Source organism: Bombina bombina, chromosome 6, assembly GCF_027579735.1.
Source record: "Bombina bombina isolate aBomBom1 chromosome 6, aBomBom1.pri, whole genome shotgun sequence".
Taxonomy (NCBI): domain Eukaryota; kingdom Metazoa; phylum Chordata; class Amphibia; order Anura; family Bombinatoridae; genus Bombina; species Bombina bombina.
Window position 1 is genome coordinate 455,751,477 of NC_069504.1, and position 72,089 is coordinate 455,823,565.

Here is a 72,089-nt window from a genome sequence, read left to right on the forward strand (position 1 = left end):
ATGAAGACCTGCTTAAAGGTGGTTTCATTCCTTTACATTCTTCACTTCAATCAAGCCATTCCAGCTTTCAGAACATCCGCTCATGGTTCAGAGAGTCCTGTTTATCTTGCCCATCCCTTCGTCAAGGAATTTAAAGAGGTTTCTTCATTTCCAGCCGGATCTTGATTCTTCTGTTGATTTTCCTCCTTATAATGAAATTTTCTTCTGTAATGTTTAATTTCTGGTTTCTCAGTGTCAGACAAGAAAGAGGAAGTTGGGGAACATATTGGACAGTTTATGGAAGCTATGACTCTTCTTATTGATCCATTTTTTCTGTGTTTTCCAAAGTATCCATCTCATTGGCTACTTATGTTAACTCTATGTTATCTTTATTGTTTTAATGTTGGACTCATTTACTTATGTATATAAACAAGAAACTCTTCCCAGTGTTGCTCAAGGTGTATGGTGTATGGGGAGGGAAATAAATAAATCCTGTCCAGAAGCTGTTAGTGCGTGCAAAACATGCAGTATGTGGAAGTATGAACAGAGCTAAATCTGTGGTATGGCAGGTTTAAGTACGGCTGAACACCGGAGTGGTGTATAACTCACCAAACTTGCTGCTTTAGCCTTTCTCCGCGAGCCTTTATAATATCCTGCCCCGCTGGCGTTCCACTTGCTCCTCACTCGTGGAGGTCTTTAGCCTGTGCTCCGATATCCATACAAATGGGCATACCGCTTCACAGCTTCCGTAGTGCTGTGTTGTTTGCACGCTGTAGCTAAGCGTGATCCGGCGTTTCCTGGTTCATGACGTGAATCGTCTCCTGCGCCAATGGGATTCCCTGCTACACGATCGTAGCCCCATACACCAACTAACCACCTGAATGCCGAGATTCGAACCTGGTAACTGTGTATATCCAAACAAAAATTGCAAAAAAACAGGCGAGTCTCCAGGCACTATAGAATAAAAGTTCAATATTTATTGGAAACCAGATAGAAAAAGTTTAAGACATGGTGAACATAAAATAAGAAAGCTGGGCTGTCTTACGCGTTTCGGCTACAGTTAGCCTTACTCATAGACACACTTTGTAAGCACAGATACCGGGCTTAAATAGCCAAGTGGCCGGGAAAACAAAGCCCCAGCTGGACATAATTAACATAAAGTGCATTCATATGTTATACTGAGAGACTGTTATAAAAGTGACAGGTATGGAAAGGAAAGGATACTAAATTGTAATCATATAATGTCAAAAGAGGGACTAGTATAAACATATAGACTGGAGTGATAACCAGTGGTGATAACTTACTATCATCAATATTATAAATGGAATGTATATATAGAACGGGCAAGGTAATCTGCAATTTAAAGGGACATACCCGTGTATTGAAGTGTAGATTGAAATGACTAAAGTTGAAAGAGAACAAAACCAAAGTAACTCACATAAGTACGAATATACATATACACTCATATATGCTAGCAAGTCCCTCATTACAAAAGAGATTAAATGGCATGTGCATATTAAACCAAATATTTTGTTTTATGAACTTTTTAAATATTTAAAGGGACATGCGCTTGAGTGAAGGTGCTTAAATCCATATCAAGCATGAGTAATACCCAATTGTGAAAATAGATTAACGGAACATATAATAACATTTGATAAATAACTATTAGTTAGGGAGTATACTCCTCATAATATCAAAATGGATGTAAGATTCATATTCTAATGGTAAAACTTTTAGTTACTGAGGCTTAGATGCTTAGTATAATAGAAAGGAGACTGTTAGTTATGAAATGACAAATATCAAGCAAATAATTAGGATGTTAAATTCTCTATACGCTTGTTGTTACAAATACAAAAAGTGACATTAACTCTTTGCACTTATAACAAAATAAATGTTTGTCCATTAGAATCAAGTTTATTCCAATAATTAACTTCGTTTCCAGAGGTTAATAACATCTCCTTCGATGTTAAAACCTTCCGGTCTCCTAGTTCTAAATTGGAATATCCAGTATGCCTCTTGGTATAATAATCTAGTAGTCATGTCACCTCCTCTATCTGGTGTCCTAATTTGCTCTATGACCTGCCATTGAAAACTTTTTACATTTTTACCATGTTTGTGGATAAAGTGTCGTGCTAGGTCTGAGCACTCAATACCATTATCAATATTATTGAGATGTTCACGGATTCTAGTGCGTGCTTCTCTAGTCGAGCAACCTACATATTGTTTTCTGCAGGATGTGCAGTCCACCAAATAAATGACATTGTGTGTCCTGCAATTAGTACAGTTCTTAAGGAAATAGACCCTTTGAGTAACCATGGATTGAAAAATTTTTGTTATACGTGTATAGCTACAAGCTATACATTTGTTAAAATGGCATTTATAATGCCCCTTAACATGTAACCAACTACTAGTACCAGGTTTTTTCTTTAACATACTCGGTGAAAGCATGTTCCCTATGGTGCAACCTCTTTTGGCCACAAAGTTGCACCCGGATTGAACATAGTCTTTTAGACTGTCTTCTGCCATGAGTATAGGGAGATGTTTGGTGATGATTGCACAAATATCCCTATATTGGGAACTATAAGTGGTTGTGAAAAGGGGTTTTGATATATCAAAATTATCACCCCTAGAAGAATTGTAATTGGTTGACAGCATGGTTGACCTGTCGGTGCGTTTTACCTCCAATAGAGCCCTATTGACAACCTTCTTCGAATACCCTCTTTCTAAGAGTTGGATGGCTAGTATCTCACTATTTGTTTCAAAGTCAGTATCTGTTGTACAATTACGCTTCAAGCGTGTAAATTGTCCCTTTGCTATCCCAAAACCCGTGTGTCTGGGATGGTTGCTTTTTGCATGCAAAATATTATTGCATGAAATGGGTTTACGGTACAGGTTCGTTATCACCTGGCCCTTTTCAACATCACCTGTTAAGGTGAGATCTAGATACGTTGTCGTGTGAGTATCAGATTGGTAGGTAAATTCTAATCCTGCTTCGTTCTGGTTGATAAAGGACACAAAATCAGATTTCTGATCCTCTGTGCCAGTCCAGATGATCAAAAGATCATCAAAATATCTTTTATAGGTGCTGATGCAGTCTCGATATGGGTTATCCTCACCATAGACGTGGGACCGCTCCCACCATGCCATAAAAATATTCGCATATGATGGTGCAAATTTAGCACCCATGGCGGTCCCACGTCTCTGGAGGAAATACTCATTCTCAAACTTAAAGTAATTATGGTGTAGTAGAAAGTCTAAAGATTTGACTATAAATTCCTTAAGTGTGTCATCATAATTACTCAATTGATCTAAAAGACATCTAACTGCTATCAGCCCTTGGTCATGCGGAATAGCCGAATACAGACCAACCACGTCAATTGTCAACCAAGAACAATCTTTATTCCAAACCACTTGTTTTAAACAGTTAAGAAGGTGCTTAGTGTCACGTAAGTATGATGGAATCTGTAGGACAATGGGCTGTAGTAGGGAGTCAATCCAGCTAGAAAGCTGCTCAAATAATGATCCAATACCCGAGACTATAGGTCTCCCTTTCACCACCTCCAAGGATTTGTGTACCTTAGGGAGGTGGTGAAATATTGGTACAACAGGGTTGGAAACATATAAAAAATCCAAAGTATCCTGATCTATGACTCCCTCCTCCAGGCCATCGTCCAGCAGACTCCATAACTTTGTCTTAAACAATTCTGTGGGATCAGAATTCAAAATTCGATAGACATCTCTGTCATATAGTTGTCTATGAGCCTCCTCTATGTATTTAGATCTATCCAAAACCACAATACTGCCTCCCTTGTCTGAATCTTTTATGGTAATGTCTTGTCTAGATTTTAGCTTATCCAAAGATTCTTTTTGTAATGCTGTTAAGTTAGGGTAGGTGTGTTTCAGATTATTATGGAGCTCAATCAAATCTTGTTCTACCCTTTTGTGAAAGGCTTCTAAAAAAGGTCCCCTTTCACGAATGGGGTAGAACACTGATTTAGGTTTATAACCAGCATGTGACGATTTTAAAGTAAGTGAATCCGTGTATGCCTCAACACTTAGATCCTGCAGACTAAGTATATCGCATACTTCTTGAAAGTCCACTATATCATATATATGTGTTTGGGTGGAGCATAGTGGTGGATCTGAGGGGGATGTAGAGGTATCGTCCGGATTTTTGTCCCAAAAAATTTTTTTTAGAGTAACATTTCTGATTAGTTTATTAACATCGACAATCGTGTCGAAGAGATTAAACTTTTTTGTAGGGACATAACCTAAACCCAGACTAAGTACCTCCATCTCCCCATCAGTCAAGGCAATAGAAGATAGATTGATAATCTTCAAAGGGTATATTTGTTCCTCCTTCCCCTGCCCCTGTGACGCCCCCTTCTGCCTCCTGCCCCTCTTCCTCTTACCCCTCCTCCTGCGATGCCTCTGGTGGCAATTTGAAAAACCTGAGTATCTGCTGAGTTGTTTATAGGGACTGAGGTGGCAGTAGGTCTTGGATCCATTTCATTGTCACTGAGAAACTCCATGTTCCTTTGATCATTAACTGAGATCATTGGGGTAGAATTACCCCTCTTATGGGCGTTTCTCGTGACTATGGGATCCGGTCTGACATTCTTAATTATTGGACGTAAAACCTGTGATTCTTCATCAGAGGGACCGCTCGAGTCAAATCTATTCTCATTATCTGAGCGGTCATCCTCAGAAGTATCATTATCTGAAAAAGTAACCCTCTTGTCAGATCTCTCTTTACTGGATGAGTATGTTGATCTGGAATTAGACCTAGATTTCCTTTGTCTAATACTTGAAAGCTGAGAACGCAGGTGCCAGTTATAAACCTTATTGTTGGTATAATCTGTGTAATCCCTGTTGTATTTCCTGAGTTTAAAATTATCTAGGTCAGTTCTAAATTTTTTAATCGTTTCTTGTAGGATTTGATCAAACTGTGGGTATTTGGGGTGATCTATTAATGCATTAAGATCCTTTTGAATATTTACTAAATCCTCGCTAGTCTTTTTTAACTGTGACTCTTTATATCTTATAATTAGACCCATCAATCTATTAGAACATTCACTTAATATGATATTCCAGTCCTTGATGAAATCTGGATCATCAACATTAAAAGAAGGGTATTTATTGAGTCTCAGTCCCCTTGGTATGAGATTCATCTGTAGATATTTCTCCAGGGCACGTTTATCCCACCATATCCTATACTCCTGCAAGAGAGTCTTTTCCAGTAATTGAAAAATGTCACTGATGGATAAAGATTCAGTTTGTTTAATGAAAGTGTCGTCCAAGGAAAGTCTTTCCATATCCATATTTGTTAGTGATCTCAGTGAAAATAAATCAGTGGTTTCCATGATTACAGATATTAAGGACTTTAAATGATCTAATAAGTAAATGAATAGACAGCAAACAAAAGTCCATCAACAGGTGTCACTGTAATGTCGTATATACAGAGTCTTTTCCACCGAGCACACGGAAGAAAAAAGAGTAATGGCTACTCAAAGGGTCTATTTCCTTAAGAACTGTACTAATTGCAGGACACACAATTTCATTTATTTGGTGGACTGCACATCCTGCAGAAAACAATATGTAGGTTGCTCGACTAGAGAAGCACGCACTAGAATCCGTGAACATCTCAATAATATTGATAATGGTATTGAGTGCTCAGACCTAGCACGACACTTTATCCACAAACATGGTAAAAATGTAAAAAGTTTTCAATGGCAGGTCATAGAGCAAATTAGGACACCAGATAGAGGAGGTGACATGACTACTAGATTATTATACCAAGAGGCATACTGGATATTCCAACTTAGAACTAGGAGACCGGAAGGTTTTAACATCGAAGGAGATGTTATTAACCTCTGGAAACGAAGTTGATTATTGGAATAAACTTGATTCTAATGGACAAACATTTATTTTGTTATAAGTGCAAAGAGTTAATGTCACTTTTTGTATTTGTAACAACAAGCGTATAGAGAATTTAACATCCTAATTATTTGCTTGATATTTGTCATTTCATAACTAACAGTCTCCTTTCTATTATACTAAGCATCTAAGTCTCAGTAACTAAAAGTTTTACCATTAGAATATGAATCTTACATCCATTTTGATATTATGAGGAGTATACTCCCTAACTAATAGTTATTTATCAAATGTTATTATATGTTCCGTTAATCTATTTTCACAATTGGGTATTACTCATGCTTGATATGGATTTAAGCACCTTCACTCAAGCGCATGTCCCTTTAAATATTTAAAAAGTTCATAAAACAAAATATTTGGTTTAATATGCACATGCCATTTAATCTCTTTTGTAATGAGGGACTTGCTAGCATATATGAGTGTATATGTATATTCGTACTTATGTGAGTTATTTTGGTTTTGTTCTCTTTCAACTTTAGTCATTTCAATCTACACTTCAATACACGGGTATGTCCCTTTAAATTGCAGATTACCTTGCCCGTTCTATATATACATTTACATTTATAATATTGATGATAGTAAGTTATCACCACTGGTTATCACTCCAGTCTATATGTTTATACTAGTCCCTCTTTTGACATTATGTGATTACAATTTAGTATCCTTTCCTTTCCATACCTGTCACTTTTATAACAGTCTCTCAGTATAACATATGAATGCACTTTATGTTAATTATGTCCAGCTGGGGCTTTGTTTTCCCGGCCACTTGGCTATTTAAGCCCGGTATCTGTGCTTACAAAGTGTGTCTATGAGTAAGGCTAACTGTAGCCGAAACGCGTAAGACAGCCCAGCTTTCTTATTTTATGTTCACCATGTCTTAAACTTTTTCTATCTGGTTTCCAATAAATATTGAACTTTTATTCTATAGTGCCTGGAGACTCGCCTGGTTTTTTGCAATTTTTGTTTGGATATACACAGTTACCAGGCTCGAATCTCGGCATTCAGGTGGTTAGTTGGTGTATGGGGCTACGATCGTGTAGCAGGGAATCCCATTGGCGCAGGAGACGATTCACGTCATGAACCAGGAAACGCCGGATCACGCTTAGCTACAGCGTGCAAACAACACAGCACTACGGAGGCTGTGAAGTGGTATGCCCATTTGGATGGATATCGGAGCACAGGCTAAAGACCTCCACGAGTGAGGAGCAAGTGGAACGCCAGCGGGGCAGGATATTATAAAGGCTCGCGGAGAAAGGCTAAAGCAGCAAGTTTGGTGAGTTATACACCACTCCGGTGTTCAGCCGTACTTAAACCTGCCATACCGCAGATTTAGCTCTGTTCATACTTCCACATACTGCATGTTTTGCACGCACTAACAGCTTCTGGACAGGATTTATTTATTTCCCTCCCCATACACCATACACCTTGAGCAACACTGGGAAGAGTTTCTTGTTTATATCCATTACTCTTTTTTCTTCCTTGTGCTCGGTGGAAAAGACTCTGTATATACGACATTACAGTGACACCTGTTGATGGACTTTTGTTTGCTGTCTATTCATTTACTTATTAGATCATTTAAAGTCCTTAATATCTGTAATCATGGAAACCACTGATTTATTTTCACTGAGCTCACTAACAGATATGGATATGGAAAGACTTTCCTTGGACGACACTTTCAGTAAACAAACTGAATCTTTATCCATCAGTGACATTTTTCAATTACTGGAAAAGACTCTCTTGCAGGAGTATAGGATATGGTGGGATAAACGTGCCCTGGAGAAATATCTACAGATGAATCTCATACCAAGGGGACTGAGACTCAATAAATACCCTTCTTTTAAAGTTGATGATCCAGATTTCATCAAGGACTGGAATATCATATTAAGTGAATGTTCTAGTAGATTGATGGGTCTAATTATAAGATATAAAGAGTCACAGTTAAAAAAGACTAGCGAGGATTTAGTAAATATTCAAAAGGATCTTAATGCATTTATAGATCACCCCAAATACCCACAGTTTGATCAAATCCTACAAGAAACGATTAAAAAATTTAGAACTGACCTAGATAATTTTAAACTCAGGAAATACAACAGGGATTACGCAGATTATACCAACAATAAGGTTTATAACTGGCACCTGCGTTCTCAGCTTTCAAGTATTAGACAAAGGAAATCTAGGTCTAATTCCAGATCAACATACTCATCCAGTAAAGAGAGATCTGACAAGAGGGTTACTTTTTCAGATAATGATACTTCTGAGGATGACCGCTCAGATAATGAGAATAGATTTGACTCGAGCGGTCCCTCTGATGAAGAATCACAGGTTTTACGTCCAATAATTAAGAATGCCAGACCGGATCCCATAGTCACGAGAAACGCCCATAAGAGGGGTAATTCTACCCCAATGATCTAAGTTAATGATCAAAGGAACATGGAGTTTCTCAGTGACAATGAAACGGATCCAAGACCTACTGCCACCTCAGACCCTATAAACAACTCAGCAGATACTCAGGTTTTTCAAATTGCCACCAGAGGCATTGCAGGAGGAGGGGTAAGAGGAAGAGGGGCAGGAGGCAGAAGGGGGCGTCACAGGGGCAGGGGAAGGAGGAACAAATATACCCTTTGAAGATTATCAATCTATCTTCTATTGCCTTGACTGATGGGGAGATGGGGGTACTTAGTCTGGGTTTAGGTTATGTCCCTACAAAAAAGTTTAATCTCTTCGACACGATTGTCGATGTTAATAAACTAATCAGAAATGTTACTCTAAAAAAATTTTTTTGGGACAAAAATCCGGACGATACCTCTACATCCCCCTCAGATCCACCACTATGCTCCACCCAAACACATATATATGATATAGTGGACTTTCAAGAAGTATGCAATATACTTAGTCTGCAGGATCTAAGTGTTGAGGCATACACGGATTCACTTACTTTAAAATCGTCACATGCTGGTTATAAACCTAAATCAGTGTTCTACCCCATTCGTGAAAGGGGACCTTTTTTAGAAGCCTTTCACAAAAGGGTAGAACAAGATTTGATTGAGCTCCATAATAATCCGAAACACACCTACCCTAACTTAACAGCATTACAAAAAGAATCTTTGGATAAACTAAAATCTAGACAAGACATTACCATAAAAGATTCAGACAAGGGAGGCAGTATTGTGGTTTTGGATAGATCTAAATACATAGAGGAGGCTCATAGACAACTATATGACAGAGATGTCTATCGAATTTTGAATTCTGATCCCACAGAATTGTTTAAGACAAAGTTATGGAGTCTGCTGGACAATGGCCTGGAGGAGGGAGTCATAGATCAGGATACTTTGGATTTTTTATATGTTTCCAACCCTGTTGTACCAATATTTCACCACCTCCCTAAGGTACACAAATCCTTGGAGGTGGTGAAAGGGAGACCTATAGTCTCGGGTATTGGATCATTATTTGAGCAGCTTTCTAGCTGGATTGACTCCCTACTACAGCCCATTGTCCTACAGATTCCATCATACTTACGTGACACTAAGCACCTTCTTAACTGTTTGAAACAAGTGGTTTGGAATAAAGATTGTTCTTGGTTGACAATTGACGTGGTTGGTCTGTATTCGGCTATTCCGCATGATCAAGGGCTGATAGCAGTTAGATGTCTTTTAGATCAATTGAGTAATTATGATGACACACTTAAGGAATTTATAGTCAAATCTTTAGACTTTCTCCTACACCATAATTACTTTAATTTTTAGAATGAGTATTTCCTCCAGAGACGTGGGACCGCCATGGGTGCTAAATTTGCACCATCATATGCGAATATTTTTATGGCATGGTGGGAGCGGTCCCACATCTATGGTGAGGATAACCCATATCGAGACTGTATCAGCACCTATAAAAGATATATTGATGATCTTTTGATCATCTGGACTGGCACAGAGGATCAGAAATCTGATTTTGTGTCCTTTATCAACCAGAACGAAGCAGGATTAGAATTTACCTACCAATCTGATACTCACATGACAACGTATCTATATCTCACCTTAACAGGTGATGTTGAAAAGGGCCAGGTGATAACGAACCTGTACCGTAAACCCATTTCATGCAATAATATTTTGCATGCAAAAAGCAACCATCCCAGACACACGTGTTTTGGGATAGCAAAGGGACAATTTACACGCTTGAAGCATAATTGTACAACAGATACTGACTTTGAAACAAATAGTGAGATACTAGCCATCCAACTCTTAGAAAGAGGGTATTCGAAGAAGGTTGTCAATAGGGCTCTATTGGAGGTAAAACGCACCGACAGGTCAACCATGCTGTCAACCAATTACAATTCTTCTAGGGGTTATAATTTTGATATATCAAAACCCCTTTTCACAACCACTTATAGTTCCCAATATAGGGATATTTGTGCAATCATCACCAAACATCTCCCTATACTCACGGCAGAAGACAGTCTAAAAGACTATGTTCAATCCGGGTGCAACTTTGTGGCCAAAAGAGGTTGCACCATAGGGAACATGCTTTCACCGAGTATGTTAAAGAAAAAACCTGGTACTAGTAGTTGGTTACATGTTAAGGGGCATTATAAATGCCATTTTAACGAATGTATAGCTTGTAGCTATACACGTATAACAAAAATTTTTCAATCCATGGCTACTCAAAGGGTCTATTTCCTTAAGAACTGTACTAATTGCAGGACACACAATGTCATTTATTTGGTGGACTGCACATCCTGCAGAAAACAATATGTAGGTTGCTCGACTAGAGAAGCACGCACTAGAATCCGTGAACATCTCAATAATATTGATAATGGTATTGAGTGCTCAGACCTAGCACGACACTTTATCCACAAACATGGTAAAAATGTAAAAAGTTTTCAATGGCAGGTCATAGAGCAAATTAGGACACCAGATAGAGGAGGTGACATGACTACTAGATTATTATACCAAGAGGCATACTGGATATTCCAACTTAGAACTAGGAGACCGGAAGGTTTTAACATCGAAGGAGATGTTATTAACCTCTAGAAACGAAGTTGATTATTGGAATAAACTTGATTCTAATGGACAAACATTTATTTTGTTATAAGTGCAAAGAGTTAATGTCACTTTTTGTATTTGTAACAACAAGCGTATAGAGAATTTAACATCCTAATTATTTGCTTGATATTTGTCATTTCATAACTAACAGTCTCCTTTCTATTATACTAAGCATCTAAGTCTCAGTAACTAAAAGTTATACCATTAGAATATGAATCTTACATCCATTTTGATATTATGAGGAGTATACTCCCTAACTAATAGTTATTTATCAAATGTTATTATATGTTCCGTTAATCTATTTTTACAATTGGGTATTACTCATGCTTGATATGGATTTAAGCACCTTCACTCAAGCGCATGTCCCTTTAAATATTTAAAAAGTTCATAAAACAAAATATTTGGTTTAATATGCACATTTAATCTCTTTTGTAATGAGGGACTTGCTAGCATATATGAGTGTATATGTATATTTGTACTTATGTGAGTTATTTTGGTTTTGTTCTCTTTCAACTTTAGTCATTTCAATCTACACTTCAATACACGGGTATGTCCCTTTAAATTGCAGATTACCTTGCCCGTTCTATATATACATTTACATTTATAATATTGATGATAGTAAGTTATCACCACTGGTTATCACTCCAGTCTATATGTTTATACTAGTCCCTCTTTTGACATTATATGATTACAATTTAGTATCCTTTCCTTTCCATACCTGTCACTTTTATAACAGTCTCTCAGTATAACATATGAATGCACTTTATGTTAATTATGTCCAGCTGGGGCTTTGTTTTCCCGGCCACTTGGCTATTTAAGCCCGGTATCTGTGCTTACAAAGTGTGTCTATGAGTAAGGCTAACTGTAGCCGAAACGCGTAAGACAGCCCAGCTTTCTTATTTTATGTTCACCATGTCTTAAACTTTTTCTATCTGGTTTCCAATAAATATTGAACTTTTATTCTATAGTGCCTGGAGACTCGCCTGTTTTTTTGCAATTTTTGTTTTCATTTACTTATGTATCCTTACTTTAAAATGCTGCATTGAGTAGTATAAAGAAAGATATGCAAAATACTCGTCTCTGTGTCTTTAATAAAATCTAGATTATACCTTCACAAAGTTAGGATAATCGGAATTAGCACCATGTCTGACAATATGGAGATAAAATTGCACCAGTTCTTCATAAAAATAACAATCAAAACTCTTCAAAGACAAATTACATTTTTATTTTAATCAATGTTTGACATTTAATATCAAATAGCTAGGAATAATAAGATTTGAAAAATTAAATATAATGTCTAAAATGTTAATAGTATAAAAAGGGACACTCAAGTCAAATTAAACTTTCATGATTCAGATAGAGCATAGAATTTTAAACAACTTTCCAATTTACTTCCATTAAGAAAAAGTGCACAGTCTTTTTATGTTTACACTTTTTGAGTCACCAGCTCCTAATGAGCATGTGCAAGAATTCACAGAATATACATATATGCATTTGTGATTGGCTGATTGCTGTTACATGGTGCAGTGGGAGTGGAAATAGACATAAATTTGAAGTTTGTCAGAAAAAAATCTACTACTCATTTGAAGTTCAGACTAAGGGGGAGATTTATCAAGCAGACGATGCAGCTTGCTCCGCCTGATGTTTCCGGCTTCCCGGAAACATAAGTTAAGAAGCAGCAGTCATAAGACCGCTGCTTCTTAACTCATCCGCCACCTCTTAAGTGACGGACTGCAATTATCCCTATCATATACGATCAGATGATTGACACCCCCAGCTAGCGGCCGATTGGCCACGAATGTGCAGGGGGCGGCATTGCACAAGCATTTTGCCAGAAAAGCTTGTGCAATGTTAAATGTAGACAGCTCATGCTTTGGGCATTAAGCAATTCCGGTCGGACATGATTTGATACAGCGATTCATGTCCAGCCGCTATTTGATAATACAGCCCCTAAGTGTTATTGCATTTTCTTGTTATCATGCCTTTGTTGATTATGCAAATCCAATGTATTTACTGGTCCTTTAAATACACCAGTAACTAGCAATAACAGCCTACATAAATTTTGATAAGATTATAAGATTATCTAATTAATCAAAAGTAGAATAGTAAATATGTTAAACAACAGTGTTGTGTTAAAGTTTAAACTGATATTTTAAGGAGAAAACAGTGAAAATACAAACAAACAAATTCATACTCAATACACAGCACAAGATATAACATACTCTAGACTGATGTGAAAGATCATCTAATGTTCTTTTTCTGCCATGAAAATGTTACTGATGTTAATAAAGATTTATGGGCTAAATTAATTGAAGCAATGGTTGATCATTTTAATTAGATATTTGAGGGATATTAAATAAAAAAAGCTGCATGAAACTACAGCCCCATATCTGAAAAGAAATCAGAATTGAGTCATTCAGATTTGTTTTGTCAGATGAGTATATCAATATGCTTTCTATTCTCATTGAATTCCCAGTCTCCTAGAATTAAAACAACCACTGCTAACGTATCATAACCTTTTCCATAAATATTTGGTATGAACCTGCAATGGGGATCACATATTTGAAGTAGGAGAAAAAAAAGGAGGGCTCCTGTTTTATTTTAATGTAGACTAGCACTGATGGCCTAATTCCAATTAAAAATAGACACATTTATTTATAACCTGAACTTTATATTTTTATTTAAATACATTAGCCGGACAGATAGCTCATTATGCTAATGCACTGTTGCAGAGATTTGTGATGACCCGAGGGTTGCAGGTTTGATCCCGGTCTCCTTCTGAGTACTGTTGGGTAATAAAAACACATGTTATCAGCGCCACGAGTCGGTTAAGTCCGAGGTTGTGCACTATACAAGTATCTATTATTATGTATTTTCTTATATTTATATGGCACAGTCATATTCTTAGAGGCTCACAATTTACAGGTGTTAGCCTAATATCTTAATTTTTTGTGCAGGCACATATTGCTAAGTGTCCTACAATGATATCCGTGCTTACGCCTTTTAGAATTCTCACTTCTATCTCAAACAATGTTTTGGTTTGTCATGGGAAGAAACATTAATTTTCCACCTTTGGAAAAAACAAAGAAAGGTAGTGTCTGTCTAAGATAATGACAGGCTTTGACTCTGAAGCCCAGATCACGAGAAAGGTGTCATTCACTTCATTCATTTCCCTCCAGTCTATTTAAACTCAAAACTTTTCCATCACACACATGAAAGAACACCATTTAAACAGGTCTACATATAACTTTGCATTAAAAAAAAATAAGTTAAAGCGGTTTAAATTGATTGTAAAATTATCAGAAGTTATCCTCTAGGAACAGCGTGTTCTCTGGTGACAAAGGAAATCCACAGCAACATTGGTAGACAGGGGCATGCCTCCACAACCTATAAAACCCAAACTTTTTCAGCAAATTGACATCTGGGCCATTTTTTTCTTTTAACTAGATTACGAGTTTTGCGTTATGATGAAAAAGCAGCGTTATCAGGTTATAACGCTGCTTTTTCACTACCGCTGCTATGACGAGTCTTGCAGGTTTAGGTGCACCGCACACTTTTTTGGCCATAACGCAAATCAACTTACGCAAATTGCATAAAGTCTTTTTTCAATAGGATTTTCGTAGCGCAGATATTACAAGCTTTTCCTTGGAGGCCAAAAAGTTAGCGGTACACCCTATACCATCAAGATTCGCAACGCATTCTAAAGTCAGTAGTTATGAGTAAAACTCATAACTAAAGTGCTAAAAAGTAAACTAACACCCATAAACGACCTATTAACCTCTAAACCGAGGCCCTCCCGCATCGCAAAAACTAAACTAAAATTATTAACCCCTAATCTGCTGCTCCGGACATCGCCGCCACTATAATAAACATTTTAACCCCTAAACTGCCGCACTCCCGCATCACAAACAATAGTTAAATATTATTAACCCCTAATCTGCCGTCCCTAACATCGCCGCCACCTACCTACATTTATTAACCCCTAATCTGCTGCCCCCAATGTCGCCAGCGCTATACTAAAGTTATTAACCCCTAAATTTAAGTCTAACCCTAACACCCCCTAACTTAAATATAATTAAAAGAAATCGAAATAAATATTCCTATCATTAACAACATTTTTCCTATTTAAAACTAAATACTTACCTGTAAAATAAACCCTAAACTAGCTACAATTATATTGTAGCTAGTTTAGGATTTATTTTTATTTTACAGGCAAGTTTGTATTTATTTTAACTAGGTAGAATAGTTACTAAATAGTTATTAATTGTATGTAATTTATTTAATTGTATTTAATTTAGTTAATTTATTTACTTGTAGTGTAGTGTTAGGTGTAATTGTAACTTTGGTTAGTTTTTATTTTACAGGTACTTTTGTATTTATTTTAGCTAGGCAGTTAGTAAATAGTTAATAACTATTTAGTAACTATTCTACCTAGTTAAAATAAATACAAACTTGCCTGTAAAATAAAAATAAACCCTAAGCTAGATACAATGTAACTATTAGTTATATTGTAGATAGCTTAGGGTTTATTTTCTAGGTAAGTATTTAGTTTTAAATAGGAATAATTTAGTTAATGATAGTAATTTTATTTAGATTTATTTAAATTATATTTAAGTTAGTGGGTGTTAGGGTTAGACTTAGGTTTAAGGGTTAATAAATTTAGAATAGTGGCGGAGACGTTAAAGATGGCAGATTAGGGGTTAATAAATGTAGGTAGGTGGTGGCGATGTTAGGGGCGGCAGATTAGGGGTTAATAAGTATAATGCAGGTGTCGGCGATGTCAGGGGTGTCAGATTAAGGGTTAATAAATATAATGTAGGTGGCGGCGGTGTCCGGAGCGGAAGATTAGGGGTTAATAATTATAATGTAGGTGTCGGCGATGTCGTGGGTGGCAGATTAGGGGTTAATAAGTGTAAGATTAGGAGTGTTTAGACTCGGGGTTCATGTTAGGGTGTTAGGTGTAAACATAAAATGTATTTCCCCATAGGAATCAATGGGACTGCGTTACTGAGTTTTACGCTGCTTTTTTTGCAGGTGTTAGACTTTTTTCAGCCGGCTCTCCCCGTTGATTCCTATGGGGAAATCGTGCACGAGCACGTACGACCAGCTCACTGCTGACTTAAGCAGCGCTGGTATTGGAGTGCGGTAAGGAGCAAAATTTTGCTCAACGCTCACTTCTTTTCTTTTAACGACGGATTTGTAAAAACTCGTAATACCACTGCTGCATGTAAGTGAGCGTTGAGTGAAAACTGCTCGTTAGCACCGCATAACCTCTAACGCAAAACTCGTAATCTGGGCCATAATTTTTATTCTTTCAACATGTTCAGTAATGACGGCCAATAAAAGTAGGCTGGACATGGGGAAGCTTCTTCATCACGCTACATCAAATAGCGCTGCAGTAGGCAAACCCTAATTTTAATACTGCACTACTTTATATTACATAGTGCATTCACAATCTAAGAAAAAGTTTGTGTCCGACATATTTAAAATTGTCATTGCTCATTATTCTAGAGGAAAATGCTAGTTAGTCTAGGGGAAATATACTGCAAGCAACATCATGCTTCTTTGTCTAGCGGTGATTGCCAAACTTATCATAAATGCAATATATTCAGCTCCTCCATCCGCTCCGTACACTATTTTTGATGTCTGGAGCCTGCGATGTCACAAACCTCTGCTTCTGCCGCTTTGGTGATGACGCACCTCAAGACAGAGGAGAGATGGGATCCCCAAGCGCATCATGTGTGGGTCTTTGAAGAGGAGAATCTGCACATGCTGGGCACCATGATGGTTCTACCTAGGTAGACCATTGTTATAGGGCTTGAATAATAATTAAAAAGTAGGTTTGGCAGCAATTAAGATTTTTAATAGCAAAATACATGTTAAAGGGACAGTCTACAATATAATTCTTATTGTTTTAAAAGATAGATGATACCTTTATTACCCATTCCCCATTTTTACATAACCAACACAGTTATAATTATATATTTTTTACCTCTGTAATTACCTTGTATCTAAGCATCTTCTGACACAAGACTTTTTATTTATTATCTATTGACTTGAATTTTAGCCAATTAGTGCTGTGTTGTGCTGATTCTTAAATAACTCAACGGCATGAACACAATGTTATCTATATGGTCCACATGAACTAGCAGTCTCCTGCTGTGAAAAACTAATAAAAAAAGCATGTGATAAGAGGCTGTCTGTAGTGGCTTAGAAATGAGCAGACATTTAGAGGTTGAAATGTTATAAAGTATATTAATATAACAATGTTGGTTGAGCAAAGCTGGGGGTTGGATAGTAAAGGCATTATCTATCTTTTATAACTTTTTTAGTGTTGACTGTCCCTTTAACGGCAGTAAAATGGATAAAAGATAATAGGAGGCCTATTTATCAAGCCGTCAACCGCAAATACGATGGAATTCTGCAGCGTAATTGTGGTGAGCCTGATTCCCCTTATTTATCAAATCATACAGACCGGCAAAAGTTGAAATCTCTGACCTAAAATACGATCCGCCGGTCTCAGTCCGACACAGATCGATGCTTACGTCATTACAGATGTTCCGAATGCAAATTTGGCACTACCTGACAACTTTTGCTAGTTAACAAATATCTAACAGGTACGCTCGTGCTCTGGCTTCCGGTGTTAGACATCACGCTTAGGAGGAGGTGCTGGCAGACGTGAGGAGCGCGTGGTCGTGTGCGCTACCAAACACCGCTGTAGATTTCCTAGGCCAGGATTACATTAATTCTGGCCGGAAAAGACCCCATCTCACAAGGACATTGGCTGGTCCTGAAGCCCACAACACAGAACTGCGAGTGGGAACTCTCGGTAGTCCGTCGCATACGGATTCAAGATCTCGGAGGCTGCACAAGTTTGGCGGTACTGGCCCTATGACAGGAGGGAAAACCTGACGCTTGGATTCACTGTGGACCCTGGTTGGGCAGTCCCTTTCTTCTTGCGGAGGAGTCGGCAGGAAGGGGGATAACCTACAGGGTAGGTGAGGCTGTAGTTGGCAGCTGGAACTTACAGAATCGCTGGAAGAGTGAAGTACCCTGTCACAGGTAGGGCCGTACCTTACAAAGTACGCTATTCTATTTCTCTTTATGGACGCTTAGATGGCTGTTATGGGCTGTTATGGAGAAAGTGCTCTGATGGAGAAAAAGAAAAGGCATTAAAATTAGTGGCTCCCGTTGAATGGCCTACAGCTAAAGTATTCCTGAGTGCACTGAAATAACAGTGTTGCCTTTACAGGCTTAAAGTGCGCTGTAAGAACTAATTGAACTACTGTTCTTGTAGTTGTGTAGGCCTAAAGAAGCAGAGGGTCACAATAGAAGGGAAAGCACTAGGAAAAGAAAATAACTTATCCTGTTTTGTTGTTGGGGCTATATGGAGGCCAAGAAGTAGCAGGGGATGTGAGACATTTGCTGTAACTGTCTATTAGTACCAAGGCCTAATATAAATCTGCGGATGCTGGACTCTATTATAACCTAATCTGGAAAACGTGGTATAAAAGTCCAAATATCACCCAGGGACATTCTTATAAAAAATCGCCAGTAAACACGATAAAGCGAATGTTGGAAAGAGACCGGGAGTCAAGATAAGTGACTGTATCCTGATCACCTTGCTATACTTTTTTCTGGGTATTGCGCGGTGTTGGCGCTGTTGCTGCACCGGGTTGTTTCCTGCTTTTGTATATTGTATATTTTACTGAGTAATGTCCTATATATGCATATATGATCAGTAAGAATTATAGGCTAACTTGTATGCTTACAAAAGTTATAATATTTGTATGCCGCCTAAGGAATAATGTTATTGTGGGTAGAAGGATATTAACCATTTGCAAACTGGTTCTTTTACTTATTATTTTTAGGCAGGGTGGCACCTAAAAGAAATATCCCCAATTGCTAGAGGTGAAACTCTCCTTCATTGATCTGGTGAAAATCAACAGTAAAAAGTGTCTTTATGAGAGGATAATGCAATAAATGTAGCAGTGCATTACTATTAATACTACACAAACACGTATCACGTATTATATTTTTACACATTGCTCTTTCTTTTTCCCTTGCTTTCTAAAAGGGAAAGGAAATAACAACAGTTTAAGGGAAAAAAAATAAATAAAAAAAAATCACAGTTGGTTGTAGGCAGTATAAACCTCTTAATTACACCCCATCTGCGGATGGTTGTAAAGTGTGCATCACTATATTTGTAGATATATAATTTTTCAATTTGTTTTTCTTTTTATATATTCACATATGGATAGATTTCTATCCAATAAGTCACCCGTAATGCCTGCTAAAAATAGGGATAAAAGGGTAACAATGAGGAATAGCGTAAAGAATAGCGCTGAAATTAGGACAGAAACTGTTATGACAGGTATCAACCCTGCAGATATAAGTGAAATCTCAAAGCAAGTAGCAAACTTGCTTCTACCACAACTGGATAAAATTAGACAAGATGTGGCACTTTTAACAACAGAAGCTAAACAGTTTATGGCAAGAATTGCAGAGGCTGAAAATAGGATCTCAGTAGTAGAGGACACACTGGACACACAGGAACAGAATGTACAAATACACAGTGAGCAAATAGCAGACATGCAGACGAAGATTGAGGAACTTGAGGATAGGTCCCGTAGGAACAACCTCAGGGTTGTAGGGATACCAGAGAACAATGAGTTTCAAGATTTAATGAAGTTTGCATCCACTATTCTACCACAGGCTCTAGGTATAGACATACAAGATAGAGCAATACCAATTGAAAGGGCACATAGAACAGGATATTTAAAAGCCCCGTTAGAAAATGGTGTGTATAGAAGACCAATTATGATTAAGTTCCTGAATTTCCAAGATAAAGTAAACATTCTTAGAGCATATAGAGGAATAAATAACTTGGAAATAGCACAAAATAAGGTCTTACTCTTTCAAGACTTTTCGGCCCAAACCATGTCTAAAAGAAAAGAAAGGGCTCCTTATTGCACAAAACTGATACAGGCAGGTTTTCTAGCTAGAATGATATACCCTGCCAATATTAAGATCATTGCAGAGGATAAAATTAGCTTTCTCAGAACAAATCAAGAGGTATTAGAATTTTTAAAAAAGAATGGCGATGGGAGTTGTTGAAAATTGGTTTTATAGGATATATTTTTATGGTTGTATTATTTATTTATTTTTTTTTCTCCTCCTCTCCTCTCTCCCACTCTCTCTCCCGATAAGGATATAACTCGTGGATATGGTCAATATTAAAATAACATCATGGAATGTGGGAGGTATAACTAACCCAATAAAGAGGAAAAGATTACTTGTTGATATTAAAAAAAGTCAAGCTGATATAGCTTTAATCCAAGAGACACATCTTACTAAAGCCGAAACTGAAAAACTAAAGGTAAATTGGGTTCAAGAAGTTATAACAACATCATGTATATCTAGGAAAAGAGGGGTGGCAATATTACTTCATCGAAATTTGGAATATCAAATTTTATCTAAAGATATTGATAGTAAAGAAAGATATATAATAATCAAAATCCAAGTCAAAGATAGAATATTTGTAATTTGTAATGTATATGGGCCAAATAAGAATGAACCCAAATTTTGGTTAGACTTAAGAAATAAATTATATCAATTTTTGAATTGTACCTTGATAATAGCGGGTGACTTCAACATGACATTTAATAATATAGACAGATTGAAAACTGCAAATAAGGAGGCTGAAGCTAGGACATCAAATAAACCCCTTAAGAAATTTTGTAAAGATCTTAACTTAACTGATGCTTGGCGTCTTTATAACCCCACCACACAAGCATATACTTGCCAAGCTAAGAAATATAAGTCATTATCCAGAATTGATTTCTTTTTGGTCTCAACAGTAGTGTTAGGTCTAAAACCAGAATTAGTTATCAGAGACTTCACAATCTCAGATCACGCCATAATTTCACTTAAGATGAACTGGGGGGAAGGAATCAATGACATAACCAGGAGTTATAGATTCCCAACGTATCTTGCAGATAATTTTAAATTTAAGAATTGGTTGATTCAACAATGGCATACATATAAATTAAATAATATTGCCGATATACACAAAGAGGAAACCTTTTGGGAAGCCACCAAAGTAGCGTTAAGGGGGGACATCAGAAAATACTCTTTGAACTGTAGGAAAGAGACAAATCAGAAAGAAACTCAGTGTTCAAATTATTTAAAAAATAGCTACAACGCGTATATTGGTACCCCCAATAAAGAAAATTGGGACAGGTATATGAAAGTAAAAGCCGAATGGACACTAATAACAGAACAAAAAAATAATATTAAGGATCTTAGGCGTAGCGCGAAATTCTATCGCTTTGGAGATAAAATCGGTACTTTACTGGCCAATTGTGTGAAGATACAGAGTCTAAAAAATGATATTAGAAGGATTAAAGTAAATGATAAATATATAACAGACCCTGTTAAGATACAGGAGGAATTCTATAAATTTTTTAAAAATCTATACTCCAACCCAAAAATAAATATAACAAATAAGGCTAGTTTTTGGCAGGATATCTCTCTCCCACAAATAGATACAGAAAACTTAGAGGCTTTAAATACTCCAATTTCTCTCATAGAAGTTCAGGAGGCTATTGATAATATAAAACTTAAGAAAGCGGCAGGCCCGGATTTATTACCTGGTGAATTTTATAAAATACTTAAAGTTCAGATTGCCTCGAGTTTGATGTATCTTTTTAATAGCTATCTTATAAAAGGAGGAGTTCCCTCAAGATTTTTTTCTGAATCTTTAATAACAGTTATACACAAAAAAGGGAAGAACCCTGAATGTATAGACTCTTATAGACCTATTTCTTTATTGAACGCCGATTATAAAATTTTTACAACTATATTGGCCAAAAGATTGAAAAAAATTATCTCTGCTCTAATAAGTATTGATCAAACTGGTTTTATGCCTAATCGCAATCCATCAGCTAATCTGCGTAAAGTTTTCCTATTGTTGGATGCATGTGTAAATTTGGCTAAAAACAAGAAGGAAAGCAGGTTATTGCAGAACGCAGCTATATTATCAATAAATGCACAAAAAGCATTCGATTCGATAATCTGGGACCATCTGTTCTTTACTCTGGGACAATTTGGGATTAAATATCAGTTTGTAGACTGTATTAAAGCTTTATATTCTAAAGCATCTTCGGCTTTATTGATTAACGGTACTAGAACAAACAACTTTGAGCTAGTAAAAGGGACAAGACACGGATGTCCAATTTCACCACTCTTGTTTAATTTGGCAATTGAGCCGTTAGCAATCAAGCTCAGAGAGAGCTTAGAAGGAATATGCTTAGGAAAGCAGAAATTTATTCTGCTACTTTATGCGGACGATTTATTGCTATTTATTAAAGATGCTAGCTTAGAGGTTGACACGGTATTGGAAATTATACAGACGTTTGGTACTTTCTCTGGGTATCAGATTAATGCAGCAAAATCTGAACTATTCTGGATTCTGCAAAATGGGAAACGAATTATACAAACTCCATTTAAGGAAATAAATACACAATTCACATACTTGGGCATTAATGTATGTAGTGATCCAAAACTTTGGTATAAAATAAACTATATTCCGTTGATCAATAAAATTATTCGGAATTTAGAAAGCTGGGCCAAGTTACCACTCTCACTCACCACTAAAGTTAACCTAATTAAAATGATATTAATACCCAAGTTTTTATATTTGATGCACAATATACCTGTTTTGATGCCCAAAAAGGATATTGAAACTGTATACAAAAACTTTAGGCTGTTTATATGGGGCAAGGGACGTAATAAAATTGCATTGAATATGCTAATGCAAGCTAAGTATTCGGGGGGGCTAGCACTTCCCTCTCTTGAGATATATAATTGTGTTTGTTTAGGAAAAGTGGCACTAGATTGGCTCACACAAGGTAATTATACCAAGGTAATTATATCACCATACAGTTTACAAGCATTATTACATTGTTATTTAAGAAAGATACCACCTAAGATAAAAAAATATACTACTATAGGTAATATTGTAAAAGCTTGGTATCGTATATGTGTTTGGCTTAAAGCTGATCATACGATCTCCAATTATTTACCTTATTTTTCAGCATGAATTAAGAATAAATTATTTAAAAAATGGGCCAATAAGGGCCTAAAGTATATTTATCAATTAAAAGACTCCAGTGGCTCTAATATACAAACATTCGCAGAAATTCGGCAGCAATATGGCTTAGCTAACTCAGACTTTTATGCATATCTACAAATAAGGTATTGGTATAATTCAATTATTAGGAGACCAAACCATACTTGGGTAAATTCTGATATATCCTCAGGAACAATCCTATATCAAGCTGGTATCCACTCCTTAAAATATTGGCTTAAGGTAATATTAAAACACTCAGGTGAGGAGAATCTTGGACGCTTGCTTGTTAGGTGGACAGCAGACTTCCAAGATATACAAAAAGAAGATATTGTTAGAAGTATACAGAAGGTAGAAAATGCTACTTTGGCGGCGAATTGGAGAGAAAGCCATTTTAAACTGTTAAATCGTAGTTATATTCCTCCTGCCACCTTAAATAAGTGGTTGCACAACTCTGAACATGTGTGTTCTAGATGTACAGATATTAATGCTGATATAATACATATGTTTTGGACATGTCCCAAAATTTATCAATTTTGGGCCAAGATAATCTATTGGCTAAGCAAAGTATTACAGGTCACGGTTAAGTTGGAAAAAAGCATATATTTTTCCTAGTCGATTATGATACGCATAGACAATTAAATGTACGCTTTATTAACTGCTTGATTTTAGGTGGCAGATATCTGATTCTCAAAGGTTGGAAAGATAAAAAAAAAACCTTCTATTCACAATTTAATACATCTAATGATGAAACAAGCGGTTATAGAGCAATTTGACTGTTCTACCGGCTCAGAGCAACCTATAAAGAAATATTGCAACAAATGGTATAGTTTTATACAGTTATATGATAAAAATACCCAAGCTAAGTTTCTAGCTCCCTTTTATACATGTAATTATGTGGAGTATTTACTACAGAGGAGTCAGGTACGAATTAATGATGAAGTAGAGGGATAGGGAGAGTGCGGGGAGGGGGAGAGGAAGAGAGCCCCTTTTTTTTTTTTTTCTCTTTTCTCTTTCTTTTGTGTTATTTTTGCTTTGTTCTCATTGCTAAACAGAGATCTAAGTATACCTTATAAGTTTAATATGTTAAATGTTAAAATGACCTCAATTTCAAGTATGTGTATGGATTTATGTTCTAGGATGAGGCGATAAACCAAATCCTGAATAATTTAATTTGTGAAAAATTTGTTTTGATGCGTAGATGGGAATTTTGTAGTTTGTGTAATTTAGGTCCCGTTCCAAAGATTATTGTGACAGTTTTGTCAGTGTTTAGGAAGAGTTTGTTTTTTGAGATCAACTTTTCAACCTCTGAACTGGTCTTGGAGTACTGCCTCAAGCTGCGGCAGATCAGATTTGTTTGCATAGATTACTGTGTTGTCTGCGTACATGTGTACAGTTGAGGATTTGCAGACATTTGGCAGATCATTTATGAATAATGTGAATAGTAGGGGGTCAAGAATGGAACCTTGGGGAACACCACACATGACTTGGAGAGGGAGGGAGTTGCTGTCAGAAATGGAGACATACTGTGATCGATCCGATACATATGCTCGAAACTAGGTTAGCGGACAATCACCAATACCTGAGTTTTTTCGTTTCAGCAGTAGTATGTTGTGGTCTACTGTGTCAAAGGCCTTTGCAAAATCAAGGAAAATTGCTCCAGTTAGGTCTCCTTGTTCCATGCCAGTTTGGATGTCATTGAAAATTTTTAGGAGGGCAGTTGTAGTGGAGTGATTTGGGAGAAAACCTGATTGAACAGGGGTCAGATAGTTAGATTGTTGGTAATACTCACATAGTTGTGTATGGACGCATTTTTCTAAGATTTTTGACAGTACTGGGAGCAATGATATTGGGCGATAGTTAGTAACCAAGGTTAACTCACCCCTTTTATGGATAGGCACTACTCTTGCAGTCTTCCAAAGTTTGGGTATGTAATCAGACACCATGGATCCGTTAATTAGGGTTGTGACAGGTTTAGCTATTGCCGGCGCACTGAGCTTCAACAGCATTGCTGGGATTTGATTAGGTCCAGACTGGTTTTTCATTTTTTGATTATTAAGGTGTTTCTTAATGACATTGATTGGTACAGGTCTAAAATTGCACTTTTCTATATTGGGTCTTTGCAGATTTAACAGGGCCAGATCCACATTTGTAGTTTCAGGATGCGTGTCATTTATTAGTTTGTCAATCAGGGTGGTGGAGCATCTGACAAAATAATTGTTAAAGGCATTTGCTACTTCTAAGGGAAGTTGCAGGGCTTGGTTATCCACTTTGACAGTGGAGGGTTGGAGTGAATTGGGGGAGTGTCTAAGTTATTTATGACTTTCCAAAACTTTCTAGGGTTTGATATGTTATTGTTCAGATTTTCACAGAAATATTGGGCCTTTGCCAATTTTGTTTGTTTAGTGCATATATTTCGTCATTGTCTATATACACAGTGATCGTTCATAGAGCCAGTATGCTTGTACAGAATCCCGAAACAGGTACATTTGAATGAGGTCAGCTGTGATCCAATTCATATGTGCTCCTTTTACTCTCACCTTACTCAGCTGGGCATGCAAATTCCAAACTTCTAGGAGTTCGGACCGAAAGAATTCAACTGCAGAGTCTAAATCTGGAATTAGGTTTAATCTGTGCAAGGGGAGGTTCTTGATGTCATTTAGAAATGATTGAAGATTACATTTTTTGAAGGACCTGGTGATTTTTAGTAGCCTTTATTTTGCGCACGCAGTACGCTAAGCAGTGGTCACTGAAACTGTTAGGGAGAACACCTGCCTCCTGAATCCAATCAAACAGGGAGTTGTTATTGCTTTTAATGTTTATGTCAATTGGGGAGGAGATTAATTGTGTTAGCTGCAAAGTCTTAAATGGTGAGATAGAACTTTTGTTTTTAGGATTCAGTCAATCAATATTAAAATCTCCAAAAACCAGTATTAGCCACCCGTATCAACACCATTCTCCCATCAATCGTACACACCAACCAAGCTGGGTGTACTCCCTTTAGAGAAACCAAAGACAACACCACTAAAATTCTCCTTCTAATGGAACATGCTACCACCAATAACATACCCTCCGCATTCATTTCAATGGATGCGGAGAAAGCCTTTGACAGGCTGGAGTGGCAATTTTTACAGGCGACGCTAAAACAATTTGGCTTCGACCTGCCTTTTATAAGGAAAATTTTCTCTCCCTACAACAACCCCCAAGCAAAAATCAAATTAAATGGAACTCTTTCCCACCCATTTGATATCACAAATGGCACATGGCAAGGGTGCCCTCTCTCCCCTATCCTGTTTGTCCTCGCCATGGAGGTTTTAGCCTCTCATATCAGGCACAATGAGGTCATCCACAGATTCAGAATTGCTCATCAAGATTCATCCTCCATCTATGTAATGGAAATGAACGTCAAACTCCTGTATAGATGGTACTATACCCCATACCGACTGCATACCATCCTCCCTGCGCTCTCGCCAGATTGCTGGAGAGGCTGTAACGCAATAGGTACCCCCACGCACATATGGTGGACATGCCCCATTGCTCAGGCATACTGGGTGGCAATCAAAATTGAATTTTTAATTTTTTTATCCATAACTCTCGAACTAGACATCTGGTTTTTCCTTTTTAACAAGTTCACCAAAGTTAAATGTAAACTAAGACTAGCACAAAATTCAGCAAAAAGGCTGATACCAAAAAACTGGAAAAGCCATAATCTTCCATCTATTTCTGTCTGGAGGGAAATGACCTCCCAGTCTCTTAAACTAGAAAAATTCCACTATAATCGCAATAATCAGACAGATGACTACTATTCAATCTGCTTCCTCTGGGAAGAATATATTAACCAAAAACATCCCTCATCCATGACATAAGGCACCCAACAGTACCCTCAAACCTAACTACTTCCACAATATTTCGTTGTGTGAATCGATGACAGACTCCCTAGTCCCTAGCCAACTCATTATCCATCTTCACGGCCTAATAAATAAGAAATAAATGTTCTTTTTCTTTATTTTTCTCCTGCAGGAACCATTCAATCTGTTATACCTTATGCAGTTTAAACCTATGTTGTTACTTGCTAATTTAATTTAACCAATAACTATACATCCTGTTGTAGACCTACAAAGTGTAACTCTCTCCTGAAGAAAACTGCTTTTCGTTTTTCTTTTATGTTTATACAACAACACAGAGTTTTTGCACAAGTAGTTACTTTATACCTGCCATGTCTGTATTGGTTATATAATTTTCAATAAAGCATTTTGAAAAAAAAAAAAAAAAAAAATCTCCAAAAACCAAAATTTCACTTTTTGGGTTTTGAGCTATGGTTTCACTAAGGAGATGGGCTATGTCAGAAATTGAATGCACAGGGGAGCTAGGTGGGGGGTAGATTCCTGCAACAATGATTGATTTACTGCACTTTATCTTCAAGACATCCGGCACGGAGCATCCTCTTCTTTCAACGTCTTCTTTACAATGAGGTTTGCCTTTAAATGACATCATCCAAGATGGCGTCCCTTAGATTCCAATTGGCTGATAGAATTCTGATCAACCAAAGAATTTTGCAGAGAGTAAACCAACTGTGGCCATGCTAAAGACAATAGACAAGGTTTCACCAATAAGTCATGGTGCTGACAGTAATATAGAACTCCTGAAAAAGAAGTCACATTTACAGACTGGATACCCTCATTCCAAAGGGGTTGAACACATTACAGTCTAGTTGGAACACATACATGCTAGTGAGCACCTCTATGTATGTGAGAAAATGACAGTGCTGTTCTATAACAGTAAGTTTATCTCAATCTTATTGAAAATATTGATATTTGAAACTTAATAAATTATTATTTTATGATCGAATACATGTCTTGTAGGTTCATTGTTACCACTCAGTTATGCCATTTTGGTGGCATTGACATTTTGAAAGAGTGGTTTTAGTGCAGTGTTGGATTTTTTCATGTTGGAAGCAGAATTGTCATTAAAATCCAAAAGCTGATTTTTAAGATGGACCAATAATGTATGTAAACACATCAGGACTGCCACTTCTCATATTTTCTCTTACATTTAGCAGGGTGAACTAGGGTTTTTCCTCGAAAACCTTTTTTTCTGAGAAATAAAAGTGTCTATCGATATTTATCCAAAAATACAATTAATAATATACTTAGGAGGTGTATTTTGATCTGCTATATGCTAAACTAAGTTCAAATCTGCTTGTCAATGGATCAGAAAAAGTTTAGCCCATACTAATTGTTACTATGTACACTATTGACAAAGAGCCCTACCATTACACTAGGTATGCATTAGGGCTTGAATGAATATGGATTAATATGAATTTTGGCAGAATCGGCCCTTCATAAGAAACCCAACTAGATAAATGGACTAAGGACCAAAGTGGCTGAGTAACGTCATTTTACAGTTTTTTTTGTTGTTGCAGTCAACATAAAACAGAGGAAAGAAAGAAGGCGTTTATATCATTTGACTAATTAGCTCATTCATTTTCAGTGATGTACAGGGGGTCTGACCATTTATGTGTACCACTTCCCCTGTGCAATGCTGATAGAGTATTACTAAATGACTGATGTTAGGGAGAGCATATCAGGCACTAAATGCCATACAGGCTTGTCCAATCCTTAACTTAGAACAGGGAGGTAGGGAACAAGGCAATGCTATGCCATTTTTTTCACTTCAGCTTTTGGAAAGCGCAGTTGTGTGTGCCTCTGTCAGCTATTTCTACTTTCCTTAAATGAAATCAGTGACATCTATTGTATTTATTTTAGATATTCCAGTGCTAGTGCTAGACACTTTGCAGGGTGTGCTGTTTTATGGTTGGAAAAAAATCCTTAGTGTGCAGTGCACTGGGAAGCAGGGATTTATTTTTCTATAAAAAAGTTAGTGTTAAAGAGTTGTAGCATTTTATTTATTATGTTGAAATGGGGGCATTGCTGGACTGATAGGGCTCCTGTCTGAGCCGTGCCTTTGCTCTATAGGCTAGATTTAGTCACCTAGCAATATAATCTTCCATTTTTTTGTATGACTAAACATAAAGTAATATTTTAGTTGCTGGCTGTTGCACTGCACACAACACATGACTACTGTCTAGTTAGTATATTAGTAATACATACATACATACATACATACATACATAATTACAGCTCATATAATTGTAAAGACATTTTTTTATTGCAGTGGGGGCACCATGGGTGGTTCAATCTGAAGCTTTTCCAGAAGTTGTTGGAATCCATCATCTGTATATGAATTCAGCATCCACCATTTTGAATAAATAACATTAGTGCAAAACACAGTTCTGTTATTTAGCCTAGATCAGCTCTGTGAGGTACAATGTATTCTTCCACTTCAACCCCTTCCCAAACATTTATTAAAGAGTCATTCATTTTAAATTGGAATTAAGAATCCCTTTGTGTTCGTTTTCTTGTGTTTAGATAAAACATATTGTACAGTATTCTTGAGATCTAACCTTATTTATTTTCATCCCAGCATATGGTCAATGGTCTGCTATATTTTTTTAACAGGTTACATTCTTGTTTCTTGAAAGTTGGAATTGTTGCAAGGTACAAATGCAGAAAAGTACAAATCTATTCTATATGGCATTTGCTTCTAATATTAGGCGAGATTACATATACAGCGTAAATTCCAGCGCAACTGCTGAAACCCCCGTTGCACGTAAGTTCACCTCGCACATCGGGTGAATCACATATATGGCACCGGCAGATCATATACTGCTGTAAGTCGAACAAACCGGCGACGTTCAGAAATGTGCGGAAATACACATACCTGGTGTCGCAAGTGACTTACGGCAGTATATGATCTGAAAGTGCCTAAGTAAATAACAAAAAAGTTTAAAACACATAAAAATCTAACCCACCTCCAAAAAATTAAAGCGACACGTCAAAACCTCTATATCCGCTATCCTCCCACATTGCAAATACTAATAATAGTGATTGACCACTATATCCACCCCCCCCCACATCGCAACTACTAAGAAAAGTTATTAACCCTTAAACCACCAACCCCCCACATTGCAATCTACCTAATAAATGGCTAGATTACGAGTTTTGTGTTAAGGTAAAAAAGCAGCTTTATCAGGTCCTATTGCTGCTTTTTTACGCCTGCTGGTATTACGAGTCTTACAGGTATAGGTGTACTGCTATCAGGGTTTCTGTTCCTTTAACTCGCATTCTCCACCCTGACTATTCTGATTGGCTATGTCTCTCTTAAGTTCTACCTACTTCCACTAAAACATTGCTTAGTAATTCTCTGATTGTTCTTTCACATCACCTGAAGACCTGAGCTAACCTACATTGAACCTGAGAAGGGGATATCCATCGGAGTTTTGTCTCCTACCACTAACTAATCTAATCTCTGCCACTCTTACAGCTGTAACTGCCTCCTACCACCTAACCGCAATCTCTGTGAGTCCCTGCACTTAAGGATTCGGCATCAGCCAGAACCGGACAAACCAACTTCAAACAGCAAGTATTACTTACATATTGTAGCCAACTTCCACTGTGCTGTCTCTGCCTTGTTGCTTAAAGTATTCCACAGATTGTAAATAGCTCCGAAATGGCAAAGCTTTTGCCGGAGACGATCAGGAGCCGCCTCCCACTCCGCTCACTTCCGCTATCGAGCGGTCTGCTGGAACTCTCCTCGCAGCCTGCAGCAAGCAACACAGCCAGCGTTCTGAGTAGATCAAGCCGCAGCAACGACTCACAGCCTAACATTAGTTTCGCTACTACAGGTAACTTCTGTATTTTTACCAAGGCTGTATCTGATAGTAATTCTGGACCAGGTAATACTTTTGGAATTAATAATAGATATGTGCATAATCGAAAAATTTGGTTCAGTTCGGATCGATTCTGAGGTTTTCGAATTTCTTTTCGGATCGATTAGAATTCAGAAAACTTCGAATGAATTCGTTTCGGATTCATTTCGGATTCATTCGGATTCGAAAAAAATTCAGCTGGATTCGGTTCGATACGGTTTGGTTCGGAAATTCGGAATTTCGGAATTTCGGTATGTGTGCTGTGTATTAGACTAGTATTATGTACTGTATATTAGGTGTAACCCATAGCAGAGTGATATAACCTAATATACTGTACAATACTAGTGTAATCCATGTCCATCCGAATTTACCGAATAAATCCGAACTAATTCGGATTTATTCGGTAAATTCGGCAGTATTTTAATTCGGTAATTCGGTTCGATCCGAATCTCTGAATTTTCCGAATTTTCCGAATTTCCGAATCGAACCGAACCGAATTGCACATGTCTAATTAATAATCGAATCTCTGTATGAGAAAACATATCCTGATTATTGTATACTAGGAGGACTCTGTGACACCACTACTGATTAGAGAAATTAACCAGTTACTCCTCACTCTCACTGGTGTTTCTAAGCGAACTATCAGTCTCTATTGAATCACTAACCTAGCCTAACTCGCTACATAGTGCAATTTAACTTCAAAGGTAGCAGACCTGAGCAGGGAATACGTTATACTGCTTGTTTCAGCGAATCCTATTAATTGTTCACTGCAAGCAAAAGACTCCCTCTCCATAATAGGGGGCATCGGGTTAAGCAGTGACACAAAACACACATTTATTACAGTGAATCTGCAATTGAGTTCCTTAAAGGGGTACACTCACATTATAACTGCACACTTAATTGGCCTTACCGCAAATCAACTTACGTAAATTTCGTAAAGGCTTTTTTCTATGGGACTTCCATAGCGCTGGTATTACGAGTTTGTCCTAGGAGGCCGAAAAGTGAGCGGTACACCGTCTACCGCCAAGATTCCTAATGCATTTTAAAGTCAGTAGTTATGAGTTTTACACTACAAAGCTGTAGCATAAAACTCATAACTAAAGTGCAAAAAAAGTACACTAACACCCATAAACTACATATTAACCCCTAAACCGAGGCCCTCCCGCATCGCAAACACTAAAATAAAATTATTAACCCCTAATCTGTCGCTCTGGACATCACGCCACTAGAATAAACATATTAACCCCTGAACCGCCGCACTCCCGCCTCGCAAACACTAGTTAAATAATATTAACCCCTAATCTGCCACCCCTAACATCGCAGCCACCTACATTATACTTATTAAACCCTAATCTGCCGCTCCGGACATCGCTGCCACGTACATTATACCAATTAACCCTTAATCTGCCCTTAATCGCCGCCACCTACATTATACCTATTAACCCCTAATCTGCCGCTCCGGACATCGCCACCACCTACATTATACTTATTAACCCCTAATCTGCTGTCCTCAACATCGCTGCCACCTACATTATACCTATTAACCCCTAATCTGCTGTACCCAACATCGCCGCCACCTACATTAAACCTATTAACCCCTAATCTGCTGTCCCCAACATCGCCGCCACCTACATTATACCTATTAACCCCTAATCTGCTGTCCTCAACATCACCGCCACCTACATTATACTTATTAACCCCTAATCTGCTGTCCCCAACATCGCCGCCACCTACATTATACATATTAACCCCTAATCTGCTGTCCCCAACATCGCCGCCACCTACATTATACCTATTAACCCCTAATCTGCTGTCCCCAACATCGCCGCCACCTACATTATACCTATTAACCCCTAATCTGCTGTCCCCTACATCGCCGCCACCTACATTATACTTATTAACCCCTAATCTGCCGTCCCCAACATCGCCACTACTATTCTAAATATATTAACCCTTTAAACCTAAGTCTAACCCTAACACCTCCTAACTTAAATATAATTGAAATAAATCTAAATAAAATTACTATCATTACCTAAATTATTCCTATGTAAAACTAAATACTTACCTATAAAATAAACCCTAAACTAGCTACAATATAACTAATAGTTACATTGTAGCTAGCTTAAGGTTTATTTGTATTTTATGGGCAAGTTTGTATTTATTTTAACTAGGTAGAATAGTTACTAAATAGTTATTAACTATTTAATAACTACCTAGCTAAAATAAATACAAAGTTACCTGTAAAATAAAACCTAACCTAAGTTACACTAATACCTAACACTACGCTATAATTAAACAACTTACCTAAATTAAATACAATTAAATAAATTAAATACAATTAGCTAAATTACAAAAAAAACCCACTAAATTACAAAAAAATAAAAAACAAATTACAAGATATTTAAACTAATTACACCTAATCTAAGAGCCCTATCAAAATAAAAAAAAGCTCCCCCAAAATAAAAAAACTTTTACAGCTCTTTTACCTGTAAAAAAAATACACACAACCCCCCAACAGTAAAACCCACCACCCACACAACCAACCCCCCAAGTAAAATCCTAACTAAAAAAACCTAAGCTCCCCATTGCCCTGAAAAGTGCATTTGGATGGGCATTGCCCTTAAAAGGTAATTTAGCTCTATTGCTGCCCAAAGCACTAACCTAAAAATAAAACCCACCCAATACACCCTTAACAAAATCCTAACACTAACCCCTGAAGATCCACTTACCTGGAGAAGTCTTCATCCAAGCGGCAAGATGTCTTCAACGAAGCCAGCAGAAGTGGTCCTCCAGACGAGCAGAAGTCTTCACCCAGATGGCATCTTCTATCTTCATTCTTCCAATGCGGAGCAGCTCCATCTTCAAGACATCCGGCGTGGAGCATCCTCTTCCAACGACGACTACCCGACGAATAAAGGTACCTTTAGATGACGTCATCCAAGATGGCATCCCTTAGATTCTGATTGGCTGATAGAATTCTATCAGCCAATGGGAATTAAGGTTGAAAAAATCATATTTGTTGATGCAATCAGCCAATAGGATTAAGCTCACATTCTTTTGGCTGATTAGAACAGCCAATAGAATACGAGCTCAATCCTATTGGCTGATTGGCTGATTCAATCAGCCAATATGATTGAGCTTGTATTCAATAGGCTGTTCCAATCAGCCAATAGAATGCGAGCTCAATCCTATTGGCTGATTGCATCAGTCAATAGGATTTTTTCAACCTTAATTCTGATTGGCTGAATTCTATCAGCCAATCAGAATCTAAGGGACATCATCTTGGATGACATCATTTAAATAGGTAGGTACCTTCATTTGTCGGGTAGTCGTCGTTGGAAGAAGATGCTCTGCGCCGGATGTCTTGAAGATGGAGCCACTCCGCGTTGGAAGAATGAAGATAGAAGATGCCATCTGGGTGAAGACTTCTGCCCGTCTGGAGGACCACTTCTGCCCATCTGGAGGACCACTTCTGCCAGCTTCGTTGAGGACATCTTGCCGCTTGGATGAAGATTTCTCCCAGTAAGTGGATCTTCGGGGGTTAGTGTTAGGATTTTTTAAGGGTGTTTTGGGTAGGTTTTATTTTTAGGTTAGGGCTTTGGGCAGCAATAGAGCTAAATGCCCTTTTAAGGGCAATGCCCATTCAAATGCCCTTTTCAGGGCAATGGGGAGCTTAGGTTTTTTAGTTAGGGTTTTATTTGGGGGGTTGGTTGTGTAGGTGATGGGTTTTACTGTTTGGGGGGTATTTGTATTTTTTTTACAGGCAAAAGAGCTGATTTCTTGGGGGCTATTGGTAGTTTAGGTTAGGCTAGGGTTTTTTTTTATTTTGGGTGGGCTTTTTTATTTTGATAGGGCTATTAGATTAGGTGTAATTAGTTTAAATATCTTGAAATTTGTTTTTTATTTTTTGTAATTTAGTGTTTGTTTTTTTTGTAATTTAGCTAATTGTATTTAATTTATTTAATTGTATTTAATTTAGGTAATTTATTTAATTGTAAGTTAGTGTTAGGTGTTAGTGTAACTTAGGTTAGGTTTTATTTTAAAGGTAAATTTGTATTTATTTTAGCTAGGTAGTTGTTAAATAGTTAATCTGTAGCGAGGGAAAGAAGGCGCCAAATAGGGTGATATCGCAAAAAACACATACAAAGGCAAAGTAACAAAGACTATTACTCACAAGCCGAGCGGCACTGAATCGTGCCTTCACAAGCGGACCGGGACCTCAGCGTCGCCCGGAAGACCAACCCAGGCGAAATCCAATCGATGGATCAGGAACAAGCTGCAGACAGCCAATCAGGGCCCAAAGCGGCAACACACCTTCCTTTCAAACCTACGGGTCTCTACACTTCCAGCTGAGGATAGATGATACACTACAGGTGCCGGGAAATAGCTCCAATTCCTCAGTAGTGATATAGGGATTATCATTGGATAAAGGGGAGAACGAACTCCAGCAGGGTATAAAAACAAGTTTTATTAAAACTTTATTTTTAATAAAACTTGTTTTTTTTTTTTTTTTTAATCAAGATTTTTTTATTGAGGTGTTACAACAAAATACAATTAGTGAGCAAAGTACATATTTTGTCGGTTCATAACATGTCTTAATAAGTACAATATCATTTTACCACATGAAATGAAACTGACATCTCAAATAAAATTCTTACCTTATTTGTCATACAAAAAGAAAACTAAAGACATCTCATAAAGACACAAGGTGTTTGAGTTATACACCATATTCACCTCTTTTACATTTTGTTTCCTATGTTAAGACACAACAAACTTTATGTTAATTAAACAACCATGAAAATCTATACCTCTTATAGAATGAAACTTTGTATACAGTAAAAATGTATTCAGTATCGGATGCTTTACATAATAGAGAAAGTCAGAACAAGCAACCTCCATTGAAAATACATTGATCTAGGACAAATCAACATGTTTTATGGTTTTTCTCAACCCACAGACAGGTTGGGGGGGGGGGGAAAGTGGGAGAAGGAGAGAAGAAAGAGAGAAAGGAGAAAATATGTATGCAGATGGGGGGGGGGAGGGAAAACAGAGGTAGAGATGTGGTCATAATAGTGGATCTCCCTGATTAGTGGGGACATTGCAAGAGTGTCTACACCCTATTGCCCCCTATCGTCTAATTAACTATTGTTCCCCATACAGTAGTGACCAACTTTCCCAGACCTTATCATGAAGATCAGCCTTCCCTGTTAGGTTATAGACGTATCGTTCCATTTGTTTCATGTACGAGAGTTGCTCTATTACGTGTTGAATGGAAGGAGGTGAGACCTGTTTCCACTTTCTAGCAATTGTTAATTTGGTGGCCGTAAAGAAGTATATTAAAAAATCTTGTCTGTTTTACATTGGGGGCATAAACATTTACAAGGGTGAAAAGCATATTATTAAGCTTGCCTACTAGAAAGATATATCGCGCTTGTGGGTCAGATTCACTATATATTTCTTCAAAACGAACTGAGTCTTTAATCATAATAGCTACTCCTCTAGATTTAGTGTGGCGGGAGGCTCTATAAACATGTGAATAATTGCGGAATTGAAACTTCTCACCTCTCTGTGGTATCCAATGCGTTTCCTGGACAAATGCTACGTCAATTTTATTTCGCCTGAGTTGGTTGAGGAGTAAGCTTCTCTTAGTCGGGGAGTTTAAACCCTGCATATTATGGGAGAGAAACCTTAAACCAGACATTTTCTATTATAGATATGTTTGAAAAAAGGCAATGACATATATAAATAGTGATTGAAAGAGGGAAGGAAGAAGGAAAGGAGAAAGAAAAAAAAAAAAAAAGGGGGGGGAGGAAGACTTTGTTTATGAGTTATTCGATGTCCAATAGCACTGTTCTCAATTTCCTTAGATAGGGAAATATGGAAGCCACTTATAACGGTAATATGTGAGTAGCGGATAAACACCGCCTAATTGTCCACCTATAAAGGAGTGAACACTATATGCGAAGTTAAACCTGATTCAACTTATTCAAATTATAACTGCAAACAACTTCTTGAAAGAAAGGATAGGAGGGCGGGAGGGGGGGGGGAAGGGAGCTAAATCACTGGTAGCGTTTGGAAATAGTGTATGTCCTTCTCTAGAGTTATCTCATTAAACAATGAAGTTCAATGGCATAGTCTAACTAATGCTACTAATGCAATTTAGTCAAAATATGATTTTAATTATGAATAAAGTCAGCTTCTAAGGAATGAAAAGGGAGGGGGAGGAAGAGAAAGGAATGGGGAGAGGGGGGGGGGGGGCAGGAGCAAATATCTCAGGAAGTGCCTAGGTATATAGTATTTCTGTTTCAATAGTCTATCTCAGTAGAGATTGAAACTTAATATCATGTGCTGACTGGCACTATTGAGGCTGTATATATAGGATGTGATTTTTGAAAGAGTCTATAGTTCACCCCTGAGGTAAGCCTGATGTAAAGGTGAGAGAAGGAGCAGAATATGTATGGGAGGGGGGAGAGTACAACTGGAGAAACATTCTACGACTGAGTTGAAGCGAGAATAACAAAAGAAATACTATTGCAAAAGAACAAGGGAAAGGGAGATAATTTATATATATACTACATCATTACATCCTCCCTTATATATAACTACATTCTCATCTTAAATATAGTGATGAAAAAGGAGCATTAAGACATAACCAACTTTAGTATTATTCATTTCGAGTTTCATTGATCCTTAGGGACTACTAATCATTAAGCTAAATTCCGTAAACATTCTTATCTTATCTATAAAGAATAAAAATTAAAAAACATAACATCTCTTAACATTTGCAATACATTCCAAATAGTGTAATTGACCTACAGATACAAATTATCTGCCTTTATCAACCACACCCTTAACTAGATAGTTGGATATCTAGTTCTAGTATAGGGAGTCTTCAGATAGTCTCAATTAATATTTTAAGTGACACTCGTAACTTCCATTGAAATTGTTGAGGCTCTATCTTGCTGTTTGTTTGGCCTTTTAGATAGAGGTTGCCATTCTACTGCTGATGGCCTTAATTTCTTTTGGAGAGCTGGGACAGGATCTGATATTTCTGTCTGCTGCACCAGACGCAGAGTTGTTAAAAGTTTCAAACCCTGTTCCAAAGAAGAAACTACATAGCTCTTGTTATCATGTTGAAAGAAAAGTCTCACTGGGAAGCCCCATCTATACTTGATCCCAGCTTTCCTCAGGCCCAATGTGATAGGTGCAAATGATCTCCTTTTTGCCAGGGTGAAAGATGAAAGATCTGGGAACAATTGTACACCTGGGTATTTTTCATTGAGCGTTTTATTGGAGAATGAGGCTCTCATCAATCTTTCTTCAAAGGTGAAGTAGTGGAGACGGACGATGACATCTCTTGGTAGCTGTGAAGCCATTGTTCTCGGTTTAATAGCTCTGTGAGCTCTGTCGATCAGTGCCTCTGTATCTTTGAGCGGGCCCAGAAGAACTTGAAAAAGGGCAAGCAGATAGTCAGGCAGCTCAGAGGGACTAATATCTTCTTTGATACCTCTAATCCTGATATTATTCCTTCTGGACCTATCTTCGATATCCGCTAACTTGGATTCAAGGTCACTGATAATTTCAGCTAAAGATTGGGCATATGAGAGCAGATTAGCCTGATCGACGGCCATGTCTTCTTGTTTTCTTTCCAAGGTTTCCGATCTTCATTTTGTATATTTAAGTCTCTACGTAATTCTGCTACAGAACTCCTAATTTCAGACCTGAGTGAAGTGTAATGGGTCTCTATCTTCGAGGACAATGCATTTATCGAGTCCAAGATCTTTGAGTCAGAATGAGCCGTTTTTCCTTTTGAGAGAGATTCTGGATCAGGAGTCCCCTTATATGAGAGAAGCGAGTCTCTTGATTCGTCATCTGAACCTTCCCTATCTGAAAGCATTCTATTAGAAAAATGGTCAGCTACTGTGCGTTTAGGTCCATCACCCAATCTTTGTTGATGTTTTTTCTTGTTTGAATGTGCCATTTTAAACTAATAGCAGCGGGAGTCACTTCCACAGGGACCAAAAGCAATAAAGGATACAGCTTTAGAGATGAAACTTTTTTGGACTGTTGTTTAAGTAGGAGTTTCTATAGGTAGCAGCAACCTCTGTATCGGATGTTTTAGCTAGCTCCTAGTAATGTGTCAGTCGCCTAGTCTCTCCATCTCCCCCCCAGCAAGGGATCTAGTGAGCGGGCATAATTCGGGTTAATCTCTTTGTAAACTTTTGTATTTTGTCTGCATCAAAGTGAAAAAGAGTAATTCCCGCAGTGGTTAATGATAGACTTTTGACAAATAGATCCTATTTAGCACAGCACCTCAGGGATAGTGTCCTCACTTGACCAGGTCGGGAAAAGGAAAGAGGTTATGACCCACTGCAACCCAGTACAGCAGGAAAGGAGGAGGTGTGTGTTATATCAGAACTAAGTTACAATGTAGGAGGTAACTGGTACTATTGATCAAATGTCAAAGTGGTCACAGATGATGAGGCAAGGAGAAAAGTAAAAAAAAAAAAAAAAAAAGTCAATAGCTTCAATAGGATCTTATATTTTCCTTCAGTGTCACTGAACATGAGGCTTAGAGTGCTATTACCTCTATCACATTTAAGCAATTTGCAATACTTTCTATCTGCCAGGAAAACAAACAAACAGCGTGACTAATTGGTTAAAGTGAGGTTTCTTTTCTTTTTTCTCTCTCCTCTCTCTCCTTTATAAATCAATTTATGATACTTAGATCCAGAGCAGCAGATCAAATAATACAAGTCTTATGGTCATATAATATTTTCCAGGGGACAGGACGCCTCCCTTAGTGAGAGAAGCATCTATCTGCTGAGGAATAAAGATTTTCAGTCTAGAGTGACCAAAAGTTAACTTGCAGTGTTGTATAAATATGAACAAACAGTTGCTCCCATACCGGATGGTCCACTATATATAGCTGAGGTTGCTTGGGTATTTTTTATTAAGTAGTGCTATATCTTTACCCTCCGGTGTGTAGTAACATGGAACTGCGCAATAGAGTAGTTAAAATGGCGTATTTTCGCGCCAAATCTTGTGTGATGCGCTATAATGACCCCACAATGTCTTATGTTATAAATAACATACTTGTCAACCTCAGGATTCAAACTTAGAAACTGCTCTATATTAATTCAGGAGAGTACAGTATATCATTAGTGCCTGTCTTGTAGCCGTTTTCAATAAGGAGCACAATCACATATGACAGTCAGGACCCGGTATGCTTCAGGCCAATATCAGTTACTTTCCCCGTGTACAGTCTATCCTACCGCCTGAGTGCCGTGGGTTCCAAGACCCCCTCTCTGTCTCACCTGAGTCTCTCTCAAATGTTCCTCTCAAAACCGGAGCAGGTGACTTGTCCTCCGAGTTCTCTACTTTGCTCTTAATGGCGGCTCCGTGTAAATGTCCTCCGGGTCTAACTGGCGTCTGGCGTTATTCACTGCTATCTAAGCGTGAACTATCTCCTCTGCTGTGATGACGTCTTCTAATGTCCTCCGGAGCGGAGCCCCGACCCTCCGGAGGTGATGAGATAGCAGGCTTTAGATAGGCGCTCTATTGAAACGTTAGCCCGGTGCCTACAGCAGCAGTCAGGATAACAGGGTTCAGAGTCCATAAATTTCTCTGCAGCCGGCTCAAGTCACAATCAGTCAACCTCTCACTTGCAATGAACTTCTTAGAAAGTTAGTTTAGGTCACTTAATACAATTTTAACCCTGATTTTGACTCTGAAGCCACAGGAGCTACACAGATCCACAGCCTCTTCATACAGCGGTTAGCTCCGCCCCCCCATAAAACTTGTTTTTATACCCTGCTGGAGTTCGTTCTCCCCTTTATCCAATAATAATCCCTATATCACTACTGAGGAATTGGAGCTATTTCCCGGCACTGTAGTGTATCATCTATCCTCAGCTGGAAGTGTAAAGACCCGTAGGTTTGAAAGGAAGGTGTGTTGCCGCTTTGGGCCCTGATTGGCTGTCGGCAGCTTGTTCCTGATCCATCGATTGGATTTCGCCTGGGTTGGTCTTCCGGGCGACACTGAGGTCCCGGTCCGCTTGTGAAGGCACGATTCAGTGCCGCTCGGCTTGTGAGTAATAGTCTTTGTTACTTTGCCTTTGTATGTGTTTTTTGCGATATCACCCTATTTGGCGCCTTCTTTCCCTCGCTACAGATACCATATTCCTTGTTTTCATCGGAAGAGCAGCCTGGCTTCTATGATATTGGAAGCCGTCGACCACCATCTTTGTTTGTTCCCTGAGCGCACCCACATAGGAGGACGTTATCCTGAACTGTTTGTATTAAATAGTTAATAACTATTTAGTAACTATTCTACCTAGTTAAAATAAATACAAACTTGCCTGTAAAATAAAAATAAACCCTAAGCTAGATACAATGTAACTATTAGTTATACTGTAGCTAGCTTAGGGTTTATTTTATAGGTAAGTATTTAATTTTAAATAGGAGTAATTTAGTTAATGATAGTAATTTTATTTAGATTTATTTAAATTATATTTAAGTTAGTGGGTGCTAGGGTTAGACTTAGGTTTAGGGGTTAATAAATTTAGAATAGTGGCAGCGACGTTGGGGGTGGCAGATTAGGGGTTAATAAATGTAGGTAGGTGGCAGCGATGTTAGGGGCGGCAGATTAGGGTTTAATAAGTATAATGCAGGTGTCAGTGATGTCAGGGGCGGCAGATTAGGGGTTAATAAGTGTAAGATTAGGGGTGTTTGGACTCAGGGTTCATGTTAGGGTGTTAGGTGTAAACATAAAATGTGTTTCCCCATAGGAATCAATGGGGCAGCGTTACTGAGTTTTACGCTGTTTTTTTGCAGGTGTTAGAGTTTTTCTTAGCCGGCTCTCCCATTTGATGTCTATGAGGAAATCGTGCACGAGCACCTATAACCAGCTCACCACTCACTTAAGCAGCACTGGTATTGGAGTGCAGTGTGGAGCGCAATTTTGCTCTATGCTCACTTCTTGCCTGTTAACACCGGGTTGATAAAAACCCATAATACCAGCGCTGCACGAAAGTGAGCGGTGAGAATAAACAGCAAGTAGCACCGCACCCCTGTTACCGCACAACTCGTAATCTAAGCGATAGTTTTTAACCTTTAAACTGCCAACCCCCCACCATCCAAAAGTACCTATTAACACTATCAACCCCTAATTAGCCAACCCCCATATCACAACCTACCTAATAAAGGTATTAACCCCTAAACCGCCAACCCCCCACATCAAAAAGTACCTAGTAACACTATTAACCTCTAATCCACCAACTCCCACATCGCAAACTACCTAATAAACACCTAAATTACAAGCTGTGCGGTATGGCCATACCGCTGAAAAATTGGCCATTGCGTGCGGAATATGCAGGTCTCCCGTATTACAAGTCGCGGCGGTGCAGCTATACCACTAGCATTTTAGCCTTTATGCAACTCTCCATTCTGCACTCAAAAAATTACTTTTGAGTGTGGGATTTTCATTGCGCCCGTATTAAAGGTTGTGCGGTCCGGCTTTAACACTAGCATTATAGTCTATACTGCTGCGATCCATTCTGCTATTAGATACCAGTAGTTATGGATTTTGCGAAACAAAAATGTTTCACAAAACTCATAACTAAAATGTTACAAAGTACACTAACACCTATAAACTATACAATTAACCCCTAAACCGCCACCCCCCGCATCACAAATACTATATTAAACCTATCAACCACTAATCTGCTGACCCCTATCGCCAACACTGAATAAATCTATTAACCCCCAAACTGCCAGTCCCCTACATCGCTACTTCTATAATAAACCTATTAACCCCTAAACTGCCTGCCCCCCACATCGCTACTTCTATAATAAACCTATTAACCCCTAAACCGCCGCTCCCCCACATCACTACTGATAAAATAAACCTATTAACCCCTAGACCGCCACCCCCCCACATCCCTGCTAATAAAATAAACCTATTAAACCCTAAACCGCCAGCCTCCCACATTGCTAACACTTAAATAAAGTTATCAACCCTTAAACCACCGGCCCCCACATCGCTACTAATAAAATAAACCTATTAACCCCTAAACTGCCATCCCCCACAAAGCAATAACCCAATTAAAGTATTAACCCCTAAACCACCATCCCCACACAACTCAAATAACTAATTTAATCACTAAGCCCCCTAACCTAACACCCCAAAATAAAAACACCTCCTAATCTAACACTAAGCTGCCAATAGCCCTTAAAAGGCCTTTTTGTTGGGCATTTCCCTAAATTAAACAGCTCTTTCACCTCAAAAAATACTACATCCCCCCTAACAGTAAAACCCCACCCACCAAACCCCCCGAAACAAAAAAGCTAACACTAAAAAAACCTAAGCTTCCCATTGCCCCTAAAGTAGTATTTGTATGGGCATTGCCCTTAAAAGGGCAATCAGCACTTTTGCAGCCTATTAAAATAAAAAAATCCCTAATCTAAACCCCACCAAAAAAAATTAAAAAAGCCTAAGTCTAACCCCCAAATAGGTACTCACCTTTCCTAAAGTCCAGCGGAGAAGGTCTTTTTCCAGGAGGTGAAGGGCTTCTTCCAGGCGGCAATATCTTCATCCAGCACGGGGACCTCTTCTATCTTCATCCAGGGCGAATGCGGCACAGAGTGAAGGCGGCCGCAGAACAGGACCGGTGGGCGCGCAAACAGGACTGGTGGTCGTGGAGCCATCCAGCATGGAGGATCCTCTTCATGCAGTCGCTGCCCACACTGAAGCTTGAATGCAAGCTACCCATTTTTTATTTGGGGTACCTTGCATTCCTATTGGCTGAAAAATTCAAAAATAAAAAAAAAGTTCTGCAGCACCTACTTTCCAAAAGCCCCAAGTGTGTTACCAGCTTGCTGCTCGCTAAACCTAGAGCCATACAAACGTATAGCAGCAATGTGTAAACCAATGAAGCCTAAGCCGTACGCCACACCCCTTAATAGGTTTGAAACCAGATGCCAATAACATTGATTGAATAACTCTGCACGGTAGTTTCTGGGCATACAAATCCCTCTCTTACAGTGTGTTGTGAAGTCGTTGTGCCGGTCCTAAGGGAGCCACCTCCAAGGCACCCAAACCTCCACTGTACTTTCAGACTTCTGTTAGAGCAGGCCTTCCCCTCATTCAGAAACTCTCGTAAAAGTGCGTTTGTGGGTATCCCAGTTACCCGATGACGCGTTTCGGCAATGCACCATAGTAGTAGCATGGGTGACATCTGAGTTACATACCTTATTATACCTTAAAAAAGCCTAATGATTGGCTAAAAGAAACATGTGACCAATAGCACACAAACACACCTTGGTGTAAAAACACGCCCCCTAATAGACATTTACATCAATGGGGATTGCGTTACGGTGTTCATTTTTTTCTAACACTTTATCTCCATTGATGTCTATGGGGAAAACGTGCACAAGCACTTAAAGTCAGGCCTTGGGTTTTGTGCGGTATGGAGCTTAACGCACCATACCGCACAACAAAAGAAGATTTTTCAGTAACTTGGAATGGCAGAGCTATGGAGAGTGTGATACCACATATTTTTTTGCATTATTTACGTACCCAGTTTAGTGCACTTGAACTTGTAATTTTGCAGAAAATTATTAACTCCTAATCCGCCAATCCCCACAACGCAAAGTACCAAATAAAAATATTAACACCTAAACCGCCAACCCTCCAAAACGCAAACTACCTAATTATCCTATTAACCCCTAAACCGCCAACCCCCCCGCAACTCAAACTATCTAATAAACCTATTAACCCCTAATCCAGCAACCCCCCACAAATCAAAGTATAAATCTAATAACTAAGCCCCCTAACCTAACACCCACTAAGCTAACCCCTATTAAACTAAAATTACAGGGGCGTGTCTGGACAGCGATCTGAATCGGTCTCACTTCCTAGGGCTTCGGTTGATTCTCTGTTAATTCACCAGTTAAAAGCAGATTAATAACAGCAAATTAACCCAAACAACCTTCTGAGGCATCACAAAATACAGTGAGGTCTAATATACCACATCCTCCACTGTGTGTGTGTGTAACCAGAGCTCAGAAACAGACATAAAGGGCCTGGCGCGACAGCACACAACAGGCGGAGCTTTCCCCTTGGCAAGCCAAGGTACTTTGCCTTGTCCGGACGAACTGAGACATCATAATTTTTAACATCAACCTCCTAACGAAATAAAGAGGAGAGAACACAACTGGAAAAGATAGTAATGACATATCAACATGTCATTACTGACATGAAAATGGCGGACAAGATAGACCCATGTGGAATCATTAGCATACAATGGCAAAGAATAGAGGCATTATTCCAGCACCTAATAGACAAGACTCCAATGGACTTCCTAATGAACCGCTACCCAGCTGAAAACAAAACTCAAATCAACTCTACCTTCACACTGAAGGTAGACTTTCTTCAGCTACGCAACCAAAGAAAGGGGCCTGGACACATGGAGACAGTGTATGTAGTGGTGCAGAGACCGCAAAATAATAAAGCATCTCTTAGCAGCTCGCAGACAGCAGACATAGTAATGGTAAATACTCTGACCTTAAAGCCAATGGCCAGTGCCCACTGAACAACACAGAGCAGATCTACGGAGAAGGGAGGATTCTTGAAAAATGCCACTTACATAAAGGGGTTAGTTGGGGACCTCAGGTATAACATAACTAAAAAACAGGCACTCTTTACCCGCACCCATGAATTTGATGACTGTGAGTCATGACACGGCTATTACGCAGAAGTCTATTATAACAACCGCAGCAAAGCGCATCAGGCGTATATTACTACAGAGACAGCGAGAGCAGTGAATCTGACCCCAATATATAAAGAAAAACACTTGCAGCTGGACTCTAATGTTTTTACACAAGCCTTCCTGTCTCTACATTTTAAGGCATGGGGGTGATATACCACTCATATGAAGAGAAAAATCAGTAAAGTCATTGTAATGTTATATCATATACTAGTTTATTATCTATTATAGTTTAGCAAGTTAGTCGTTACAGGTTTGAATATGATTGTTCCTCATTCTTGGAACTGCATTATAACTATATCCTATACTAAGCGACATTAGACTTCACATGTCTTTAAGGATTTACTAAAAAGACAGAACTATGGAAGCATTAGGTAATGGGCACTAATATTCTTATATAGTCCTTATATATATTCCTAGCTGCCTAGTGGGGGTTGGTGGGGGGCCGCTGCGGGGACACTTACTATAATAAAACCAGAATAAAGGCTCCTAAAAAAAATAATATTAAGTGAAATTTATGTTCTAATAATAATTTTTAAATAGATGCTGTTTTTCTTTTTATGTTTTCTTTCACTATAATTTCAACTAACCCCTGTATGCAGATAAAAAACTGCTCAAAAAGGTCCAAAAGTGACCTATATCAGCAATATAAGGGGCAAGAAAACGAGGACTATAACCGTTTAAGAACTTTCCAGAACAAATATGTTGTGAATATTTGGCATTTTGTTTACGCATGTATGAAGTGTTATATTTGTCCTCAATAAAAATATAAAAAATAAAAAATAAACTACAATTACATAAAATAAAAAAAAGATTTCCGGGGGGCGGAGCCAACTGCAGAGCTGGTCGGACGTGTTCTGGTGCAGCTCCCGGGCCCAGAATCCTAATCTAGGGGTTTTTTCACATCCCAAAGTAACTCTTTCATAACCAAAACTGAAGTGGATAGACCCAAGAGCTGGTATGTTAATGTTATGGACTGTTAGGGGCCCGGTGAGTCTGTACTAGCCCGCCACTACTCTCTAATAGTATAGAGCAGGGAGAGAGAACTGCCATCTTGAGGACGCCACATTTTACTCGCAGGCCTCTTGCCGCCTAATTAACTCTGAGGAAGCTGGAAATTCACTTCTCCTCAAGGTTGCCCTACCTAGCTTGCATTATGCAGACCTCGTCCCACTTCCTTGAGGAGCTGAGGCACTTACTCGACACCCACCACGCTAGCTTGGCAGACATGCTGTACGTAGCACTTGGTAGTAATGGTGGCTATCAGTCCCGACATCCTAACCTCATTGAGCCTCTTTCTTCAGAACGGATGGGGAGTGGTACTGCGGGGCCCCGGTGCTTACCCCCCGTCTGTAGAATATCTACGGAGGAACGAGGTGATGGCACGATAAAGGAGGACACCTACACTGTTATGGCCACAGGCCAAACCTGGCAACACTATGGAACTTTTCAAGAGGGAGAGCACTCGTTAGCTATAACCGCTGCCAAGATTCACGCCGCGACAATGGTCACACATCAGATCACAGAGCCAAGCCAGCAGAGCCCTGCGCAAAGATGGGGAGTGATAGCCCGACAGCATCTATGCTTGTACCCTGCTCCCGAACCCTCCTCTTTTAGTGGTGGCCCGAGAATGGCCTCAGAATTTACGCTGAAGAGTGCCCTGCAGATAACTTTTCCGCGTACCCCTGTAGAAACATCTAATGAACCCAGGCACAACACTAGCAGGGTAAAACTCCTCTACTCACTTTCACCGGTAAACTTGCCTTCTGAGCCGCCGCAATTGCCGGAAGGCTCAGAGGGGACAGCAAAAACTAATGTGGCTACGGTAAACTTGCAGCAACTTCTAAAAATACTCCGACTAAAGACCGGAGTCGGATAGATCTCCAGCTCCTCACCTGGCCTACTTGCTGATGAACGTGCCAAGCATTGTTGTGTTTCCAGATTTTTTGTTTGCATTGGGTCTGCATGTTGTGCCATATGTGGGTTTCTGTTGTGGCCATGTTTTCAAGAGTTGAACTGAATATTTGGTAGTGATCTAGAGACAGTATTCCCTTGTAGAACACTGACTATTTGGGACACATACAAGATTTGTTAAAGGACAAAAAGCTGGGGTAGGATAAATCTCCTGCTCTTGGACATTAGAGCGCAGCTATGTCCTTCATAACACCACATAGTCTGATCTCATGCTGGTTAGAAATGTTTTCATCAAAGGGTTAAAGGCTGTATATATTTTCTTAGATATCATTTTTACTATTGCATTTCATTTCCTATTTAAAAATTGCTTACATTATAAGCAATAACTGTTTTGGATGTTTATACTATGACATTGTGAGTAAGTAAGCTGAGTTTGATAAGATAGACATATGAGATCAGCTTCCCAGCCGCAAGACACTGTTAGTTTGCATGCCAAAAGTGGTTTAAACATAATGTTTTATTGATAAGATTGCATTTCTTTAGTTTCAACGCTAGAAAACAAGGAAAAATGAAGTGAAAGTTTTTTGTTTGTCTTTTCCCCTCTAAGCAATTTATTTCTATTTTCCCCTTCTTCGTCCCTGAAATTGTGTATATGGGTATAGCACCTCTAATCTACCAGGAAAAGGCTCAGATTAATATCTATAATATGCTCTATTCTAAATGTGAAGTTTCCTATGAGTATGCTTAACGTTTAAGTGAGATATTAATTTCTTCTATATCCACGTATGCATTTATCATAAGTTATATGGGGACATTACAATTTGGGTACAGAGTGTTACTTTCTTGCAGTGTGGGCGTAGCCAGCGGCCGAGGCTCCGCCTAAACAGTTAGTCAGTACAGTGCTATAGCTGTCCTATAAGGTACAATTCTCTGTCCCCTTCATTATACAAATGTTCCTCCTATTGCCCTTAGCTAATTTCTACTAAAAATACCGTTAGTTTACATTATAATCTGAGTCACAGGGCACAGGTAGCAAACTAAGCGCAGTCTTGTATAGTTAGGAACACTTCTACTATAAAAATCCCACCCTGGCCCCTACATCCCAATTAAAGATTAAAATTTACTGTGTCTCAATGACATATTTATTAATTGTAATAGATGCACACATATGCCCTTCCATGATAGTCCTAGATTATTGCTCATTAGTAAAATCACATATCACTATGGGTAACTATGTTCCTAACATAGTATTCACGCAGGCTGGTCCTGCAGTATATACAGTCTCCCTCATCATAGTCCCAGAGCTAAGATTTATAAGATGTGTCAGACCCATACAGTTAGACCTTTTTCCCCTGATGTTTTAGACCTGACATTGTCCCATTATGCATTGGTTCTTTGTTAAGCATTTATTGTCAACCCATATATGCTTCTTTTCATATAACTTGGATGTTGAGTCATCCTGAGGCATGTTTACTCTATATTATAAGAACGCAGCCTAATTTACCAGACTCGCCATACCCAGGTTACCACCTCCCCCCCCCCACATAATATATCTCCTTGTTTAGGAGAGCTAACTACGCGGTCTCTCTTTTACTTGTACCGCATCTTCACTACCTTCTTTATGAATATATCTCTTAAAACATTATTACAGTACTTATCTTCCCATAGACATGTTGTCTTTAATGACAGTTAGAAGGGATTAATCCTGGTTCTATTTGCATGTTTTTCTTTTGATATAATCCCTAACAGTGTATTAATATAGAATAATAATCTTTAAAAAATCTGAGGTAAACAGAACAAGATCCATGAGTTATCTCCTATTTAACAGGTATCCTCCCATGTTGGTAAACCTCCCATTTAGCCAGGGGTCCAAGAGTGGCCCTTTTCAACAAGAGAGGAGGCTTATACCATTATGGGCATGATTATATTGTGCCTTTGAAAAACTTTTTCAACATTAGTTACCCTGTTGTTTTGTCAGTGGATATTACTGATGACGCTTATAGTCTTTCAACTGTATGATGAATCCTATACTGTGTTATTGTGATGGCACTTGTGAAATGTTTTACACATCTTGTTTGCATGCCAAATTTTACCTCAATAAAAAATATTTAAAAAAAAAAAAAAAAAAAAAAAAAGATTTCCTTAAAAATTATTTTAAATTTACCAAAAATAAAAAACCTATCTTTACATTAAAATAAAAATATCCAAACATTACATGAAAATAAAAAAAGCTAAGATTACATAAAAATAAAAAATCTAAGATTACATAAAAAATAAAAAAAAGTTATTCCTAATCTAATCCCCTTTATAAACAAAAAAGCCACCCCAAACAAAAAACACCCGCTAATCAAACAATAAACTACCAATAGCCCTTAAAAGGCAATTGCCCTCAAGAAATCAGCTCTTTTACACAAAATAATAAGTCCCCCTAACAGTATAACCAAACCCTTAAAATAAAAGACCTGGATGAAGACTTTGCCCCGTCTGGAAGAATATGGATGTCCAGACTTCAGGAATGGTGAGTAGCTAATTTGGTGTTAGTGTTTTATTTTTAGGGGTGGTTTTTTTTCAAATTAGGGTTTTTTTTTTCATAGGCACTAAAAGAGCTGATTGCCCTTTAGGGGCAATGGGTAGGGTTTTTTTTTTTTTAGTAAGGTCTTTTTTATTTTGGGGGATTGGGTGGGTGGGGGGGTTGTACAGTTGATAGTTTATTGTTATATTAGGGGGTGTTTTTATTTTGGGGTAGCTTTTTTGTTTTTAAGGGAGTATAAGATTAGGAATAACTATTTTTATTTTGGATAATGTAGTTTGTTTTTTTCTGTAGTCTTAGATTTTTTTATTCTTTGTAATCTTAGATTTTTTTTTTCATTTGAATTTAATCATAGTTTTTTTATTTTTATGTAATCTTAGTTTTTTTATTTTGGATAATGTTAGGGTTTTTATTAAGTAGTTTATTTATTTTTTGGAATTTGTAATTAATTTTTAATGTAGCTAGTATTTTTTTATATTAGTGTATTGTAATTGGGGTTAATTTAGGGGGTGTTAGGTTAATACTTACCGTTGTAGGGAGTAGCGGTTTATGGCTTAATAGATTAATTAGTTACTTTGCATTGTGGGGGTGGCGGTTTAGGGATTAATAGTGTAATTCGGTACTTGGCGTTGTGGGTGGAAGGGAAAAATAGGGGTTAATGACTTTATTAGGTACTTTGCAATGTGGGATTGATGGATTAGGGGTTAATATATTTTATTAGTTATTGCGGTGGGGGGGTGGCGGTATAGAGGTAGATATTGAGCATGCGTTTGGTGTTTGATAAGGCTTCTAGGAAGTTACTGTTTATATATATTCAGTGCTAATTTCTCCATTCTCTGTGCCTAAGTCCTTGTGCTGAATATGTGATACCGACTTGTGACGCTGGTTCTATGTTATTTTATGAGAGTAAAAACTGCAGGCGATGGTTAAAATATACGGGCACCGTATATGTGATCGCTAGATCCAACTAAAAATAGGCCAACGCTGCATATGTGATCGGGCCCATTGTGTAAAGGCAAGTCATTCCAAAGTATTAGCTTGTATCTTTTCTATTTGTCCATTAATGTGATCTTCTGTTAGTTTTCTTCCCATAGGGGTAATTATTTTGACTTTTTTGGAATAACAGTTGTTTTTACTACATGTGTTATGTATATTATTTACTGATGCATAACATTTTTTTTTTATTTTACATTTGTAGTCCTAGACTACAGATGTAAAATTTAAAAAAAAAATAGTTTTTTATCAGTAAAGAATATACATAACACAAATGTAGTAAAAACTTTTTCCATCTTAGAAATCTTCACTGTTGTAATTCTCCCTGATCTTTTAATGTGTAAAAAAGTTAGATGTGCCTGATATTGTCGATAATGTACTATTGACAAAAATGTAGCACAAGAGTGACTAAGTGTTTCAATTAAAAAACTAGTAATACCGATGGTACTAAAAATAATAAAAATCACGTCATCAGTCAACAACTGGAATATACCAGATACAAATTATAAGTGATCTCTAGTGAAATAATAAATAAAGAGATGTGTTCAGAACAACATAATAAATTGTGTTAAAATCAGCACAGTAAATTCAAACAACACATATAATCCAGAGATCTAATGATTCAATACTGCACAATAAATATCAAACAGTGAAAATCCAGTGAGTGCAGAGAAAGTTCATGTATATATAGATTTATACTTAAGACATAAAGTCCACAACAATTTTCTCAGGTGTATCAGACCCCCGGCTGCAATGCTTCTTCCAAAAACTTGACGGCAATTCAAGTACAGCAGGCCTACTGTTAAAATAAAGCAAAAGAAGGTGCCACAATAGTGCACATCAGTGTGACTAGGTTTCCACACACGCAAACAATAATCGTACTTACAATATAAAAGCACCTTTAGCAGCTGTCCAGATAGCTGCCCTCATGCCAAACAACAAGGCTCCCACAGATCCGTGTAGTCTGGACTCAAGTGGTAACTTGTCTTTTAACCCCTTGATCCACTTGATAGAATATGGGATTCTTGTATCCTTATAGTCAGCTGTGAAACTGGAACCATGGATAAAGGGCAGCTCCGCAAGTAACCTCCAGTGAGATTAACCAGAATTTAAAAAAAGCCGTGAAGTCAATTGACTAAAAGTATTATTGGCTTTATTAAAAACAAATAAAATACAGCATCCCGGTCACACTGTCCACTTCATCAAGTGTATAAAGTAACAATGAACATTCACGACTTTTAATGGCCCCATTCGGCATCTAAAGACGCTCAGAGCGCATGCGTGCAAAGATACACCTGGCCAATGAGGTGCAGGGAACCAACCGGCTTTAACTTGATAGGATGAAATGAGGGGTATGTCATTGAGATCTTAATTCTCACGGAGATATCAGAATTTAACCTATATCCTATAATCAATCTACTAAACATCATTTGATGATAATAAATATAGATATATACATCTCCACGTATACATAGAATTAATTAGTATATTAGAGAACAGACCTCTGAAGATATATTTTTTCGGCGCTAACAATGTTTAGTAAGATTATATGTTACATCGTATTTAGCGATAATGTAACTACCCAAAAAAGCCAAATCGCAGAGCACAATATAACCAAACCAGATGCTCACCAGTCACTCATATGCTGCCAGAGAATTTACACGCGTTTAACAAAACTATACAATTACCATACTCCAAAAATAGATGAATAATTGATTATAAAAAACATTCCAAATATATAATATTAAATGTCAATACAAATCTTCCTATATGCAACAATAAATAACAATATAGCAATAATTGATGACCCCTCATAATTATTATACAATGGTAATCGACCTAATAAAATAGATTTTCCTAACATATAAATGAACAATAAGTCTATATCAATAGATATCAGCAAATACTAAGATGCCATAGAGCTAAACTGCGAAAAAAAGCCAGGGACACACTGTATAGTCTGTTCCAAAATGATATTGACATAATGTTACCTCCACAAAATGACACATTTTAGAGAACAAAGATACATACTATAATACAAAATCCAAATAGAAAATTGTTAGTTAAAATCTGCCATATCAATGTTTTTGCTCAAACCAAATGGATTTAAAGTTTTCATTTTCCAAATCCAAAAGGTTTCTCTTTGTCTAAGGTGGATAAGTCTGTTTTACCCCATTTAGGAATAACCGGTTCAATGGGAAAGATACTATAAATTTCAGTCTGTCCCCCATGACAGCATACCCCATGTCTTGGCACACTATGATTCATCAAAGAATTTTTAACATTTCTAATGTGTTCACCCCATCTTTTCTTCAGGGGTCTGGAAGTTCTCCCTATATACTGCAGTCCACATTTACATTCCAATAAATATACTACAAAGGAGGAATCACAAGAGAAACGAGATGTAACCTTGAATTCCCCCTTTGTAGAAAAAGACTTAAATTTAAGCCTATCTCCTGTAGTATATGCACAAAGGCCACAACTAGGTCGGTTGCATTTATAAAATCCCTTTCCTGACAACCAATTGCAAGCTTTAGAGGGTTTATTAGTTCTATATTTCCTCATTACCACCTTACTAGGGGCTAGTTTGTTTTTTAACGAGGGTGTTCTTTTAAATGTACATATTGGATCTTCATCTATAAGGCTCTTAAGAATTGGATCATTTTTAAGTATATACCAGTTTTTATTAAGTATATTTCTGATCTTTTCATAATTGGCAGTGTATTACATTATAAACCTAAGATTATTAGTTTGACTCATGTCCCCTACTATATCCTGTTTAGAGACATCTATATGATTTACTTCCATGCTAACTTTATGATTCACTTTGTTAAAAAATTCTGACCTCTCCTTATTTCTAGCTTTCAAGTAACCTTCTTCAACTAATTGCAAAGGATATTTTTTCTCTAAGAATCTAGATTTCAAAATCTGGGCTTGATCATCAAATGTATCCAATTTTGTAAAATTTCTACAGATTCTACAAAATTGATTATAAGGTGTATATTCTTTTTCAAGCCTTGTAATGGTTACTTTTGAAGTTGAGATAACTATTCGTATCTACTGACTTGAAATATGTTTTTGTAGATACATGACCTTCTGTATCCCAATATAATAATCAATATTATCTGTATTAATTTTGGATGTAAAAGTGAGCCCCATCGTATTGTCGTTGAGGGATTGTATAAAATTCAAAGCTGATGCTTCCGAACCTTCCGAAATAAATAACAAATCATCAATGAAACGGCCATAGAACACCAGACTATATAAACTGTTCTTCAAATAACCCCATAAATAAATTAGCAAAGCTGGGGGCGAATCTGGTGCCCATAGCCGCTCCCTTGATCTGTAAAAAAAATTGTTCTTGATACACAAAATAATTGTGTTTTAACACAAATGAGAAAAAACCTTAGTTTCATAGGTAAATATATGTCCCTTTTCAAGAATCTATCAATTGCATCCAAACCAAGATCATGTGCTATGTTAGAGTAAAGTGATGAAACATCACATGTCAACCAGAGTAAATCTCGCCCTGCTTTCTCAACTTTTGATAGTTTGGCGATCAAATCAGGTGTATCTTTGATATTACGAAAGTAGGCCCATTACAGATTTTTTCAAAAAGTTATCCACATACTCAGACAAATTGCTAGTTAAATTCCCAATGCTCGAAATGATAGGTTTCCAGGTGGATTAACTGTACATTTATGGATCTTAGGGAGATGATACTAATAAGCTAGATTCAGAGAATTAGGTACTAAATAATCTCTTTCTTTCTTAGTTAAGATCCCTTCTGTAAAACCAGCATCGATCAATTTGATCAAGTTGGCCAGATTTTTTTTGGTAGGATTGAAAGCAAGTTTCCTATAATATTCAGAATCTAAAAGGATCCTATCAGCTTCTTTTAAATATTCAGACATATCCTGTAGTACTATCCCCCATCCCATATCAGCCTGCCTGATTACTATATCTTCATTTTTTGCTAACCTTGACAGAGCTTTCAATTCATATGTATTGAGATTAGGCCTACTAACCTTATTGTCAAGTAAGCCGAATTCCTCCAAAACAAGATTTTGGAACAATGTAATGTTGGGACTAGTTACTGGGGGATTAAAATTATATTTGAGAATCAAATTGGAATGTATGTAATCATCAAATAATGAATTACATAAGTCCTCTGGTTCAAAATACACTATGTCCTTATTAGGTCTTTCCAACATATTATCAGTGATAATAGGAATCTGATTTGTAGAATTATTTTTTTTATCACAGAAATATCTTTGTAATTATAATTTTCTTATGAACCTATTAAGATTAACAAATAATTCAAATAGATTATGGCCGTTAGAAGGACAGAAGGATAATCCTCTATTTAGTACACACATTTCTTCATTAGTTAATACATGACAGGAAAGGTTAAATATACCTTCTTTCATTCTCTTAAGTTTCTCCTTTTTGGTTGATTTGGCTCTCCCTCTGCTGCCACGTTGGCGTATGTTCTTTTTTTTGTTGTTGAGGGAGTTACAAACTCTTCCCTTGGAGGGGCTCTTTCTAGTTGTTTTAAACGAATAGGAACATGTCTTGGATTTGGTATGTGGTGATTTGGATTTCTGTTCAAATAAAAATCCTGGGGTTTATCAGATACGCTCCATTCCCTCATTTCTAAATCTTTGTTGTTGATAATAATTAGGTTTATTACTCTTAGATGTTTGGCCTCTAAAATCACCTTGATTGCTATCAAAACGACTTTTATCTTTTTCTCTGTAATTATAATGTGGTTTAGGAGAATAATGATTATCATTATATCTCTTTGTGTCATATTGAGTATCATAATCAGAATCTTTCCTTCTCCAAAAATTATTTGTTTCTCTTGAAGGCCCTGGAGATTGAAAGTCATATCTAGGATTCCAATTTTTATTATCATTCTGAGTGACGTTTTTTATAATTAACTTTAACCCATTTATTTTGAACTATTTCATTCTTAATAATTGGGGGTTCTTTGTACTCATTATGTTCCTCAGATTGAGATTCCTCCATTTTGGAGGCACTATATACACATCCTTCCAAATAATCTTTCTTACCTCTAGCAAGTTTTTTTAATTTTATTCTTAATGTTTTTTTTTTTTGCAATATGTCAGATTTCTCTAACACTTCTTTGTTCTTATTTGCATATTCAGGGTGCTGTTCAAATTTACCGAATAATATTTGTAAACTTTTTCAATTTCTGATTCAGTATAACTCAAAAGGGATTCTCTAAATTCTATAAGTAAATCAGTAAGTTTAAAAGAGCAAATGGTTAATTCATTTTGCCATTTTAAAATCAAATCATTATCATGTGTGAAAGAACATAGTTTTGACAGTCTAAGTCCCCTTGGTATATGACCTTTACTTTTATATTTCCTAAGGGTGTTAATGTCCCACCAGTGTCTGTGTTCATGTATAAGTGCATCTTCTAATTTGTAGAATAATTGTGTCATTGATAATTCATCATCCCCTTCGGAAATAGACTCCAGAGGAGTATCTAAATTACTCAGAGTTTGGCGCTGATTGACTCTTTGCTCTTTACTCTGCATCTTGTGTTGCTCTAATATCACAGTCAAGATATATAAATAACTATGTGAAACAATAATATTCAAGGAAATCGCAATCTAACCAGTGTCTGTGAAATAAAACCTTTAAATGTGTAAAAAAGTTAGATGCGCCTGATATTGTCGATAACGTACTATTGACAAAAATGTAGCACAAGAGTGACTAAGGCCTAGATTTGGAGTTTGGCGGTAGCCGTGAAAACCAGCGTTAGAGGCTCCTAACGCTGGTTTTAGGCTACCGCCGGTATTTGGAGTCATTCAAAAAAGGGTCTAACGCTCACTTTTCAGCCGTGACTTTTCCATACCGCAGATCCCCTTACGTCAATTGCGTATCCTATTTTTTCAATGGGATCTTTCTAACTCCGGTATTTAGAGTCGTGTCTGAAGTGAGCGTTAGAAATCTAACGACAAAACTCCAGCCGCAGAAAAAAGTCAGTAGTTAAGAGCTTTATGGGCTAACGCCGGTTCATAAGCCGGTTCATAAAGCTCTTAACTACTGTGCTCTAAAGTACACTAACACCCATAAACTACCTATGTACCCCTAAACCGAGGCCCCCCCACATCACAGACACTTGATTAAAAATTTTTAACCCCTAATCTGCCGACCGCCACCTACGTTATACTTATGTACCCCTAATCTGCTGCCCCTAACACCGCCGACCCCTATATTATATTTATTAACCCCTAACCTGCCCCCCACAACGTCGGATTGGATCAGCCAATCGGATTGAACTAGATTCTGATTGGCTGATTCCATAAGCCAATCAGAATATTCCTACCTTAATTCCGATTGGCTGATAGAATCCTATCAGCCAATCGGAATTCGAGGGACGCCATCTTGGATGACGTCATTTAAAGGAACCATCATTCGTCGTTCAGTCGTCGGCCAGGATGGATGTTCCACGTCGGAGGTCTTCAGGATGCTGCCGCTCTGCTCCGGATGGATGACGATAGAAGATCCCGCTTGGATGAAGACTTCAATCGGATGGAAGACCTCTTCTGCCCCGCTTGGATGAAGACTTCTACCGGATGGAGGACCTCTTCTTGCTCCGCTTGGATGAAGAATTTGGCTCGGCTGGGTGAAGACGACTCAAGGTAGGGAGATCTTCAGGGGCTTAGTGTTAGGTTTATTTAAGGGGGGTTTGGGTTAGATTAGGGGTATGTGGGTGGTGGGTTGTAATGTTGGGGGGGGGGGTATTGTATGTTTTTTTTTACAGGCAAAAGAGCTGAGCTTCTTGGGGCATGCCCCGCAAAGGGCCCTGTTCAGGGCTGGTAAGGTAAAAGAGCTTTGAACTTTAGTAATTTAGAATAGGGTAGGGCATTTTTTTATTTTGGGGGGCTTTGTTATTTTATTAGGGGGCTTAGAGTAGGTGTAATTAGTTTAAAATTGTTGTAATATATTTCTAATGTTTGTAAATATTTTTTTATTTTTTGTAACAGTTCTTTTTTATTTTTTGTACTTTAGTTAGTTTATTTCATTGTATTTATTTGTAGGAATTGTATTTAATTTATTTATTGATAGTGTAGTGTTAGGTTTAATTGTAGATAATTATAGGTATTTTATTTAATTAATTTATTGATAGTGTAGTGTTAGGTTTAATTGTAACTTAGGTTAGGATTTATTTTACAGGTCATTTTGTAATTATTTTAACTATTTTAGCTATTAAATAGTTCTTAACTATTTAATAGCTATTGTATCTGGTTAAAATAAATACAAAGTTACCTGTAAAATAAATATTAATCCTAAAATAGCTATAATATCATTATAATTTATATTGTAGCTATATTAGGATTTATTTTACAGGTAAGTATTTAGCTTTAAATAGGAATAATTTATTTAATAAGAGTTAATTAATTTCGTTAGATTAAAATTATATTTAACTTAGGGGGGTGTTAGTGTTAGGGTTAGACTTAGCTTTAGGGGTTAATACATTTATTAGAATAGTGGTGAGCTCCAGTCGGCAGATTAGGGGTTAATAATTGAAGTTAGGTGTCGGCGATGTTAGGGAGGGCAGATTAGGGGTTAATACTATTTATTATAGGGTTAGTGAGGCGGATTAGGGGTTAATAACTTTATAATAATAGCGGTGCGGTCCGCTCGGCAGATTAGGGGTTAATAAGTGTAGGCAGGTGGAGGCGACGTTGTGGGGGGCAGATTAGGGGTTAATAAATATAATATAGGGGTCGGCGATGTTAGAGCAGCAGATTAGGGGTACATAGGGATAATGTAAGTAGCGGCGGTTTACAGAGCGGCAGATTAGGGGTTAAAAATAATATACAGGGGTCAGCGATAGCGGGGGCGGCAGAATAGGGGTTAATAAGTGTAAGGTTAGGGGTGTTTAGACTCGGGGTACATGTTAGAGTGTTAGGTGCAGACGTAGGAAGTGTTTCCCCATAGGAAACAATGGTGCTGCGTTAGGAGCTGAACGCGGCTTTTTTGCAGGTGTTAGGTTTTTTTTCAGCTCAAACAGCCCCATTGTTTCCTATGGGGGAATCGTGCACGAGCACGTTTTTGAGGCTGGCCGCGTCCGTAAGCAACTCTGGTATCAAGAGTTGCAGTTGCGTTAAATATGCTCTACACTCCTTTTTTGGAGCCTAACGCAGCCATTCTGTGGACTCTCAATACCAGAGTTATTTTAAAGGTGCGGCCAGAAAAAAGCCAGCGTTAGATACGCGGGTCGTTACCGACAAAACTCTAAATCTAGCCGTAAGTGTTTCAATTAAAAAAACTAGTATTACCGCTATATGGTACTAAAAATAATAATCACATGTCATCAGTCAACGACTGGAATATACCAGATACAAATTATAAGTGATCTCTAGTGAAATAATAAAGAGATGTGTTCAGAACAACATAATAAATTGTGTTAAAATCAGCACAGTAAATTCAAACACATATAATCCAGATATCTAATGATTCAATACTGCACAATAAATATCAAACAGTGAAAATACAGTGAGTGCAGAGAAAGTTCATGTATATATAGATTTATACTTAAGACATAAAGTCCACAACAATTTTCTCAGGTGTATCAGACCCCCGGCTGCAATGCTTCTTCCAAAAACTTGACGGCAATTCAAGTACAACAGGTCTACAGATAAAATAAAGCAGAAGGGAGCGCCACAATAGTGCATATCAGTGTGACTAGGTCTCCACACACGCAAACAATAATCGTACTTACAATATAAAAGCACTTGATAAGTACAACAAAAGCCTCCTGGACCTTTAGCAGCTGTCCAGATAGCTGCCCTCATGCCAAACAACAAGGCTCCCACAGATCCGTGTAGTCTGGACTCAAGTGGTAACTTGTCTTTTAACCCCTTGATCCACGTGAGAGAATATGGGATTCTTGTATCCTTATAGTCAGCTGTGAAACTGGAACCATGGATAAAGGGCAGCTCCGCAAGTAACCTCCAGCGAGATTAACCAGAATTTAAAAAAAGCAGTGAAGTCAATTGAAGTATTATTGGCTTTTTTAAAAACAAATAAAATACAGCATACACAACTCGTTTCCCAGTCACACTGACCACTTCATCAGGTGTATAAAGTAACAATGAACATTCACGACTTTTAATGGCCCCATTCTGCGTCTAAAGCTACTCAGAGCACATGCTTGCAAAGATACACCTGGCCAATGAGGTGCAGGGAATCAACCGGCTTTAACTTGATAGGATGAAATGAGGGGTATGTCATTGAGATCTTAATTCTCACGGAGATATCGGAACTTAACCTATATCCTATAATCAATCTACTAAACATCATTTGATGATAATAAATATAGATATATACATCTCCACGTATACATAGAATTAATTAGTATATTAGAGAACAGACCTCTGAACATATATTTTTTCGGCGCTAACAATGTTTAGTAAGATTATATGTTACATCGTATTTAGCGATAATGTAACTACCCAAAATAGCCAAATCACAGAGCACAATATAACCAAGCCGGATGCTCACCAGTCACTCATATGCAGCCAGAGAATTTACATGCATTTAACAAAAATATACAATTACCATACTCCAAAAATAGATGAATAATTGATTATAAAAAACATTCCAAATATATAATATTAAATGTCAATACAAATCTTCCTATATGCAACAATAAATAACAATATAGCAATAATTGATGACCCATCATAATAATATAAATATAATATAATATAAATAAATACTAAGATGCCATAGAGCTAAACTGTGAAACAAAACCCAGGGACACACTGTATAGTCTGTTCCAAAATGATATTGACATAATGTTACCTGCACAAAATGACACATTTTAGAGAACAAAGATACATACTATAATACAAAACCCAAATAGAAAATTCATTGTGCAGAATGTTTGAATGGGAAATTTTCATATTTTTTTATGTCGGGTTAGCACAAATGAGAATATGCAATCGTGTTCGAGCGAGAGTGGAGTGGGGTTTTTTCAACTTTTTTTTCCATTGACTTCTATGGGGGAATACATGAACGCACATGCGATATTCTAACATTGGAAATCTTACTTCTAGCACAATAAACGCTCAAGTGGGAGTGTTAATTTACGCTCCACTCGTAATCTAGCCCAATGTGGGTAGTTTGTAGCTTAATACGCGCATTAGATTCTTCATCTTGGTTGCAAGTGCATCAGTTAATTTGTGCAAGAGAAATAGTCAATATAGATTAAACAGGATATCATTTAGAAATGAGTGTTGTGTTCTCTCATAAGCAATCCCCTAATCTTCATCTTCAACACAGGGGAGTCATTGTTTTTATGTTTTAGGTAAATAGTATTATCTGTAATTATATGTTTTTTTGACTGGTTTAATTTAGAGTCATCCATTGGGAGTAGGTCAAAGGAGCCTTCATCTTTAGGCAAAAAATAGGGAGCAGGTTTTTTTTTTTTTTTTAAATAGTTTTTATTGAGGTAATGTAACATACATAAATACAATTTTTCGCAAGAAATATCATGGCAACATGCCCATATGACATACATCAGATTTTATGTGTCAAATACAACCAGCATGCCCTCAAAACTGTATATTCTACTCAGGTCCAATCCCAAAGGGACAGTGTCTATCCATGAATAATACCTCCTTTTACATAAATGCATTTTCAAACGGACAATTAACACGTGTTATAACAAACATCCTACTATAAGCCTAGTTTCAGTGTTAAATTCTTAATATATGCAGGCTTATTCCTGTCCATAATATATTCAGCATACCGTATAATTAAGTAAAATGACACATACAGAAATATTCAAATAAGAGTCTAATTAAATATCACCTGGAATGAACTACCTACTCAAACTGTGACTGGTACAAGGGATTATGAAACAAATATATGAACTAACCAAATCCAGGTGAATTTATATTATTACTTGGTGTTGAGAAAAATTATATTCCTCGAGACGACAGGGCATGGATAGTAAAGAAAAGAGAAAAAAAAGAGAAGAGGGGGGGTGGGGGAGCTGGGGGGAGAAACTAGAGGCCAAAAATACTCTCCTTCAGGGGCAAAGAGCACTATTATCGCGCTATTATCGACATCCATTCGTAATTATCGTTATACCCTAAGTAGCTGCCTGGTTCCCCCAATTTTCCCAGAGTACCCAAACTTGTCCATGCAAACCTAGTTTACCCATGGATCTCAAGGAGAATTCTTCCATTGAGCGAATATACTCAATTATATCTCTAACCATATTAAGTGAGACCTGTGAGTTTCCCAACCAACATCTTGCTATTGCTAGTTTCGTGGCAAGGAGTATAACAACACACAACATTCTCTCCGGTTGAGTCAGTTTCCCCAATCCTAAATGAAATAGGCAAGTGTCTGGTGTTAATCTATGCAGTAAGCCCAATTGGTCCAGCAATGTTGCCACCTGTTCCCATATCCCCTGTATTTTATTGCAACTCCACCAAATATGAAAATGAGAACCCCTGTGGCCACACCCCCTCCAGCATCTATCTGAACATTTTATGTAAGTGCTCTAGTACTCTGTGCCAGCGCAAGACAAATTTTATAAATAACTCGTACAATGTAACACAGTGTATTGCCACTCTGGTACACTGTACTGCTTGTTGCCATTCCAATTCTGTATGTTCCCGCCTCATATCTCTTTCCCACTCCAGTACACGGAACGTCTTCACAAATCCCTCTGAGTCTAATAGGAGTTGGTAGTGAATTGTCACAGCCTTTCGGAGAGGTCTGCCCGTGAGCCACCTCTTTTCCCACTGGGTCATTTCTCTAGGTTTACTTCTTTGGAACTTCCAGGATACCATCAAAGAGATGAGCTTGAAATACTCAAAGTGATACTTCTTGGGAAACATCTATGGTTGACAAATCCGGAGCTTGCACTGCTAAGCCACGTGGTGAATAAAGGTCCCGGACATGCTTTATACCCCAGACAGACCACATCTGCGGGTGCGACTCTGGTAGACAAGACAATAGCGCTCTAACGCAGGTGATGGGTGACGGGTGTGGAGCAACCTGAGCCAAGCTACGGAGTTCTCTTCAAGTTTTAATGCATGCTTTAATAATAGGGTTGTCAACTCCCATGAGTACATCTGTGTGCTGGGGGACCCATATAAGATCTTCAAGTAACAAACCCGAGGGGAGCACAGCCTGTTCAAGTTGTCCCTATCTAGTATCTTCAGGTGGGACCCCCCCCATGCTGTCACATGGGAGTGCATGGCCGCCTTATAGTACTTACAGATGTTGGGAGCTGCCAACCCTCCATGTAGGATAGGTTGTTGCAGCTGCTGCATAGCAATCCCCGGGGGCTTACCATGCCAGATAAATCTGTTTGTCATTGATTGAAAGCGATTTAGAATATAATTCGGAACTATGAGTGGGATACACCGAAAGAGGTACGTGACCTTGGGTAATAATGACATCTTAACCGACTGGATTCTCCCAATCCATGAGATCTCATATTTAGCCCACTTTGCTGTAAGAGTTTCAAATTCTCTTAGAAGAGGATCATAGTTCGCCCGTATTACCATTTTTGGATCCGAGGAAACGATAACCCCTAAATGTTTTAATTGAGTTGAAGACCAACCAAATGGATAGGTCTCTTTAAGCCAGGAGAGCTGTGCCGAGGGGAGGTTCAAGGCCAAGGCCTCCGTCTTTGTGTAGTTGAGCCTATAGTAGGACATTTCGCCGAACTTCTGTAGGCATTCAAAAACCGCCGGCATTGAGGTCTCAGGTTCTGTCTGCAAATAAGACAAGCTTCAGCATAGTATCATGGATCAATAGTCCCTGCACCTCGTTTGCTTTCCTAATCATGGCTGCCAGAGGCTCAATTGAGAGTACGAAGAGCAAGGGGGACAATGGGCACCCTTGTGTGGTCCCATTCCTGATCTCAAAGGAACTAGAGCAGAACCCTTTTCCTCTAACTCTGGCTGAAGGGCTAGAATACAATGCCATAATGGCTCCGATGAGGTGGGCTGAAAACCCAAAGGCCCTCAGAACCTCCTCCATATACTCCCACCGCACCCTGTCAAATGCTTTTTCTGCATCTAGTGACAGGGCAACTAGTGGGAGTCCCAGAGATTTAGATTCAGTGAAAATACCCAGTAGGTGGCGCGTGTTGTCCGAGCCCTGCCGACCTCGCACAAAACCCACCTGGTCCAGATGAACCAGAGAAGGGAGTAGTTTGCTCAGCCTGTTGGCCAGGATTTTTGAGTATAATTTAATATCCACATTTATCAAGGATGTAGGCCTATAGCTTTCACATCGGCTCGGGTCTTTACCTGGTTTAGGGATAGTCACAATTTCTGCCTCTAAGTATTCTTTAGGGAAATATCCAGTCTGGAGGGCTGAATTAAAAATAGAAACCAGGGTGCGACCAACTTCAACCGAAAGTTTTTTGTAAAATATAGAAGAGAAGCCGTCTGGTCCCGGGGCTTTATGTAATTTTAACCCCTTAATCGCCTGAATCATTTCATTCATAGTAATAGGGGTTGATAAAAGTTCTTCGGTTTCTTTAGAGACCTTAGGCAAATTAAGATTGTGTAGAAACCTCACTATGTCCTCTCTTGGGAGAGTTTGCCTTTTCTCCATAGAGGAGATCTGGTAAAGCTTACTGTAGTACTCTACAACAGCTTCTCCAATGGCCCTAGGTGAGTAACACCTCCCCTCCCCTGTTTGTATATAAGGTATTCTGTTTAATAATGTTTTTTGGCGAAGTTTATTCGCTAGCAAGCGATCAGCTTTGTTGCCACTGTGATAGAATCTCAATTTCAGGTATTTAAGATTTTTTTGGGTTTGTTCCAGCTCCAAATTTCGGATTTGAGCCTTTATGTTCTGCCACTCAACAACGTCTGAGGAGGAGGCACTAGTCTCAGCCCTCCTCCTAAGCAAGCCCAGCCTGCTATATAGCTGTGTCAAGGTCTCTTTTTTCTGTTTTCTATTCTGAGACTCCTTTTTTATAAGGAGTCCTCTCATATATGCTTTCAGAGCCAACCAAACTATGGACACTGAGGTTTCCCCAGTGTCGTTTATCCTCAAAAAATCAAGAGTCTCTTTGGACCATTCGGGCATGGAAATGTCTTGAAATAGATGTTCAGGCATACACCATCTCCTAGGTCCCTCAAAGGCACCTCTCGCGTCCAAGGTAACCATCACTGCATCATGGTCAGACCACGTAAAAGGCATTATGACAGAACTCCGTACCTTCTGCATTGCCCAAGGATCACAAAAGAAGTAGTCCAGCCTGGAGAAGGAAGAGTGCGGGGCTGAATAGAAAATATGATTGCAGGAATCAGGATGCAAAGCCCTCCAGATATCATAGAGATCATTTTGAGCTGTCAGTTCCCTAAATTCTTGGGAAGTAAAATCCCTATTTCTGTCTCCCATCAGTTTTGTATTCCCCCTCCTATCTTTCTTGGGGTCCCAGATCATATTGAAATCACCTGATAGGAGAGTGTGGCCTTGCTTCACTTTGTCTACTCGCTGGAGGAGCTTCCTGAGAAAACTGGCTTGATTAGTGTTGGGTAAGTATGCAGCAACCAGCGTATACAAAACACAATTTAAGCAACACACGCAAATCACATACCTCCTCGCCGGATCACATTCTGTATATATAGGTTCATAAGCTACTTGGTCCCCTATCAGTATCGTCACCCCCCTTGCCTTCTTATAAAACGTGGATGAGACTGAGTAGTGTATTGTTTTAAGTCTGGCAGCTGCATCTTCCGTTCAGTGAGTCTCCTGTAGGAAAGCTAGATCAATGTGTTGGTTTTTGAGGAATTTGAGTAGTAAACTACGTTTAGTTGGGAAATTAAGGCCTTCAGTGTTCAAAGTGCATAGTTTCATGTTTAGTGGTTAAGAGGGGAGTACAGGGGTGAGAGAGAGAGAATAGAAAAGAAAAAAAAGGGGGGGAGGAGGGGAAAAAGTTTAGTGGGGAAAGCCTGTAGAAGGGAAGCTATGTGGAGCTTGAATTTAACAGGCCAAAGGCCCTGTCGCCCTGAGATGGCAGAAGGCTCCCAACTCTGCCGAGTATATGCAGAGGGCTCTAGAGTCCCCTAACTGCAAGGAATTTTAGTTTAATGGGTTAGGGAGTAATGAAGTAAAGTGAAATGACATGTAATGAGATGAATACTATGGAATGAAGTGAAGTGGAACAAGAACTGATAAGATGAGATGGAAGGAGATGAAATGAGGTGAGATTAAATGAAATGAGGGGGGGCGGAGCCAGCAACAGACCCACAGGTCTCAAATATTGACATCTTTTTAACAAAACATATCAAACAAACCAACATTGTTTAGGAGACAAGCATATAGACAGTATCAATGAACATGTTTGACTTCTATACGTCTACTAGTACTGTTTAAATGAAGTCCAAAGGTGCATCTCCAGTTGGACCTAGTGTGGTTCAATTTGTACAGGCCCTGTAACAGGCATTGAGTAGGGCTGGTGAAATAGTAGCAGACCCTCAGTAGCTCTAAACCACCTTATACCCACTAGAGTGTTAAAGTAATCTTGTCTAAATACATTTTCTATAGGGAGCTGAAAGCAGATCAGGCCTATAAGAGCAGTGAGTCAGTCCCAGAGCTATGGGCTGCATGGGTTCCATTCTTGGGCATTCGCCCTCAGATCTGGGCTCCTTCTATGTGAGCGGGCAGGCACATTGGGATTGATAGGCGGCCTCCTCGCGGAGGCTGGAGGGCCCCATCTTGCTGCAGCAGCTGCCAAGTCCTTAGGAGCTCCTGTCCCTGTTGAGGTGTCAAAATAATATGTTGAGCTCCATCTTTCGTGGCTATCAGCTTATTTGGGAACCCCCAGCTGTATCGGACTTGATTACTTCGTAGGACTTTGGTGACTTCTGAGAAGCTTCTCCTCTGCGCCAAGGTGTAAGAAGACAGATCGGGGAACAGCGAGACCTCCCTGAATTGCCCATTAAGTTGTGGTGATCGCAGCATTGCTCTCATCAGCTTATCCTTGTATGAGTAGTAGTGTAGGCGGGATATAGTATCTCTGGGTTTACCAGGAGGAAGATTTCTAGGTCTTGCCGTCGGATGAATCCGATCAATTCTATTTGTGTCGCCTGCAGCAGGGTCAAGGATTGACTGAAAAAGGTGATGAGCATATTCTTCCAGGTCTTGCGGGAGGACCGACTCAGGAATTCCTCTCAGCCTCACATTATTTCGCCTGGATCTATCCTCCAGGTCCTCCACTTTCGCCTCTAAGGAAGACACTTGATCTGGCAAACTTTGTGTCTGCCCCACCCAGTTAGCATGGTCCACCATAAGATTCTCTTGTTTCCTTTCAATGGTGTCAGTTCTTTCACTGATAGAAGAAATATCACGTCTCAGATCTTCAAATGATCTTTCCAATTTGTCAAACCATCTAGTAAGGGTCTGGTTCTGGTTTTCAAACATGCATTGGATGGACTCAAGCGGTAAGGCCAGGGGATCCCCCTTACTTCTGCCTGGAGTACTTGAATTAGAGAGCCTACTCTCCATGTGGTCATCTGGCATGTCTGAAGCAATAGATTGCTCATCTTCAGATCTTACGAATTCCCTTTGTCCCCGCAGGTGAAAATGATCCATCACTGTTTTCTTAGGCCCAAAGTTGCCTTTTTGTTTCTTCTTCGCTTGTTGCGACATGTTGGCTGAGACTATCACCGCTAGTATAGCCACTGTACTGCTCTATGTTTAGATGTTCTCTTCTTGAAATATATAAGTAGGGGGGGCACATAGGGCCCTTCTTAGATTAACATTCTGCTGACGAACTCCCTCAAAATGTGGAAGACTGTGTGCAACCTATAAAGACCCTCCATAGAGGGGGGGCTCCCCTATCTGCAATAAGCCAGTGTACAATAAATATACTTATTTCCTAATCTTGAGTGGAACCAGCTTTATTATTTTGTACTTATGCGGCCCTCTCCTAGGGAAGTTATCACCATAGGACGATGTGGGGAAAGGGAATAGGGGTATGAACCGCCAGCGATAGCCTGGCGGGAAAGGGAGGAGAGGACACGCCGAATACCTGAGGAGGAAGGTTATGTTATGTGTTCAAGTGTACCTCAGCTTAGCTCAAATACACTTCCAATAATATGGTGTAGACACAGAGCCTGAAATTAAAAGTGCAGCAGGTTAAACAATACAAAATTGCATTCACATAGAGAAGCCCTTAAAACAGTTTTTGTATATAGAGCAACTATGGGTGATATTATACAAAAAAAACCTGCAAGGAAAAATAAATGTTATCAGGCAGACACTAAAATAAAATAACACTCCACTTTGGGCTCAGGGCTCAAAGACAATTATGCTGACGCAGCAGCCTTACGCACACATTTAAGATTTCCACCTGACAGGGTTAACACAGTGATGGTCTGTAATTATCAGTGTTCACACTCCTGCATGTAAAGGTAAACTGGTACACGGCAAATGCCCTAAGGGGCCTCACACCAGATATTATAATGATAAAAGTTTGTGAGTCTCCTAAGTTCCCTCAGGTAGTGACCAGTGCAAGCTCTCTGGAATGGATTTCTTCTACCACACTCGCAGAACCTATTTCCCAGGGAGTATAAAATTAACTAATGCACCCCCAAGCTCTGTTAGCAATCTTAGCAGCCCCAATATGTCACTTTAATTTTTATGCTGGTGTGGGTCTAAGTGTCAAGCTAGCAAAATTATTTCCACCAGACCTCGTGGGGCACTCAGAGCTAGAAGGGCCCTGTAATGTTCCTTATGTACTCACTTAGGGTAGCCAGGTCTCCCAGACTCTCCCTGCTGTACTTCGCTGGCCCCTCAGGAGAGCAGAACCAAATAGGTGGAATCCCAAGTCTCCAGTATTGCCGTGTTGTGTAGGCCACCAAGTCCAGATGAACGCTGTGTGAAGCTGAAGCGGGAGCACAAGATGGCGGTTATTCGCGCCCTTTTCCGCCTCCTCTTACAGTCAACAAATACCTCACTGTTTTTGGGGCAAAGTCAACTTGTCGAGCCCGGGTACCTCCTTATAACTCCTAAGTAGAATGTCCGCCTCCTCTCCTTGATGAAACCGGCTCCTGAACAACCGTGATGCTCCCCAGGCTCACCCAGTCACCTTGGGTTTGGCTCTTCCTCCCTCATAGGCCCCAGCCGTAAGATCTTCTAAGAGGAGCAGGTGAGTGATTCTTGGCCTCAGCTGGCACCTATCAGCAGATAAGAGCTCCGGAGCGGATCCCTGACCCTCCGGAGCGAGATGCAGCGTGTGACTGGCTGTGGAACCAGATCCATGGCGGTAAGGTAACTCAAGTAGCACCAGGCTTAGGTGTACAGTTCAAGCACTCTGGTAAGGATTTATAAGGGATGTGACCCCCTCTCAGTTGCAGGCCACTATTAGAATGGGTGTTGTAGCCTCCGGAGCGGAGCCCCAACCCTCCGGAGTGCAAGCCTCCCTGCTGTAGCTTTCAGTGTCTTTCCAGATGAACGATTAAAGCGCAGGCTACGTGTAAAAGGTCTCACCTAAACTTTTAGCCAACTGTCGCTTGCACACAGTTAAAGGTGTAGGGTATTGGAAGAAGAAGAATATACTTTTTACTGCCTTATCAACTTTTTATTTGAATGTTAGTATATATTTAGGCAGAGCAACTAACATGCACGTCCTGCTTCATCAACGGCTGGCTCCGCCCCTCCAGGGAGCAGGTTTTAAACTATTAATACTGATAGCACAGCCTATGCCTTGTTTGTCCACTATAATAAATATTATTTTTTACTTTTGGAGGTAATTTTCCACATGGTGAAAAAGGTTTAGTAGAATGTCCCACTCATTGACAAACTGACTGACCTGTGGTAACAAAGCTGAATAAAGTAAATTTATGTATGTATGACAAAAGGTTAGGGGTATGAGAAGGGCATGCAAAACAGTAACGTATTTATTGCAGAAAAAATAATGGTTTTAATTTCCCTGGTGCAGAAATATGTTCAGCATGCTATTATGTGTATTGGAACACTATACAATTAATTTCTGAAGTGTTCTTGTTTTAAGAAACAGCAAATATATATATATATATATATATATATATATATATATATATATATAACTAGTTTAGGATTGCTAAAGTCTGGTCTAGATTACACAAGAGGTAACCAAAATTTTGCATAAGCGGTAACCCAAATAGCGCAAAAAGTGATTAGAGCTGCAACCCTTTTTCATAGAAATATTTAATCATTAGAATGTAACATTAAATAAAACAATTAGGAATTGATACATACAATGTATCTTGCCCTGTTTAATATGATCTTGTTTACATGTTATTTTTATAATGAGAAAATATACAGATCATTATTTTGAAAATAACTCAAAGACAGATGAAAAATAAAATGTTTGTAAAGTATCATTGTGTTATGTAGCTTCCTTATAAATTAATGCTATTTTTTAGTTACCCTTTGTTCTTTTTACCATGGGGCAAACAACTGGAATTATTCCACAAATGCGTCTTGGAGGACCTGAATGAATTATCTAGACTCAATCCTAACACACACTCCAACCTGTCAAGAATAGAAAGAGAAGTTTTGAATTCTCTACAGTCCAATTCTAATCTGGTTATTAGAAATTCAGACAAGGGAGGGAATGTGGTTGTTTTGGATAGATCTGCATATGTGTCGGAAGCAATGAGACAGCTCAATGATGAAGTAGCGTATGTTAAATTAGGTTTTTAATCCAACTAAAACAAAGAAAGCTTTAAAGAATCTTGGAGGATGGTGTAAAATTGGGTATTTTAACCCATAAAATGGAAGATGGGTTATTTGTGGACAATCCAATAATGCCTATCTTCCACCATCTGCCAAAAGTCCAACAGAGGTTAAAGGACACCCCATAGTGTCAGGGATTGGATCCTTACTGGAGCTAATATCTGAATGGCTTGATTCATATCTTCACTCATTAGTTAAATAATTGTCAAGCTATGTTAGGGATACTACACACATTCTTACACTCATTGAAGATTTTGAATGGCTCAAGGAGCATAGTTGGTTAACAGTGGATGTAGTCTCACTTTATTCCTCCACACCATACGAATTGGGCCTATAACAGCAATAAGTTACTTTTTGGATCAATTTCCAGGCACTTGAAGGATGTTAAACTATTTATATTAAGAGTCACGGTTCTTACTCACTCATAAATATTTTGTTTTTGAGGGTGATTTCTATCTACAAAAGAGAGACACGTCAATGGGGGCTAAATTTGCCTCCTCATATACTTAATTCTTTATGGGTTGGTGGGAGGTTGCCATGCTCTTCTGAGACGAAAACCCCTCCAAGGACAACATCAGATTTTATAGGAGAAATATAGATAACCTCCTGTTCATACGGATTTGAATGACCTAGATTTGGGGATACAGTTTACTTATCATTGGCATTACTTTGAAAAAGGCTGCTTAGACAGCTGAAACGCTTTACTAGGATACAGCACTATTTGGTTATTCACACCATTTTGTTCAAGACTGGACACCATCACAGGGGAGAGCCGTAGATGTGGATATAAGATTAAAGGGACATGAAACCCAAAAATTTTCTTTCATGATTCAGATAGAGAATATAATTTTAAACAACATTCCAATTTACTTCTATTATCTAATTTGCTTCATTGTTTATATATCTTTTTTGAAGAAATAGTATGCACATGTGTGAGCCAATCACATGAGGCATATATGTGCAGCCACCAATCAAGAGCTACTGAGCATATCTAGATATGCTTTAAAACAAAGGATATCAAGAGAATGAAGCAAATAAGATAAAATAATTAAATTGGAAAGTTGTTTTAAATGGCATATTCTTTCTAAATCATGAAAGAAAAAAATTGGGTTTCATGTCCCTTTAACTCAGTGAAACACTGCTACAAGATTCCACCTCCATCCTGCTCCAGAATCGGTTTGCCCCAGGAAATACAGGATAATATTGAAGGAAGCAATCACCTTCTTTCAGTTGAGGACACAAGTAAGACTATATACAGAATTTGGCTTTGGGATGCCATTCAT